General features: G+C 35.2%; 5 protein-coding genes and 2 non-coding genes across 7 annotated transcripts in view; 1 reads left to right on the top strand and 6 right to left on the bottom strand.

Annotated features, from left to right (window-relative positions):
* Window positions 1–2756, top strand: part of LOC107419422 (extra-large guanine nucleotide-binding protein 3) — a 7041-nt gene extending 4285 nt beyond the window's left edge. Inside the window, exons 6-8 of the mRNA XM_048473502.2 lie at window positions 587–819; window positions 1509–1678; window positions 1792–2756. Coding sequence (XP_048329459.1) covers window positions 587–819; window positions 1509–1678; window positions 1792–2374 — 986 coding nt within the window. The 3' untranslated portion in view covers window positions 2375–2756. The remainder of the gene's footprint in view (window positions 1–586; window positions 820–1508; window positions 1679–1791) is intronic.
* A 1053-nt stretch (window positions 2757–3809) lies between these two features.
* On the bottom strand, window positions 3810–3898 carry LOC112491852 (small nucleolar RNA snoR116). The gene has a single exon (XR_003056201.1). It is a non-coding gene; the product is annotated as a small nucleolar RNA snoR116 (small nucleolar RNA).
* Window positions 3899–3979: 81 nt separating this feature from the next.
* On the bottom strand, window positions 3980–4052 carry LOC112491853 (small nucleolar RNA snoR117). Its single transcript, XR_003056202.1, has one exon. It is a non-coding gene; the product is annotated as a small nucleolar RNA snoR117 (small nucleolar RNA).
* Window positions 4053–7385: 3333 nt separating this feature from the next.
* On the bottom strand, window positions 7386–9274 carry LOC107414064 (U-box domain-containing protein 21). Its single transcript, XM_016022161.4, has one exon. It carries the CDS (start codon window positions 9154–9156, stop codon window positions 7822–7824), a length of 1335 nt encoding a protein of 444 aa, XP_015877647.4. The 5' UTR covers window positions 9157–9274; the 3' UTR covers window positions 7386–7821.
* A 7388-nt stretch (window positions 9275–16662) lies between these two features.
* LOC107419440 (disease resistance protein RPV1) lies at window positions 16663–21221 on the bottom strand. The gene is made up of 5 exons (XM_048473637.2): window positions 20334–21221; window positions 18847–19939; window positions 18483–18758; window positions 17513–18370; window positions 16663–17413 (listed from the first exon to the last, which is right to left on the bottom strand). The coding sequence occupies exons 1-5, from the start codon at window positions 20852–20854 to the stop codon at window positions 16862–16864; spliced, it is 3300 nt and encodes a 1099-aa protein (XP_048329594.1). The 5' UTR covers window positions 20855–21221; the 3' UTR covers window positions 16663–16861.
* Window positions 21222–26839: 5618 nt separating this feature from the next.
* LOC132800782 (uncharacterized) lies at window positions 26840–33246 on the bottom strand. Its single transcript, XM_060815061.1, has 7 exons — window positions 33202–33246; window positions 33060–33118; window positions 32864–32967; window positions 32177–32239; window positions 31907–31993; window positions 27025–27079; window positions 26840–26918 (listed from the first exon to the last, which is right to left on the bottom strand). The coding sequence occupies exons 1-7, from the start codon at window positions 33244–33246 to the stop codon at window positions 26840–26842; spliced, it is 492 nt and encodes a 163-aa protein (XP_060671044.1).
* Window positions 33247–42583: 9337 nt separating this feature from the next.
* Window positions 42584–56766, bottom strand: LOC112491016 (disease resistance protein RUN1). Its single transcript, XM_060815060.1, has 9 exons — window positions 56540–56766; window positions 56066–56166; window positions 46240–46348; window positions 45256–45598; window positions 44506–45159; window positions 44140–44415; window positions 43172–44029; window positions 42947–43074; window positions 42584–42830 (listed from the first exon to the last, which is right to left on the bottom strand). The coding sequence occupies exons 1-9, from the start codon at window positions 56764–56766 to the stop codon at window positions 42584–42586; spliced, it is 2943 nt and encodes a 980-aa protein (XP_060671043.1).
* Window positions 56767–72089: the final 15323 nt, after the last annotated feature.

Here is a 72089-nt window from a genome sequence, read left to right as displayed (position 1 = left end):
GAGGCAAACTACTGAAAAATAAACAGCATAATCAATAGGCGTTGTCTGGTTTGTTGAATTCTTGTAAATTTTATAGTATTTTTCCTGTTTTACATGTTCGTCCCCTATATTTTAATTTATTTTTATGGTTTGTTAAACACAATGAAATAGCACTATGTAAGCTTACTCATATGTCAATCCATACTAGTGTTTGATTTAGTGTGGTATTGCTTCTGTTTCTTGTCCAAAAAAATTGCAAATCTGAGAGCTTGTTGTTAAAGGGTAAGAAAACTGCTTTTGGGTAGAACACAAATTTTTGTTCTTGAAAACACATTGTTATTTATTTAAAGAGCAGTTACTTGTTTTTAGAACTAGAAAACAATATTAAAGTGCATAAGCAAGTAAGTGCTACATAAATTTTTACTCTAGCATTCTACACAGGCATAATCCATTTATTAGATATGAAGAAACTTTCCTGCTTGAATAAAGGAATGAAAAAAAAAAATTTTCTGATTAAAGTGTTTTTGCTTATGAACTGGGTGTTCTGCTTGTAGGCATTATTGAACCTATAATCAGTTATTGACTGAAACATTGTTTGAAAGTGTAGTTGATGAAAGCCAGCAATGCATCTATTCAATCAACCAAAAATTCAAGCATTTTTCTGACTGGTTACTGGATATAATGGCTACGGGAGACTTGGATGCTTTCTTTCCTGCTGCCACACGTGAGTATGCACCTATGGTCGAGGAAATTTGGAAAGATTCAGCCATTCAGGAAACATACAAAAGAAGGGAGGAATTACCTTGTCTTCCTGATGTCGCAAAATATTTCTTAGATCAGGTATGCCTCAAGTATAATTTATGTTCGTTTCAGTTTCAACAATTTACTAATACCAGGTAGCTTCCTATTTATATCCTATCAGTTTCAGTTTTGTATGTAAACTTTTCTGATTGTCAAGTTTTACCAATTCTCATTGCAGCTTGTTTCAGGTTTAAAAGTTCCCTGAAATAAAATTAGTTGCATTTGTATATCTATATATGCTAGAATGTTCAAATCGTTATGATCTGGATACATTTCATTTAGAACCATAGTGTATATTTTATCTATTGGATTTATGTGAAGCTTTGCTTCCTGTACTTTTCATTCTTCTTATCTTCCATCCTAACAAACATTAAGGTAATAGGGCATTTAAAAGGAGGTATTAGTGAAGTAATGAAAGGAGAAAGGAAGGATTTAGGCATTGGGAGGATAGGATAGTTAAAAGGGATGTGGTATCTTTACAGATCCACACAAGGTGAGAATACTTGGCTGGATAACCTTCTCATATTTTGTTTGGATAAATTTAAGTTCACTAGATTAAAAGCATATTTCTCAATGTTTTCAGAGAGTGACTAATTCTATTATTATTTCCTTTTTAGAAGACACGAAGAAATGCAAGCAGTCTTGAATTTACATGATTTATATTTTAAATCTGTGTTTCTAATATTTGGTGATTGTTCTTATGCATGTTGATGTTAAATTTTTCACAGGCTATAGAAGTATCAAGCAACGAGTATGAACCTTCAGATAGGGACATTATATATGCAGAGGGAGTTTCTCAGAACAATGGTCTTGCCTTGATGGAATTTTCATTTGATGATAGAAGCGCCATGTCTGAGATATACAATGAAAACTTTGAATGCCCACCTTCCTTGACCAAGTAAAGTCCTTACTTTTAACCTTGAAGCAACATTTTATCCTTTTTATTTTTATAATTTTACTTTTCAACGCTGAATCCGCTGTATGTTTTCTGCTTGATTTTGTTTGTTTCAGATACCAACTAATTCGCATAAATTCCAAGGGACTGCATGATGGTTGCAAATGGCTGCAAATGTTTGAAGATGTCAGGGCGATAGTGTTTTGTGTCGCCTTGAGTGACTATGATCAAATGTGGGCGCAAGGAACTTCTCCTCTCTCTAACAAAATGCTGGCAAGCAGAGATTTGTTTGAGAGTATAGTGAACCACCCATGTTTTAGAGATACTCCTTTTGTTCTTCTGCTGAACAAATATGATGCCTTTGAAGAAAAAATAAGCCGGGTTCCTTTAACGGCCTGTGAGTGGTTCGAGGATTTCAGTCCTGTTAAACCCCACAACAACAATCAGAGTTTGGCTCAACAAGCATTTTATTATGTGGCAAAGAAATTCAAAAGTCTATATTCTTCCATAACTGGCCAAAAGTTGTATGTGTGGCCAACCCGAGCTCGAGAACGAAGCTCAATTGAGGAGGCATTCAGGTACACAAGGGAAGTCCTAAGGTGGGATGAAGAGAAGGACGAAAATTTCTTTGGAATCCCTGGGGACGATTCATTTTTCAGCACAGAAATGAGTACCTCTCCACATGTTAGGCAGGAATAGTTGATTGTTGTTATCCTGCTCCAGCAAGTCAACATCATAAGGTAATAGATTTATAACAAATTTGCTCATCACTGGTTAATGTATATATGCTCACTGGGGTTTGTGCTACCATAACAGAGCAAAGGAGGAAAAGTATGGTAAAGGCTAATGGTTTTTTTTTTTTTTTTTTTGAGAAATTCTAGTGGGGTTATTTTTTTATTACTATTTTTTTTTTATTCTAGCTTTGATACTAAATGATTAGGTTCAGAGTATTCACTTATTGATTTTTAATAAGCTTATTATGATTGGGAGAGTAAAATTTTTTTCCTTGTTACTTTTGGGTTGGTTTGCTGTTTGTAATCTGTATAGTATTTTTCATATTGAATAAAGGCAGTGTTTATTAGTTTTTTTTTTTTTTTTTTTTTTCCCTCCATTTTGGTAAATGAACAAATAAGTTAATTCAAATACCGGAACAAAATCAAAAGAAAAGTAGAGAGCAATCTGGGATAAGGCTATAAATTTGGGTGTTAGTAAACACTCGATTCAATTAAAGTACAATTTTGATATTCATCTAGATTGTGCTTAGGAACAAGCAATTGAAAATTACATTTTCATCAAAACAAAAGCAATTGAAAGTTACATGAGTAAGACCTTATCTAAAAATATGATTATTGATCCTCGCCTTCATTTAAAACATTGCAATTTCTTCATACTTATTAACAAAATTATATCTTTGTGAAGTATTAAACTTAACTCAGTGTAAACCCTGTTGCCAATTATGAAGATTTTGAAGCTTTAATCTCATATTAAAGTTATTAAATGTCACAATGTTCACATACTGTTCTGCATAAGTTTCTTAGTCGACAACTGTAAATAAAATTGCGTTTTAAACCCTTGAATTTATCAGACTCATTTAAATATTGATCCTAAACCTTTACCCACAGATGCTAGTTTCATCAATCGATGGGCTCAATGGGCCATTTAATTTTAATTTACTTCAATAAGTCCCACACGACAAATTAGTATTGCCCAACATCTCATGGTTAATTATACAAAAAAATATTTCTTAGTGGAGAAAAAAAATCCTAATTAACAACCTAGTCAATAAAATATTCATTTTTTTTATATGAAAAGAAAAAAGATTTTAAAAAATAAATTAGGTAAAACTAAAAGAGTTGTAGGATCATCTGAATGCATAAACCTCATGTAAAGAGAGGCAAATGCCAGAATCTCAGATCCAAAGTGATTTCGGCAACGTACAGCGCTGACAACGCTATTGAATAGAAAGCGCATCAGAGACTCTAATTTATTGCCTTAAAATTTTATTACCCATTTTTCAATTTCTTATAATAAAATTACCCATCTACAACTTACTTCAAAATCTTCGCAATAAAACCCTAAAGGTTCAATTTTTGACCAAATATATATATATATATATATATAAATATATAGAAGAGGGCTCAGCGAGTATAGTAATTGGTAGCATCAACAAGCTTCCAAAAAGCTTTCATAGTTTGATGGTATAAAATCTCAACATCACTGCCATTTCTAAACACACTTCCATAAAAAAATTAAAAAGAAAGAAGGAAAAAAAGAAAAAAGAAAAAAACAGAAATAGAGAAGAAGAGGCCTCAGAAGGTAAAGATTATGTATACATCAGGTATCAGATGGTACGGACAAGATCTAAGCATCACAGGCCATGAATGAAATTATCTCACACAAACAAACAAACAAATCAGATGGAAAAAAGATGATTATAAAGGAGAGGTTAGAGAAGAGGCAGGGTAGGGATTGACGAAGAGGTTGCCATGATTCTGATGGTGCAGGTGAGAGAGACCTCTGTGGGCTTATATAGCAGCTCTCAATGAAGGAGGCTTAAATCGAAACCCTAAAAATAACCCAACACCTCCATCTCATCGAATTTACTATTTTGTCCTCAATTTTCCATTAACTTATATATATATATATATATATGTTATTAGATGAAATTACAAAAAAACCCTTCCACCATGTTTTGTTAGATTTGCGAGAACATCTTTATATTTTCAAGATTTTAACAATTTTCTTTTCTATAGATTTTTTGGGGGTATATGGGATATAAATAAAAGTGCTCAAGTAATTTTGAAATTTAGCTTCTTTTTTTTGGGCGAAAATTTTGAAATATAGCTTCCCTTTTTTTTTGGGTGAAAATTTTGAAATTTAGCTTCCTCTAACTATAGGGGACTTTTATTTCACATACATTTTACAATAAAGTCACAACTATTTGTTATTTATACATATATATAATTACTTTTTTTTTTTCAACTTTGTTTATTTGATCATTTTGCTTTCTAATGGGTGATGTTAAGGCAAGGCTAGCTAGTTGGATAAATTTAAATGCATATTCTCTAATAGAAATATGAATAAGTATAAAACTTATATGGAGGAAAATCACCATGGTTGCAATCTTCTATTCACTTTGATATTGCTTCTATTTGAAATAATTTTTTTTTGGGGTAAATTATTTGAACTAACAATTGAATATTACTTTGAAAGAAAAAAGATTTGTTTATTTTATATTTTTGCTACTGTTTTTAAATAAAATGACACGTTATTAGTGAAAATGAATGGACTAATAAAATTTGGACAAAATATCGAGTTTTGAATCCCAAATCAAGCGTATGGAGAGTAATGGACTAAGCCATCAGCTGTTTTCCAACAAATCCTAGTTGTAAAAACTTTACAATTTCTCATTCTTTAGTTTTTTTTTTTTTTTCTATTATTATATTTCAATGTTTTATGGTATTAGATTACATAATACATACGTATATACACTCCAACGTTGACCTCATAGTCAGCTAACTTGAAAGCATAGGTATGAGAAGTGCAATTTTTCTTTGGTTGATTGGTTTTTATCTTCTTTAAGGAATTTATGACTTGTTCAATATTCACGACCTTTATGAGAAGACGGGAAAATTCCATAGTGAGCAAAAACTACGCCTACAATGAAACTCATACACCATTTCTACAAAATTAATTTTGCTTCAAGTTGACACATTCTAAAGTTTTATTACATATTGTATAATTTTGGGAGTTTCAATGAAAAGGAGCTTTAGGTTAGTAATGCCAAATGAGTCCTGAAACAAAAGCACTCTAAAATTTTGGTCCTCTAATCTCCATTTAGGGACACCTTTACTACATGATTCAATTGAATATACATATAATATATATATATATATATTTATATATTTAAAAAATATGTAGTTGGTCTAAAGGGTTTGTGTAGTTTCCTATTTACATCATTAATTTGCATCAAATTCAAAAATATGACATTAGGTTGGTTTTCTTGACCATTTGATGTGCCTACTTGATGTATCAAGAACGCAAATATCGTATTAAAGGATGAAATCATAATTAAGGTATATATAATTTCATCAAGGAGCATACAGAAAAAAAAAAAAAAATGTCTACCCTATGCAAAATCATATAGGAGACTAAAGAGTTTAATATATTACATAATTTACAAGATGGACCTTTTCGCTTTTCTTTTTTCTTTTTGACCATTTCAACTGTATAGTCGTTGTGTGCAATCTAGATTGGGTTTTAGGAAACAAAAGCAAATATATAACTGAATTCTTAAATATATATTAATGAGTTCAAAGTCTTTAGATTTTGCTTTTGACCAAGTCCAAGTCTCCAATCTAACTTTTTATGCGGGTCACGAATGTTGACATAGTTTTTATTTAACCTAAGTTTTTTTTTAATCATTTGCAACAATTTTTCTTCATCTTGATTCACATATAACCAATTTAATTAACTTTACTTGACAAATAAACTAAATTATTCATTACTAGCTTCTAAATTTTTTTTCTATGGGAACTATATGCATTAGCATCCAGCACCTTTTATTTTTATTTTTTTGAGGATCCTTTTCGCATCTAGTACGTCAAATTTAGTGATTAATCAACCATTTTTTTTTTTTTTTTTTTTGCAACAATACATTTGATAATGTCTTCATAGGGCAACATAATGGTAAAGCCACTATTATTATTTTTTTTTTTAAAGCAAAAATGCAAAGTTTGAATCCCTCAATATCAAAAGTGGCACTTGCTAATAACGTGTAGATCTATATATCAAGGGTTGATTTAAAATCAATTCATAGGTAAAACTTTGAATTTTAATTGATAGAGTGAAAAATTGTCAAAGAAATGAGTACAGTTAATTAGCAAGACTTTATGTGTGGAAACTAATATTACAAAATCCTTAAAAATTTTCAAGGTAGTGATGGCTTCTAGAGCCCAAAAGCTATCGAGTATGTGAAAGGAGTTGGTATTGTTTACTTCTCAATGGGAAAAGTTGCAAGTTAATAATTAACATGATTATAGCATTTCATAATTTCTTATATATTACGCATTGTGACCAAAACCAAAAATATTGGTTCCACATTGAGATGAATATCATATGACATTTTTCTAGAGCAGCAAAGAACGTGCTACACATTGAGAAAGTGTTAATACATTAATGGACAACTACTCAAATAAATATATACAATCAAACTTCTTTATGGTTTTGGTGGGAAAATAACATATTATATAAAAATGAAAATGGGGTTTGTTTCTATTTATTAAATTTTACTGAATTAGAACATGTGCAAAAGATTAATATCTCCAGTCACCACCAGAAAGTGAAGAAAATTGACAAGCTTTTTGTCCACTTCATTTTCGTGTTGCTTTTGTAAAAGAGAATACATTTGGTGTGTGACCACTATAGCTACTCTTTATGCCCTGTTTGGAACACCATCAATCGGTGCTTCATTATTTTGTATCAAAATAATCATGCGCATCTCTGATGCTGACATGCCCAATTTGGAACTCATTGGATTTTAGATGGTATTGGTAGGTTTCAATATTTATTTCTTTAAAAAAAAAAAAAGAAAAAAAATTTACTGCAAATTCATGAATGTTCTACAAATTGGCTCATTCACTCAAGATATTTGAGGAAAACATGAAATTTATCACAACCATGAAAATCTAGAGTCTTCAGTTTGACAATGAATTTTATAGTTCAAAATGGACAAGAAGTTAATTTTAGTGGAGAATTTACATTCATTTTTGAGAGGCAGGTGATCAAAGTTACATTCATTTTTGCCAGTATTGGATACCGATGCAGTCTAGTGGGAACAACCAATATTTTGGCCGGCGGCGCTTAAACGATCAACAATGACGAATATCGATACCGATTCTGCTATATTTTTGGAAAGATTTGAACACTTCTATTTCAATCCTCAGAATGATGCTTTTTCTCATCATTTTGTATCTAGGTGTTACAATATATGTATCAATGAAACTATGAATATATGAAATCACTAGCTCAAAGATTTCAACAATTAAAAAAATAAAAAAATCTATAAGACTAAACATATCTAAATTTCTTCACACCAGAAATAAAAAATTCAAAAAAAAGGGGGAAAAAAAAGAAAAAGAAAAATATCAAAAAGACCTTTTAAGATTCTTGAAATCCACAGTTTCAATGCATTCCAAGCCAGCCCTATAAGGATTCAACAGTTTGAGAAGCTCAGTTGCTTTCTCTTTCGTTTCATCTCCACAACCAACCTGCAAAATCAACAAAAGCTTCTGAAAACAACCAACTTGGAGAGCTTCAACCAGAGCTCTTTCTTCTTCTCTGCTTGCAAATTTGCAGAGCTTCCAAATTGCAGAAACTGAGAAACCAGTAGCTACTTCGGAAACCCTCAACAATTTCTTCACCAAAACTGGTATTGTGAGAGCATTTTCATAAGCTTTCCGTCTTCCTTTTTCACAACCGCAAAGCTCGTCCATAACTCCCAAAGCTTTCTCAGCCATACCCATTTCCGAATCAACAAGATTCTCCACAAGCAAAGAAACCAAACCCATTTCGACAAATTCAAATTTGATTTTCTCTGATAAAGAAGATGAAGATGATGAAGCCATGTAGAAGATTGACATAAGTGAAGCTTTTGTAATGGTGGGACTGACTTGTTTTCTAATGAATTCAACCAGAATTTCTTTAGCTCCATCAATCTTTGCCAGTTCTTCTGCATATTTATGATCACCAGAAGAAAGAACCTCCTCCATTGTTAAAATGGAGTTCTGCTTCGCTGAAAGATCTGTACTGTTTCTTAGAAACCAAACCATGCAATTCAAAGAAGTTTCAGATCCCAAATACCACTGCGTTTCTTTATCAAAAGGAAACATCCAATTCAATGCAGACAAAATTTCTTCACACAGGCTAGCATTTTTCTCGAACGATTCCTTTGCAAAGCGATCAAAAGCAGAGGCTAATACATTTGCTGTTCCATTCATCACGATGCATTTTCTATTCCTCTCACTCTCACCAGCCCATTTCTGGATTTTCTGCACGGATTCCAAACACCCCTTTGAATCCAAACGTCCTGTTGAAGCAGAGACGCTGAAGAGAATCTCAGAGACCTCCATTGCCATGACTGGGATTTTGGGTGTTGGGATTCTCTGAACACCGTGGGTTTGATTCTGACTGCACCATTCTTGAATCATCTTCCTGAGACTGTGATTGGGTATCTGATCAAAACTTCCAAGGACTTGATTGGTAACAGGGCAAGTGAAATTCCCAGCTTCAAGCCATTTCTCAATGCTTTCTCGATCATAGGTTATACCCGATGACAATGTGACCGGGTCTTTCATCAAATCCAGAGAGATGGGGCACAAGAAATGGTCAGGAATCGCAAACTCCATTTTTGCAAGCTCGCGGAGCTTCTTCTTCTTGTTTCCATGGGGGCTGGTTTTTCTTCTTCTCCAACCGAAAACCATTGTTATTACAGAGAATGAAACTTTTTCTTTTGTGATTTTTTTGCTTCTTGTTTTTCTCAAACTTTCTTTCTTGTTTTCTTTGATGGGTTTGTGAAGAATATTGGAGGGAGATAAGCATATGGGGTGTATATATATATATATATATATATGAATGTATGTATGTATGTGTGTTTTCAAGAATTCACACGAAACACGGTGTTCAAAGGCAGAGACCTGAAAATGTGAAATTTCAGGAACTTAGAAAGAAGAATTCAATGTAAATAGATGGATTTTGAATATTTGACCATTCAAGTTTTGAATCATTAAAATCTAACCGTCAAAGGGGCATAAGATGAAGAAGAAGCAGTAAAAGCTTTTCTTCTGTTTAGTTTTCAACTTACAAAGTAAACGCTCTTCTTCGCTTCTTTCTTATTATATAATTTTTTTGTCTTTTCTTTGACGCGTTTGATTAAACATATAAAATAAAAACATAAATAAATTTCATTAACACCGCTTTGTTTGTATCATAATTACATTTAAATTTCATGATTTAGAAATATTATTATTAATTCATTTTTACTTTTTTATATCTATAAAAACAGATTAATTTATCTTTTTTTTTTCCATTAATTTTTATAAACAAAAAATATTAAAAATTATCAATATTTTATAATTGGATAATAATGTAAAAATATAATTATGAACTCTGACTATTAAAATTAATTAATTAAAACTTGTATATGGAATCTAAATGATGATTTTTTTTTTTATATATAAAAAAATGGATCTATCCATAATTAAGGACAAAATTGAGAAGTTTTAAATAAAATTCTTCCTAAAAACAAATATTAATTCTTCTTCTTCTTCACTTTGCTATGAAATCAAAGTATAAGAAGACCGCCATCTCTTACTGAATCTTTTGTTTTTTTTCCCCAAAATTGTTTGGTTTTGTTATTTTCAGATGGAAGGGAAAGAAAATAAAGTTTGACTTAAATTGTTTAATTATGTTTTAAGTTCTTGGTTTTGTTAAAGTAAATTGTTTCACATTTGAAGTGAAAACGGTATATGGAATTTTTTTATTTTTTATTTTGGTAAATACATGGAATATTGAACTTGTTATAAGAGATGTCAAGGGTCAAAGTATGAAACACGTACAGCACATGTATCAATTTCTCTAACTTTGCTTAAATGTACCTCTTTCTTCGAATTACTTTTACTTTTTTTTTATTTTCAAGGATTAAACCACGCTCATATTTTCTCTATTTTACAATTTTTTTAAGATCTAACTTAAAAATTAGAATCCTCATCATTTTAGTCTTGGAAAAGTCATTGTTTTTTACGCATGATAATATTTTATTTCGTAATAATAATAATAATAATAATAATAATAATAATAATAATAATAATAATAATAATAATAATAATAATAATCCATAGATACTAGTGGAGTCAATATGCATGCAATACAACTTTGCCTGATATATATATATATAAATGTGAAACTCTGGATTCGATTTGAAGAAACTGATATTGGGAAATTCAGGATGACAAGAGGGGAAAAAAAGAAAATGAGGATAAAAACACATCAAAATCAATGCAAATATAATTGGACTTTGGAAGATCTTCACACATTGGATTCTTTCATCGAATTCAAAAACAATATTACATTAGGCTGATTTGTAAAATTGAAGAAAAAATTGATATAAAAATTAATTTTTTTTTATTAACTTTAAAAGTATATGCTTTTTATTTTATTTTTTTTTTAAAAAAATATTAAAATAACAAAACTAGAACTTGTTTTTGAATGTACAACCAAAAGATACCCAAACTAAATTTTACTTTGTGTTTAGCTTAGAGTTGAAGTTCCAAAAGCTAATTTACTTTGTGTTTAGCTTAGAGTTGAAGTTCGAAAGCTAATTACATGTTAAACCACAAATTGTCATCGTCTATAGCAATATATAAAATTCAGTCTTTTTATTTTTCGTCAATACAATATACATACTATATAGTTCAATTGTCCAAGAGTTTACGATTTCCCATTGGGAACTCCTAGGAATTTGTCTTATTTTCTATTTTGATACTCAACTTGTAATATTTTTTGATATTGAAAAATAGGAATTGAAACTCTAAAATTTGCAGGTCATTGTAGCTTTAATAAAAAATAAACAAATAAGAGTATCATTTGGTAACATGAGTTTGTTTTTAATTTTTAATATTTTTATTTTTTCATATCTAATGGTATATAATTTGTTTATATAAAATATTTATTAACCATTATTATAGTTTGTTAAACATTTAAGAAAAAAAAAAAAAAACAAAGAAAAAAAAACAACAACAAAAAAACCAAAATAAATTATTAGTAATAGATGGACTCTACCAGTCTACGAACTCAAGTCTAAACCACATAGGACTAATACAAAACCTTGTACAAGGAAGTACAATTCCGTAGGATCTTAATTACCAAAAAAAGCAAAATAAAATAAAATAAAAAATTCTGTAGGATGTTGGCCAACTCTAGATTATTGCATATTTGATGGTTTCATAGTCTTGCTTGGCAACTCCAACTAAGGTTTCATTACATGTTCATAAGAGTCGGCGCGAGTATCAAAATACCCAGGTCAAAGACACTCGTTAGAATCTTTGGTAGTTGGAGACAACATGGTTAACGACGTGTCGCAGTGTTTGGTAACAAGGAAGAAAGAAAGAGAAAATTAAAAGGGAAAAGAGGAAGGAAAGAGTATAATTCTATAATTGTCTTTATTGAGCCAAAAAAAAAAAAAAAAATGTGTAGTTTCTACAAAACTATAGAAGGTTATAAGTTTTTGAAAGAACAAAAGTGTCAATTTATCATTTTGTTTATGCAAACAGCAAAAGCTTTAGAAAATGAGGCTATTTAATTAATGTTATTATTTCCAAAAGCAAAATAACAGCTAAATGGCCAAATTTCTAAGCAGTCAACAAGTCATGCCATAGTTCACAAATATAATAATAAGATAATTCTCTGAAGCTTTAAAAGCTACTAAGAAAAACATGCCAAAAGCAGATTGGATACCAAAAAAGTCCATAACGTGCCAGTACCTCTACAAATAGTTTCAATTTCTTCTAACAAAGTTGAGTGATTTCATATGCGTATAAGAAAGCTACTGATCCTTGTACTTCTTCACCACTTGTTCCAAACTTTCGACCTCCTTGTGATATTTGCAGATACAGTACATAGACCTGCACCAACATTTAGAGATTGTCATGTTATGTCACAGATGGAATTTATAAAATCTAGTATGGTCTTTGTAAAACTGGTTTCCATGGTCCAGTAAAACTAGTTTCCATGGTAGCTAAGCTAGATAATTATACATAAGCTGAGCAACGTTACCCATAGTAGAAGGACGATCTGGGATTCCAATGCAGAACAAAAAGCCTTATCATATAAAAAAACCATTCCAAAAGAGAGTGCAGCGGCTAATTATTCTCTTTACATCTTTTTTGATTTTTTCCTATGACCTTATTCTGTTCTCCTCTATGCATGCAGCAAAGACCTTTCCTTTTCTCATAACCGGCTGAATACAGAGGAGGAGGAGGAGAACATGAGGGTTTGTTTTCATCTTCATCCCAACACATAGAGATAAATTTTCCATATTTCAAAAGACACGCAGGAAGCAAATGAAACGAACAAAGATACGGAAGGCACATGTGTCCTGGCTTTACTGAACGGATATGTCTGACAAGTAACCTCCTTGAACGTTGTTGAGTTCCAAAGGTTGTCAGTTCTTTGCATGAACAAGCATCATTCGTCTCAAAATGTACTGTAAGACTAACATGTTCGGAGCACAGTTTGAAAGCTGCACAGATAATCACTCCTACAATTCTCTTGAATCCTTTTTGAATCCAAAACCAAGTCAATAGAATCCCCTTCACATGTCTTGGTAAATCAGTGCAGAATATGACGTCTTGGACGTATAACTTGGATTTTGGAGTGCTTAAAAAATACATAGCAGTTAAATCAAATAGGGGAAAAAGAAAAAATCTTTATATATAGTGAAGCATGATATCAAATGAAAATAAAGAAAGAGAGAGAGAGAGGGGGGGGGGGGGGGGGGAGAGAGAGAGAGAGAGAGAGAGAGAGAGAGAGAGAGAGAGAGAGAGAGAAAGAGAGAGAGAGAAACCTGACTTATTCCGTATGATCTTGTCCATTAGATTGTCGTTAGTGTCAAGTAATGATTTGCAATCACTTGCATCAAGAAGCATTAGATTTCCTGGAAGCTCTGGAATTTTCCTAAGGGATTCACAGTTATCCGAAAGAAGTTTATGAAGTTGATAAAACCTCTCAAAAGATGGTAGGCTAACAAACTTATTGCCTTCTAGGATTAACCTTTCAAGATTGTCAAATCCATTTGGAACCAAGAGGAAATCTCTTCTAATAAATGGAATGGCAAGTTCAAACTGCTATCAGGATCAACCAGAAGCCACTCTTTCCTATTTGACAAGGGCATGTTCTTTGGAAACTTAAAAGAGTTTTAAGCAACCACGAATATCAAAATGCTCAAGTTGATGCAGATTATAAATGCTATACTCAAGTTTTTCACAAGAGGCCAAGTTCAGGAATTTAAGTCTAACTAGTTTATCAATTGAGGAAGGTAACTCTTTTATAGCAGTGCCAGTTAAACAGAGGTTATCTAAAAATTCAATCTCTTTATTAAAATTGAGAACCCTTTCAATACTAAATTTAGGTTGGAACTTCAACTGGGCCTGAGCATGTAGGCTTGGCCAGAGAATGGATCGGTTGCACTGTAATGCCCACTCTCTCTCTACTGATATTGTCCTCAACCCTCCCACACTTATCCGTGCAACCTCACACCGAATCATGCAGAACTTATTCACTGATCTTATCCCCTCTAACCTCGCATCTTTCAAACACCCCCTTAGGGCATACCATTTGTAATGCTCCACTTTTCTCCATTGATATTGTCCTCATTATCATCTTCAATTTATGCACCATATTCTTCAGATACAGATTTGGGCATACCATTTGTAATGTCCCAACTTTTCCATCAATATTGTCCCCAATTTATGTACCGTACTTCAAACACGATTAATCCCAAATTCTTTCGAATCCTGAAAGTTGTTAAGAGAGTGACACCACTATGGTCCCCAATTTACGCATGGTACTTCAAATAATATGTGTTTTTTGTTTAGACTTTCCAAGAAGTTACCCATCCTATGATTGCTTCTACTAGAGCATACTTAATCCTAAGTTCTTTTGAACTTTAAAAGTTGTTAAGAGAGTGATTACTTTATATTTGAACAATTAGCATTCTACATCCGAACGATGTGTGATTGGACATTAGTTAGTCTTACTAGTAAGGTAGCGTGTTAGTATCTTGCATTCGTTCACACTTATCTTAGTAGTGTCATATCGAATTGTTATTAGTCATCACAATCTACTCTAATATATCGTTCATTGATCTTACCCTTTCTTGCCTCACATCTTTTAAAACTTGCAGATCTTATATTCACTCTTTTACAAGTGGTATCAAAGCTAGAAAAAAAAATTGTTGGGTGGATGCAAATGTGGATTGATAAACTGAATAGTGATAAGCCCAGTGGTGGACTTAATAGTAATTTGTGTCGAGGTGGTGGAAGCTCCATGGAGACACGGTCTTATCCTCCTGCCAAAAGAGACCTCTCGAAAAGATGTGAACGAAAGGCATTATTAGGTTAAGGGGGTGCCAAATGGAAAAAGGTTCATGCACATGGTCGTTGGTTCGAGGGATGATTATTGGGAATTCAAACCAAAGTTTCACATCGAATAGGAAAAGCAAAGCGCATACACCATATAACCTAATTGGATTACTCTATCCATTACCACTTAATTTTAGGTTGAAACCTCATTTAGGCCTGGGTGTGTAGGCTTGGGTAAAGACTGGGCCAGTTGTACTCTCGTACGCAAAGGTTGTGAAAGCCATGGGAAACAATAATAAATGGGGAATAATATTCCATTTGTAAGAAGCTTGTATCAAAGCAATCTCAAAGCACTGAAGTGTGTGCATTAGCAGAATCTCACATAAGTGCCACATAATAAGATAACTCTGAAGCTTCAAGCTACAAAGTAAAACATCCCAAAACCAATTGGATACTAAAAATCCGTAACATGCCAGTATCTCTACAAGTAGTTTCAATCGTTCTGAGAGTGTTGAGTGACATCAACTTTGTTCTCTCCTTGTAAATCATACTACTGATCTCCACTTGTTTCAAACTTTTGATTTCCTTGTGATATTTAAAAATATGTGAATAGACCTGCATCAACATTTAGAAATTGTTATATTATGTCACATATAAAATTTAAATCTAGTATGCTCTTGTAAAACTGGTTTTCTATACAGGTGTAAAGGGGGTAACAAATAGTTTTCCAACATACCAATAGAGGAGACATTATGTAGCACATAGAATCACATTCCTTTGAGCTTTGTAGTTCTGTGGAACATTATATCCATGGTTAGAGGCATCAAGAATAATAGTACACACACACATACATAATATATGTGTATTTAAGTATTGGTGTATGTAGACAGTAGGTGAGAGAAGCACCAAGAAATTGTAGAATTACTAGAGCTCTTTTAAACGATTATTTGAGGGCTTAAAAACAGTTGGTAAATACCCAAAAAAAAAAAAAATGAAGAAAACATTAGACCTCAAGATTTACGAACAACACCCTTGAACAGTACCCATGAACGATAAGTTAACAACTAAGAAACCACAGAGAGAGAGAGAGAGAGAGAGAGAGAGAGAGAGAGAGAGAGAGAGAGAGAGGGAGAGAGAGAGAGAAGAAGGAGAAGACAGCATCCTTGAACAGTTCCCATGAACAATATGTTAATAACTAAGAAGAGAGAGATAGAAGAAGAGGAAGGGAAAAGAAACTTTAGAAACACATGCCTTGGGGGCTTCGAAGACCTAAACACTCAAGTTTAAAAACAACTCAACATGTCCAATACAATGGAGTAGTGTACTCTTGAAAACTAACTCGATTACTTTCTATTACAATCAAAACTCAAAACATGTCCAATACAATGGAGTAGTGTACTCTTGAAAAACAACTCAACTACTTTCTACTACATCCAACATTATGCATGAATGATAAATAAATATTGATAATGCAGAAATCATTTGTTGTGATACCCTAGGATAAAGAAACTATCCTTAGCAAACTCAGACACAATCCACTCATATAAGCCCACTTGTTTAATAGGTGTACCCTTATATGAAACAGGTCTATAACTCAGCAGCACTACGAGATATTACATGGATAATTAGACTAGCTAAGAATAGCAGTACCAGCTCCCCAACTAACATCTCCTTCTTCATTGAGAAAATATATTTTAACTTATTTTATTGAGCTCTTGATGATTTTAAATCTGAGTATAAAACGGTATTTCCTGAACTTTCAATAGGAGCTTTTATGAAATATAATTCTCATTGTACTAGATCAGGAAACTTGTACAAGTTGCATAATACAATCCTAAAAGTACTTCTTAGTAACCAAAAAAAAAAAAAAAAAAAAAAGAGGGAATGGGTGGACGCAATAGATAGTAGCCTTTCAAATGGATAGTAACATTGACTGATCTATCCATATTTTGAGTTTAACATCTAACATAAGTTCTTTCCCAAAGAGACTGGACCAGCTTTATTTTCTCAGTTTCTTGGCTTGGACCTTATTCTGTCCTTCCACAGCGTCTCAGAGGTTGCTGGAGCTGACTGATTTTGCTTGCTCTTTTTCTCTCTTGCCTAATGGACTGGCCGGATACAGAGAAGGAGGAGGAGGACAAGGGAGTTTTTTCTCATCTTCATGCCATACAATGTGGACTCCACACCTAGAGATAAACAAGTCTCTATTTGTGGACTGGGGTACAAAGCGTTTTGAAAATGAGACCCCAAAGTTGCTACTAACTGTCTCGAATGGAGCAAACGAGATATAAACATCACTAAAAGGGAGATAGTGAAGATACATGTGGCCAGGCTTTACTGAAAAGTTGTATATGAAAGGGGTTACACTAGAGCTTGTTCTAGTTCCAAAGTTTGTTAGTTGTAGCTGGAATGAACAAGCATCATTCGTGTCGCAATGTCTAGCATTTTTGCAGTCCAACTCAAAAACAGCACACATAATCACTCCTGCAATTTTCTTCAATTTTATTGAATCCACATCAAAGCCTATAGAATCCCCTTCACACGCTTTGGCAAACCAGTGTGGAATATGACGTCCTGGACATATAAATTCGAATTCGGAGACCTTCAAGAAAATCATAGCTATTAAATCAAATGGGATATCATTATATGTTGTTGATAATATCAAATGAAGATAGAAAGAGAGAGACAGAGAGAAACATACCTTATCCCGTAAGATCTTGTCCAAGAAATTACAATGACTCTCGAGCAAGGATTTGCAATTACTTGCAAAAAGAAACCACAATTTTGGCGGAAGCTTTGGAATTTTCCTAAGGAATTCACAGTTGTTCAAACAAATGCACATAATATTGGAAAACCGCTTAAGAGATGGAAGGCTAACAATTTTGTTGCCATTTAAAAACAAAAATTGAAGATTGTCAAATCCGTTAGAAGGCATGAGGAAATCTGCTTCTGATAGATTGCAGTCTTCAAGATCAAGGGTTTTTAATTTCTGGAAGGGCAAGTTCAAATTGCTGCTATCAGGAAGCAACTCCAAACTTGGGAACATTTCATTCTTATTTGACAATGAGATGTACTTCGGAAACTTAGAGAGTTGTGAGCAACCATGAAGATCAAAATAATCAAGTTGATGCAGATTATAAATGCTATTTGGAATATGCTGAAGTTTTCCACAACAGGCCAAGTTCAAGGATCTAAGCCTAACTAGTTTATCAATTGAGGAAGGTAACTCTATTATAGCAGTGCCAGATAAACAGAGTTTATCTAAAAGCTTCATTTCTATGTTGATATTGGGAAACCTTTCAATACTAAAGCAGCTTGTGAGATTTAATGTTTCTAGATACTCAGAGTGAAGACTGCTTGGAAGAATCCTGAGTTTATCACAAAACTGAAGGTCCAATATACGCAGCCGATTCAGAGATCCAACCGAATCATGAATCTGAACTAAATTAGTACAATCCCCAAGGGACAAACTCTCAAGCTTTGTTGCTGTTGAAAGGTCAGGAATTTCAGTTAAGAATTTGGAGGAACTTAAGTTCACAACTTTCAAGTTTTCAAAATTCTGCATACAAAAAGAAAATATAGAAGAAAAGAATAAAAACCTATGCAAATCAGCTTCCAAGAACATAACAATATGATTATATAAGAAACAATGAGAAACATAGTAATCGTACCTTGAATCCTTCACCAAGTTGTTGAATATGACTATTGGGCATATTAAGTATGACAAGTTGTTTGGGACCGGGATTGAGAGGTAAAGTGGGAAACTGATATCTAGGCCAATCAATGAATCTCAATTCAGTAGGAAGATATTCAATGGTTGTTGAAAGAATTACATTATGAAAGATAAGCAATCGTAGCCTTTTCATTTTCTTGAATGCTTTGGAACTCAGGTACAGAGTCTTCTGTTCAGGCAAGACCAACTTAATGCCTTCAATTGCATTCGTTCCCTAAATAGTTCAAAGCAAAGTGAATGATGCATCAGGAGGTAAACAACAAAAAAGTAAAATGAAAAAGAGTCTAACATACAACCCTTACCATGTTCTCCAAGAATACATGAAAAACATCCTCAGTTAACCATAATCTACTGCGTTTGCCAACTTCAGGAGATTCTTGGCGGACAATTTCCCAACCCACTTCTTGTATTAAATTATGCATTTTCACTCTTCCCTCCTCTATAGTAATGAGAGACATATCAACAAGAACTTCAATTCCGATGGTCGGACAGAGATTAAAGCACTCAAGTACTTTGATGACATAATCTCTGTGCTCACCAACAAAGAAACATGCAATATCAAGAAAGATAGTCTTTACATTATCCTGTAAAGCATCGAAACTTATCTTAAGTATTTCATAAACCTGCTTATGGGGTTTCCTTTCTATTTCCTCGATGGCACTCATCCATGCATGTTTGCTCCTACTGCATAGAAAGGAACCTAACACCACTAGCGCCAAAGGAATCCCATTAGCATATTTTATAACTTGCTGTGAGAGTTCATGGTAACCTTTTGCTGGCTTGTTCCCTTTAAAAGCATTCCAGCTAAGAAGTTCAAGAGCTTTATAGTAATTAAGTCCCTTAACCTCATATGTTGCATCAACTCCGTAAGTGGTTAAGAAGTGCTTATTTCTAGTTGTTATGATAACTCTACTTCCTGGGCCAAACCAAGCATGCTCTCCAGCCAATGCCTCCAACTGGTCTAATTGATCCACATCATCAAGAACCAGAAGCACTCTTTTGTGACAAAGTCTATCCCTTATGATGTTGATACCTCTATGTGTATTCCCAACCTTTAAGTTTTGATCCCCCAACATGTCAAACAAAAGTGTTTCCTGTAGCTGAACCAAACCACAATATTGCTGTGATGTTTCCCTAACATTTGCAAGGAAGCTAGAACCTTCAAAATCATCAGCAAATTTGTTGAAAACAGCTTTAGCAACAGTTGTCTTGCCTATACCACCAGTTCCATGAATCCCTATCACCCTAACATCATTTGCTCCTACATTTGCTAATGAACCCAAATACTGTACACGGGCATCTATTCCAACTGGATATTTGGCAACATATAGAGGTGTGCGATTCAGTTTGCTCGATGTTGCTTCCACAATTCTCTGGATTAACTCAGATTCATCTCTGCCAATATAGAAGACAATTTTAAGAATTTATAGTATACAGTATGAACTATTGATTTGGTAATTGTCACAAATAGGTAAGTCCCATTATGTATAAAGGAAAAAAATGGGCTTAACTATGCATCGGGATTTTTATATTGTATGGTAGCTAAGATTAAGATCAAGTTTTATTTTTCATATATTTCTGACATAAATCAGTAGTTTCTGGATTTTAAGTCTTAAAATTTTGGCTTATCAATTGGTCAATGACCTAGTTAATATAAAACACAAAATCTAATTAATTAGTGGGGGCAGTAGGGAGATAAGGTCCACTATCCTCCTCCAAATAAACTATTCCTATCATGCAATTGAAGCAGTGGAATTTTGAATTAACATTGATAAATAAGAACACATACCCTTCGTTTAAATGCCATCCGGATAGATTTCCGGCTTTCCTCAAAGCTATCTTCCATTTGGGCAGCCTTTCCTTATACTTACTACTAGTATTGGAATCATGAAGAGCTTCATATAAAAGTAAAGCATCTCCGAAAGGACCTGTCTGATTTCTTACATGGGAAGGCTCTACATTGAGAAAGACTGGCCAAACCAACTGTCCAAGTGATTCTCGACAATCCAAGATCATGACAAGCTCATCCAAACACCATGCAGAGGATGCATAGTTTTTGGAGAAGATAACAATGGATATTTTGGATTCTCGAATAGCTGTGATGAGTGAGGGTGATATTTCTTCTCCCCTTATAAGCTGGTTGTCTTTGAAAGTTTGGATTCCTCTCTGACTTAAAGCGTAATTAAGATGGGAAGTGAAATTGTTGCGAGTATCCTCACCTCTAAAACTCAAGAAAACATCATATTTCAGGCGTCGAGGGGTGGAAGAAGGAGAAGAAGAAGGATAGGAGGTCAATGTCGTTTGGGCCATAGAAAATGTGTTGCAATTGGCTTTCAGGGGTACTGCTCACTGCCCCTGCAGCTTTTTAATCACAGGGACAATGAGAGGATGGTAACTCATATAGAGTATTTTTATATTACCTTGAAAAGAATCAACCAACGAATTAGATTTAATCTTCTCCAGAGGACCGACTTTTGAAAATGGTACGCGTAGGCAGGTTCACCGCAATTCACGTAAATAATCTAATTAGTCTTTCGTCGAAACTGAATGGCCTTATTTTATTCATCTTTATAGTCCCAATTAGCAAGAACATTTCCTGATGTCGGCCTTCAAAAAAAGTCAAAAAACCACAACACACAAAACAATGGAGAAAATTGTCCTGTTATTCATAAGTATAATATATATATATATATATATATATATATATATTGCCTGATAAGCTTTTATAAAGAAGGGGTCACTTGCTATTTCTTGGTACTTTCCATTTAGACTATGTAGTTAAAACAAGCTTGACACACAAAACATACAAACATAATCTTGTTGCACGTTGACTTGACTCTACAGAGCAAATTTATTATTATTATTATTATTCTCTGAAGGATTAGTGTTTAGAAAAATGTATCATGTAAAATTTCTTTTAATTTAGTCTATAATTTTTCCTTTTCATGCCCTCAACTATCACTGAATGACGTTATTCCCGTTCACAAGCTAGTCAAGGCCAAGTGAAATGAATAACAAATAGGGATCGATCATCCATTTACAGCAAGCTTATGATCAGGGTTCACAGTAAACTAATTACTCAATGTTTTAAGCGGCGAATACCTAAGGCTAGCAGTTGGTATAAATCTCAAGGCACTGAGGTCTTTACCTTCCAAGCATAAATTTAAATTATTATATTATCTATATGAATATAAAATATACGTAAAATTATTAAAAATAATTATGAAACTAATAAATAAACAAGAGAACCCTGCAGAATCTCACATAACTCATGCAATAGTTGAAATAACATAATAAGATAATTCTGAAGCTTTAAGCTACTGAGAAAAACATCCCAAAATCAGATTGGATACCAAAAATCCAAAACATGCCAAATATTTCTACGAGTACTTTCAATTCTTCAAACAAAGTTGAGTGGTATCAACTTTGTCCTCTCCATCTAATTCATGTACGCATGGGAAAGCTACTGATCCTTGAACCTCTTCTCCACTTGTTCCAAACGTTCAATTTCCTTGTGATATTTACAAACACGGTAAATAGACCTACAACAACATTTAGAGACAGTTATGTAACGTTACAGGTAGAATTTAAATATAGTATGGTTTTGTAAAACTGGTTTCCATGATAGAAGTAGTGAATAATTTTCCAACATACCAATAAAGTAGACATGCTGTAGCACATACAATTACATTCCTTTGAGCTGTGTAGATGTGCACAACATAATATCCATGGTTTCGGGGCATCAAGAATAATAGTGAGCAAAAGAAAGACACACACACACACACACACACACACACACACAAATTCACACACATATATGTATAAACTATATGTATGATTAAGTGTCGATGTGTGCAGACAGCAGATGAGAGAAGCACCAAGAAATTATTGGATTACTGGAGCTCTTTTAAGGGCTATTTGAGGGCTTAAAGTTGTGAAATATAATTGGCAATTTGAGGCGTCAGATGACAAAAGGGGCTTGAGGTTAGGGCTGAAGGATACGGAAAACAAATGAAGAAAGACAATGGACCTCAAGATTTATGAACAGCATCCTTGAGCAGTACCCATGATATGAACAATAAGTTAATAACTACAAAAATAAAAAGAGAGAGAGAGAGAGAGAGAGAGAGGAAAGAAACTTTTCAAAAACATGCCTTAGAAACCAAAATACTCAAGTTTATTAGGCAACCTCAAAATGTCCTATGCAGTAGAAGAGTGTAACCTCAAAATGTCAAAAAAAAAAACTGATCACTTTCTACAACAATAAGCATTTTGCATGAATGATAAATAAATACCGATAATCAAGGAATCATTTGCTGTGATACCCCAGGATAAAGACATAATCCTTTAGAAAGTCAGACATGATCCACAGTCACATAAGTGTTTATTCACTTGTTTAAGAGGTGTACCCTTATAAGAAACAGGTCTACTGCTCAGCTGCATTAAGAGATATTACATGGATAATTAGACTGCCAAACAATAACAGTTCCCGAATAAGAGGATTTAACCCGCTCCACAACTAACCTTTCCTTCATCGAGAAAAGAAATTTTAACTTATCTTGAGCTCTTAACTAAATTTCATACTAGTTTTGCACATACATATCTCAGATATAAGAATAATTAATGATTTCGACAAGAATTATAAGTACCATGTTCCCAAACATAACATCTTTGATTAAAAAGCTGTGCAAGAGATAAGTTAATTGGGTAAATTTAAATCTAAAGATAAAACCATATTTCCTGAAATTTCAACAGGAGCTTTTATGAAATATAACTCTTATTGTGCTAGATCCCGAAACTTGTACAAGCTACCTAAGTACATTCCTAAAAGTGCTCTTAATAACAAAAAATATAACATGAGGGAATGAGGGGGCGCAATGAATAGTAGGATTTGAAATGGGGCAGGCTCGGTATTAATACTTTTTCCATGTTGTTCGATTGGTACCCATAAAATTGTTCTTGCCCTTGAAAAAAAAAAAAAAAATTGGAAAGCCAAGCAGTTATGATTGTCCTTTAACATAGATAGCAGCTCCACATGAGAAAATTTTGACTCATATAAGACTAGTTGTTGAAAAGGAACTAACCATTGGTAATTGACTAGGGTATCTATAATGATGATGATGCTACAAAATAGATTCAAATTCCCTAACTACGAGATGAATAAAAAAGTAAATGTTCCATAAAAAAAAAACTCACACATTTCTCATAGCGATATCTCTCAGCTGCAGTACAGATCTCAGACGTGCGCATCAAATGATGCTCGTTCTTCCAATAGATATCTAAATCCAAACAAAGAATAAATTTTCCAAATTATTTTACCCCAATTATTCTCCTATTTTTCCGAGAAAGCACAAGGAAAAAATGAAAACCTAGATCCCAAAAATCCCCAATTTTTTTTTCCCCACAAATTAAACAGAGAAGGAAATTGAAAAAAGAATCGAAAAAGGGAAGGAGAAGAACCTAGAAGCTGAAACCCAGCAAAGGGCACGATGAAAAGCGCAGGTTGGAGGATGAGAGTGACCAGAGGATGTCAGGGGTTGCTGGAGCTGACTGTTTTCGCTGCATTTTTTTTTTTTTTAAATATTAAATCTGACGTAGGAAGTCTTAAACAAAAGATTGCCGAATCACTAAAATTAAGCAAGAAGTAAAACAACCCAACCTTAATCAGTTCAATTCCATTAACATATCACAAGGAGCTCTCAGAGCTTACAAAAAGCAACAATGGAGGAGAAAGATGATCAATCTTTTACACAATCAAAAGACACTAAGAACGACGCCGTTGTAGACAACCCTCGGCAACACATGGCATCTCGTGCTATCTCACACCAATCAGATGCGGTAAGTAAATGACCCTGGCATAGACACGCATTCGTCCATAACTTGAAGTACAAGCAAAGCCAAAACGACACCGTTAAAACTAAAAGAATGGGGTTTTAAAAAGACGATTACAGATATGGACACGCGGACAAATCAAATTTTAAAAAAACTCAACAAACGGTCATCAAAAACCACCCTTATTCCCAGATTGCTCGACTTGAGCTCGAAATTGCCAAAGTAAACGAGATCTCCTGGAGGCCAATGATTCATCAACACCTTTGGATTCTAAAACATATGTAGAACGCTTTAGTTTCCCACAGATACCAAATGAACTCCTCATGGTCATGGTTCTTGTAGTAATCACTCCCAACTTCTCTTCCTTAATGGTCTGTCAAAATACGAAGGAAGTGAAGGAGGAGGAGGACATGGGATTTTGTTGTCATCTTCATCCCATACAATGTGGACTCCACACATAGAAATAAAGTTTCTTTCCATATCTGAATGGGTTTCCGTAACTATCTAAAAATGAGGCCCATACCTGTTACCAGTCCAGGATTGGGAAACAAGACGAATGGGGAGATAGTGAAGGCATGTTTTACGGTAAGGATATGCTCAAGATGATGCAGGTTATAAATGCTATTTGGAATCTGCTCAAGTTTTTCACAACAGACCAAGTCTAGAAATTTAAGCCTGACAATGTTATCTGTCGAGCAAGGCAACTCTGCAGTACCAGATAAACAGAGTTTATCTAAAAATTTTATTTCTACAGTTATAATGGGCAGCCTTTCAATACTAAAGCAGCTTGTGAGATTTAATGTTCCAAGATACTTAGAGTGAAGACTGTTTGGAAGAATCTTGAGGTTACTACAAAACTTAAGGTCCAATGTGCGCAGCCTTTTGAGAGATCCAGCAGAATCATGAATCTCAACTAAATTAGTACACTTCCCAAGTCCTAAACTCTTTAAGTTTTGGAGCCGTTGAAAGGCCAGGAATTTGGGTTAAGAATTTGGAGGAACTTAAGTTCACAGCTTTCAAATTTTTGAAATTCTGTATACAAAAACAAAAGACAAAAGGAAAATTAGAAGCCAATGCAAGTCAGCCTTCCATGAACTAAACAATATAACTATGTAGGAAACAATGAAACACATAATACTCGTACCTTGAATCCTTCCCCAACTTGTTGAATATGGCTATTAGGTATATTAAGTCTGACAAGCTGTTTGGGGCCAGGATTGAGAGGTAAAGTAGGAAACTGATATCCAGGCCAATCAATGGATCTCAATTCAGTAGGAAGATATTTTATGGGTGTTGAAAGAACTACATTACGAAAAATAAGCAATCGTAGCCTTTTCATTTTTTTGAATGCTTTGGAACTCAGGTACAGAATCTTTTGTTTTGGGAAAACCAACTTAATGCCTTCAATTGCATTTGTTCCCTATAACAGTTCAAAGCAAAGTGAATGAGGGATGAGAACATAAACAAGAAAAAATAATAACAAAAACTAGTTTTCTTTTTTCTAATGAAAAGTATCTAATAGACAGCCCTTACCGTGTCTTCCAAGAATACATGAAAAACATATTCAGTTAACCATAATCTACTGCATTTGCCAACTTCAGGATATTCTTGGCGGACAATTTGCCCACCCACTTCTTGTATTAAACTGTGCATTCTCACTTTGTTGTCCCACTCTACAGTAATGAGAGACATATCAATAAGAACTTCAATTCCGATGGTTGGAGAGAGACCAAAACGCTCAAGTCCTTTGATGACATAATCTCTGTCCTCTCCAACAACGAAACATGCAATATCAAGAAAAATTTTCTTTTCATTATCCTGTAAAGCATCGAAACTTATTTTAAGTATTCCATAAACCTGCTTGTGGGGTTTCCGTTCTATATCCTTGATGGCACTCTTCCATTCAAGTTTTCTCCTACCACACAGAAAGGAACCCATTACCACTCGCACAAAAGGATTCCCATCAGCATATTCTACAACGTTGATGATACTCCGAATCAATATTTTATGATTGAATAATTATATAAAAATATAATTATGAATTTTGACTAGTAAAATTAATTAATTAAAACTGGTATATGGGATCTAAATGATGATTTAAATATATATATATGTAGAGGATTTATCACAAATTTAGGACAAAATTGAGAAATTTTAAATAAAATTCTTCCTAAAAACAAATATTAATTCTTCTTCTTCTTCACTTTGCTATGAAATCAAACTACAAGGAGACCGCCATCTCTTACTCAATCTTTTTTTTTTTTTTTTTTTTTTTTGGGTCCAAAATTGTTTGGTTTTGTTATTTTCAGATGGAAGGGAAATAAAATAACTTGAGAAAGTTTGACTTAAATTGTTTAATTATGTTATAATTTCTTGGTTTTGTTAAAGTAAATTGTTTCACATTTGAAGTGAAAACGGTATTTGGAATTTTTTTTTTTCGGGGTAAATAAATATGAATTAAAGTTACTGATCCTTGTACCTCTTCTCCACTTGTTCCAAACTTTTGATCTCCTTGTAATATTTACAAATACGCTGAATAGACCTGAAACAACATTTAGAGACCATTACATTATGTTACAGGTAGAATTTAAATCTAGTTGTAAAACTGGTTTCCATGACAGGAGTAGTGAAAAGTTTTCCCAACATACCAATAAAGTAGACTTGCTTTAGCACATAGAATTACATTCCTTTGGCTTTGTAGATCTGCACAACATAATATCCGTGGTTAGGGGCATCAAGAATAATAGCGAGTAACACACACACACACACACATGCACATACATATATGTATAAAATATATGTATATTCAAGTATCGATGTGTGCAGACAGTAGGTGAGAGAAGCACCAAGAAATTGTTGGATTACTAGAGGTCTTTTAAAGGGCTATTTGAGGTGCCAGTTAGGTGAAAAAAAGGGGTTGAGGTTAGGGTTGAAGGATACAGAAAAGAAATGAAGAAAGACATTGGACCTCAAGATTTATGGACAGCATCCTTGAGCAGTACCCATGATATGAACAATAAGTTAACAACTAATACTAAGACAATAGAGAGAGAGAGAGAGAGAGAGAGAGAGAGAGAGGAAGAAGAAGAAACGTTTGAAACACATGCCTTAGAAACCAAAATACTCAAGTTTATTAGGCAACCTCAAAATGTTCTATGCAAATAGAAGAGTGTACTCTTGAAAAACAACTCGATCACTTTCTACGACAGTAAACATTTTGCATGAATAATAAATAAATACCAATAATCAAGAAATCATTTGCTGTGATACCCAGGATAAGGACATTATCCTTTAGAAAGTCAGACATGATCCATGTTAGGACTTGTCCAAAATTCCTTAACGGAATCCTAAACAAGTCTTGATCCTAGGGAAACACCACCAAATCTTCTAATGAAAAATTTGACAGCATCCACCTTAAGGGTAGGACTTACTACAAAATTTCCTGCATAGAAAACATATCCATATATGCACCACCTTACTATAATTTATTTCCACAAGTTGCAGCACTTCAATAAATAATAGGCAATCAGTGCATAATTGAATAAATAAATGTCTAAAATAGTATACAGAGTTTTATAAAGATACAACTAAGTATGAGATTTAATACAACAAAAGATAAAAGAAATAATACATAAGAGAGAGGAAAAGAAAGGAAAAGAAGGGAAAGCTTCTTGGACTTCCACCAATGAACAAAGACATCAAACTTGCCCCGGACGATCAACATCTACTAACCTGGGTCTAGAGGAACAAATTTAAAAACAAAAAATGAGATGCTAATCATCTCAGTGAGTGATCCTATCTACCACAATAATAATAGTCGTATAATAATGTAACAAAACTGGCTAATTACTAATATTAGGAAATAACATTTTCCCTCCAAACCCTCATAGTTCTCTCAGTTGGAAATGTTTTCCTTTCTAAAAAGCCTTTCACAAAACCCAATATTTTATATAACCCAAAAACTGATAAAGTAATTAACCAATAAAACAAATAGAATACAAATAATTTTAGAATCTAAAATTAACACTTTGAGATAAATATAATAACAAATAATTGAATTTATAATGATTATCATAAGATAAAATAAAATCAAAAACAAACAAATAAATAAATAAATTAACCAAGCCAACATTTATTCAATACATAATCATGACATTTATTTATCAACCAAAGGGAATAATCAAGGAATATTAATAAATAATATACAAATAATATGCAACAAGTCAATTTAGTAATAAAGGGATTTAACGTAAAACAAAATTGATTTCAATAAATAATTTATAAAAATTATGCTTAATAATTTAATAAAATAATGAGAGACACCGTAGAAAATATTTTGATAAATCTTATAAGCTTTGAAAACATGGTAAAATATATTTTTGGATACAATTTAAATAAATAGTAAAATTATAATTAAATACTTTTAATTTCAAATATAATTTTGAAAACATTTAATTTTTGAAAATCAGATTGAGAAAATAAAGAGAGAAACCTGCATCCAGGCCGCCTTGAAATCCCCGTAGCGCCAATGCTATAAATCTTAGTCCTGGCCATGGAATGGGATGACTATAGCTAATATCAAACTTGTCTACTCTCGGTCCGATGATAACCACAGGAGAGTATAAACATGCGTGCTCATCACACTCCACCCGCGTGCTAATCAAATCCACAATTATAGAACACCGGTACTGCGTAGTACATCTTAAAATCCAAATAAATATATGTATACCATTTTCAAATACCAAAATCTTATCATTACCACTGGATTTAATATCTCATTCCACATCCATAAATTCACGTTAAAATCCATTATAATTTCATTGATGCAAATAATACCAAAATCCCAGTGGGATAAAATCAATACATAATCTTAAATCCAATGGTGTGTGTATATATATATATATATCCAAAATTTTCCAATACCATAAAATAATTTTCCCACTGTTGTTTCAATGCGTAATAAATTTAAATAAATATTTTCTTCAAATCCTCCAAATTTAGTACAATTGAAATCACATAAAATTTCACATATGCATAAATTCATATAAATACACTTTTATCAAACACAATTATCCAAAATTAATTTCAACAAATATTTTAAATATAATTTTTGATGCATAAGTCCACATAAGTCATCATCAAAATTTAATTCATAATTTCCTTAAATACTAAACACAAATAACACATTTTTTAGGAATCAATTAACACCATATGTATATATTTTCATAACCCCAAAATATAATTTGGTAGCATATCATATATTAATATTATCACAAATGGGCAATATAATTTATATAACCATTTTTGTTTTTAATCAAACATAAATATTCAACACATACAACATATTTTTAAATCAATCAATCAATACAAAATATACAAAATTTAATGCTTGAAAATAAATTTGAAGGTAAGTCACTCACCTCGAGCATACAATTCAATCAAGATCCTCCATAGGATCGACTCCATAATTTGCATGTGCTCCTAAAATATTAACAATACGAAAAACTGATTAAATTAATATTTTCATCGAGTAAATTATACATGGCTACCCAAAGGATTTAACACAAATGTTAACCAAAATTTGCAAATGATATACTGAATCGAAGCTTACAATGCGAGTATCAAGAATCGAGTCTCTCCTTTCGAAGATCGGACCCGTGGTGGCTGGAATCTCGTTGGAAAGGTTTCAGTATTAGTATCCTCGAATCTCATAAACCGTTAAAAATTAGGAGAAAAAGACCTCGGATTTGGATTCAGAGAGGTCAAATAAGTGGGAAAGAGTAGGAGGTGTCATTGGAAACTCGCCAAAGATGAGTTTCCCGGCCACCACCGATGGAGCGTCCGATGGCCAATGGCCATGAAAATTTGTGGAGAGGTAGTGATGGGTAAGCCAATGAACCGGTGGTGAGGCAAACAGAGGTCTAGATTGAAAGATATCGGCCAGAGAAGGAAATCATCCACTTGACGGAAAAACGGTTGATCTGGGCGCGTCGCCAGCAAGTTTGCCATGAAACTTGGGTGGCAGGCCGAAAATGGGGTGGGCTTCATGCTGGGGTAGTGTGTGAGGCTTAACGGTGGCTGGAGGGTGGCCAATCGGTGGTGGGCAGTTCTTCCCCTTTTTCTCTCTTTCTCTCTCCTCCCCCTTTCTCAACTAGTGAAAACAGCCCCCATAGGTGCCACTGTGCACTCACGGGTTGGCTAGCCACTGACACGTGGCACACACGGTTCAACCATTTAAATATAATATTAAAATAATACAGTATTCAAAAAATTTTGCAAGTCCATAACTTTTCAATGAAATGTCTAAATTAGGTATGCTGCTAGTTTATGAACTCCTATCAATGAGTACTTCAATATCATGCATGAGTCAAAGCTCAATTGTACACGAATAAAAAGTCAACTCGAGCACCCTTGGACAATTCGGATCTCAATTTATTTTGCTTATAACTTTTAAACCGTAGCTCCATTTTTTATGTGCTACTAATCTACAGACTCAGATCTATGCGTACTTCGCAACGGTGCCTCCATTAACCTAGAATTCTTGCCAAGTCAAAAATTCAAAGTTTGACCCTTCTTAGTCAATGACGATCAAACCCAGTCAACTTCAATCAACGTGAGAAAATTCTAGCATACTACGGGAGGGGTGTTACAATCCACAGTCATATGAGTGTTTATTCACTTGTTTAAGAGGTTTACCCTTATAAGAAACAGGTCTACTGCTCAGCAGCATTAAGAGATATTACATGGATAATTAGACTACCAAACAATAACAGTACCAAAATGCAAAAGAGGATTTAACCCACTCCACAACTAACCTTTCCTTTATTGAGAAAAGAATCTAAACTTGAACTGTCAACTAAATTTCACACTAGTTTTGCACATACATATTTCAAAGATAAAAACAAGTAATGATTTCAACAAGAATTATAAGTACCAGGTTCCAAACATAGCATCTCTGATTAAAAAGCTATGCAATAGATAATTTTAGTAAATTTAAATCCGAGGATAAATCCATATTTCTTGAAATTTCAACAGGAGCTTTTATGAAATATAACTCTTATTGTACTAAATTTGGAAACTTGTATAAGCTACCTAAGTACATACCTAAAAGTACTCTTAATAACCCAAAAAAAAAAAAATGAGAGGGAATGAGAGGGCACAATGAATAGTAGGCTTTGAAATGGGGCAGGCTAGGGATTAATACTTTTACAAGTTGTTTAATTGGTACCCATAAAATTGTTCTTACCCTTGAAGGGTAATTTGGAAAGCCAAGCTATTATGATTGTCCTTTTCAATAGATAGTAGCTCCACATGAGAAAATTTTGACTCTGCTAAGATTAGTTGTGGAGAAGGAACTAACCATTGCTAATTGACTAAGGTATCTATAATGATGATGATGATGCTACAAAAGGGACTTGAAAAGCAAGTAACAATGAATTTTTCCAATCATAAAATGTCCTAAATCGCCATTGTTAGATTCAAATTCCCTAACTACGAAATGAATAAAAAAGTAAAGTTCCATGAGAAAACTCACAGATTTCTCATAGCGATCTCTCTCAGCTGCAGTACAGATCTCAGATGTGCACATCAAATGATGCTCGTTCTTCCAATAGATATCTGAATCCAAACAAAGAATAAATTTTCCAAATTAATTTACCCCAATTATTCTCTTACATTTCCAAGAAAACACAAGAAAAAAAAATGAAAACCCAAATCCCAATAATCCCCAATATTTTTTCCCCTACAAATTAAATAGAGGAGGTGAATGAAAAAAGAATTGAAAAAGGGAAGGAGAAGTACCTAGAAGTTGAAACCTAGCAAAGGGTATAATGAAAAGCGCAACACCAGCGAAACAAAGCGGTTCTTGTGTTGTCCACAATATCAGGGATTGCTAAAGCTGATTGTTTTTGCTGCTTCTTTTTTTTTATTATTATTAAATCTGACGTAGGAAGTCCTAAACAAAAGGTTGCGAAATCACTAAAATTAAGCAAAAAATAAAGAACCCAAGCTCAATTAGTCCAATTCCATTAGCGATTCATGAGGAGATCTCAGAGCTTACAAAGAGTCAACAATGGAGGAGAAAGAGGATCAAATCTTTTATACAATCAAAATAGACACTAAGAACGACGTTGTTGTGTGTACAACCATCGGTAACACATGGCATTTGGTGGTATCTTCTCACACCGATCAGATGCGGTATGTAGATGACCTAAATTCATCAATAACTTGAAGTACAAACAAAGTAAAAACGATACCGTTAAAAATATAACAAAGGGTTTAAAAAAACAAGATTATAGATATGGGCATGCTGACAAATCAAATTTATAAAAACTCAACAATAGTCATCAAAAACCATCCTTTTTCTAAAATATGAGTACACAAGTCGCCACTTTTGCCAAATGACAATGTCATAGTCACTGGCCAAATGACACCGCCATAGTCATTTTTAGTCACTTTTGTAAAATATGAATACACAAGTCACCACACTTTTGCCAACTGTCATAGTCATACACAAAGGAGGAGGAGCATGACATGGGGTTTTGTTGTCAACTTCATCCCATACAATGTAGACTCCACACATAGAAATAATTCTATAGCCATTAAAAAATGAGACGCTATAAGTTGTTACCAATCTAGGAGTCATAAATAAAATGAACAGGGAGATAGTGAAGGCACATGTGACCTTGTTTTGCTAAAAGGATATATCTGAGAACGAGGAGCCTTAACATTGTAGCAGTTCACCTGGAGAAACATCATTCGTGTCACAATGTAGTGCAAAATCCAATTTTTTCCTGGACCGATTTGAAAACTACTCAGATAATCACTCCTGCATTTTTCTTCAATTCTGCAGATTCCAAAATGAAGTCCATAGATTTTCCTTCACATTTATTGGTAAACCAGTATGGAATTTGAAGTCCTGGACATATAACTTGGATTTCAGTGTCCTTCAAGAATATGTTAGGAGTTAAATGGAATTAAAAAAAAAAATCAATATATATAATATAGCACTATATCAAATGAAAATAGACATTGCCCACATTAATCATCAAGAACCATCAGATTTCCTGAAAGCTCTAGAATTTTACCGAGGTATTCACCGTTGAACAAATCAGGTTATTGAAGTTCAAAAAACCCGCTTAAAGATGGAAAGCTAACAAATTTGTTGCCACATAGGCGCAAATTTTAAGATTGTCAAATCCATTAGGAGGCATTAGGAAATCAACTTTTGATAGATTGCAGTTTTCAAGATCAAGCCATTTTAATTTCTGAAGGGCAACTTCAAACTGCTGCTATTCGAATCAATGGGCTGAAGCAACTCCTTCGTTGGAAACTGAGACAGTTTTGAGTGACCAGAAAGAAAAAAAATGCTCAAGATGATGCAAGTTACAATTGCTATTCGGAATATGCTCAAGTTTTTTACAACAGGACAACTTTAGGAATTTAAGCGTGACTATGTTATCAATTGAGCAAGGCAAATCTTTTATAGCAGTACCAGATAAATAGAATGTATGTAAAAATTTAATTTCTACATTAAAGTTGGGAAGATTTTCAAGACTAAAAGCAGCTTGTGAGATTTAGTGTTCAAAGATACTCAGAGCGAAGACTGCTTCGAAGAATCTTGAGGTTACTACAAAACTTAGGGTCCAATATGCTCAGCTCTTTTAGAGATCCAGCAGAATCATGAATCTCAACTAAATTAGTACACTACCTAAGGTATAAACTCTAGAGTTTTGGAGCTGTTGAAAGGATAGGAACTTCGGTAAAGTATTTGGAGGAACTTATATTCATAGCTTTCAATTTTTTGAAATTTTGTATGCCAAAACAAAGGAAAAAAGGAAAATTAAAAACCTATGCAAGTCAGCGTTCCAAGAACAAAGCAATATAATATATAACAAATAATAAAACACATAATACTCGTACCTTGAATCCTTTCTCAAGCTGTCGAATACTGTAACAAGGCATATTAAGTCTGACAAGCTATTTTGGTCCAGGATCGAGAGGTAAGGGGGGAAACTGATATCTAGGCCAACCAATGAATCTCAATTCCCTAAGAAGATATTTTATGGGTGTTGAAAGAATTAGATTGCGAAAAATAAGCAATCATAGCCTTTTCATTTTTTTGAATGCTTTGGAACTCAGGTACAAAATCATTCGTTTAAGCAAGTCCAACTTAATGCCTTCAATTGCATTTGTTCCCTAAACAGTTCAAAGAAAAGTGAATGATGCATGAGGACATAAACATGATGCATGATTCCTTGGTTTTTGGGGCATAAAAGATTGGGTTTTGCGAAAATGTTTTAAGAGGGGAACCTTTCTAACAAAGTGAATTGTGAGAGTTTTGAGAGAAAATATTATTTCAAATATTTATTATAATTATTTATCTAATTGTTTGGTATTGATTAATTAAGTTTCTTTTATTGTTAATATTATAATTGTACAGTAGATAGAGTCACTCACTGAGATGATTAGCATATCATATTTTTAAATTCCATTCCCCTAGGTACAAGGATTGGGAGACGTTGATCGTCCGGGACGAGCCCGATGTCTCAGTTCATTCCGATAGTCCAAGAAGCATTTCCTCCCTTTTTCCTCTTCATCTTGTATTGCTTCCTTATCTGACATTGAATAAATTCCATACTTATTTGTATAATGCTCTGTATACGGTATTGGATACATTTTATTAAATAATGCATTAATTCCTGGTTATTATTTTGGAATGCTGTAAATTTATGGAAACAAATTGTAGTAAGATGGGAGGAATAAGGTGGTGTTTATAGAAGTGTGTTTTCAGTGCAGGAAATTTGTGGTAAGTCCAACCCTTAAGGGAGGTTCTGCTGGATTTTCCATTGGAAGGTCCAGTAGGATTTCCCTGGGATCAGGGCTTGTCTAGGGTTCTGGTGAGAAATTTTGGACGGGTCCTGACAGTCGTTAGTTGGAGGCATGCATTATATGGTGACATTCATTGATGATTTTTCAAGGTACATCTGGGTTTTCTTTATGAAAGGAAAATCTGAGACCTTTTCAAAATTTAAGTAATTCAAAGAAAAGGTAGAAAAAGAAGTAGGCAAGAGAATACAATGCCTATGCACAAATAATGGGGGAGAATATACATCAAGAGAGTTTATACAATATTTAAGAGAATATAAAATAGGACATCAATTGATATGTCTGAATACTTCGCAACAAAATGGTATTGCGGAAAGGAAAAACCGACATCTTGCAGAAACATGTCAGGGCATGCTACATGCAAAAAATGTTCTGGGAAGATTTTGGGTTGAGTGCATGAAGACAGCAGCCCATGTAATTAATAGGCTCGTTCAAGTAAAGTTAGGATTCCTCTTGTCCTTTGAAAAACTGTGGAACATAAATCCCATAGTAAGTCACTTTCGAATCTTTGGTTGTGTTTGCTATGTGTTCGTGCCTTATCACTTATGCACAAAGTTTGAGAGGAAGGCAATTAGATGCATTTTTGTCGGATATGACAGCCAAAGAAAAGGGTGGAGATGTTATGATCCAAATACTAGACAATTTTATACTTCACGAAATGTGTGTGTTCGAAGAAGCATCTTCCTGGTGGACACCTCAGAATATAGAGTTGCCAAATTCAAATGAGACTGAGGTCACACTATAAGAAAAGATAGGGGAGCAAGAATATGAAGCGTGCTAGGAGCCACAAATAATTAAAGAGGTACAGAAGCCAACAAAGGAAGGAGAAGACTAGTCGACTGTAGCAAACGAGCCTACGATAGCATCTCAAAGTCCTTGGCAATCTGGTGTACATCAAGGAACACCAGAGAACATGAGGTTGAGTTTTCAACAAGATGATAAAGCGATAACTTCATAACCAAGAAGATCAAGCAGACGACGAAGACCAAATCCGAGGTACGGTAATGTAGTAATAACGGAAATGGAGGATATAAAAGAACCTACATCATATGAAGAAGCATTTAAATGGCATGAATGGAGAAAGGCAATGGAAGAAGAAATTTCTACACTAAATCAAAATCAAACTTGGGATTTGGTGCCTAAGCCTAAAAACTTAAAACCTATATCCTGTAAATGGGTTTACAAGATAAAAACTCATCATGATGGATCAGTTGAAAGATACAAAGCTCATTTAGTTGCACAGGGATTCTCACAAAAATATGGACAAGACTACGATGAGATGTTTAGTCCAGCCGTAAAGATTACTACCATATGCGTTTTACTAGCACTTGCAGTAAGTAAGGGTTGGAAGCTATGGCAAATGGACATGAAAAATGCCTTCTTGGATGGAGAGCTAGACAGAGAAATTTATATGATACATCCAAAAGGTTTTGAAAGAAAAACTAATCCAGAGTACATGTGCAAGCTAAGGAAGGCATTTTATAGTCTAAAAAAAGCTCTGCGGGCATGGTACAGTAAGATTGTAGAGTTCCTTCTTCAAAGTAGATATATACTATCTTCTGCAGATTTTAGTTTATTTATGAAGACTGAAGGAACAAAACTAGCAATAGTGCTAGTATATGTGTATGATTTAATTATCACAGGAGATCATGAAGTCAAAATCTCTCAAACAAAGAGAAATTTATCAGTTTGCTTCCAAATGAAGAAACTTAGGGAGCTAAAGCACTTCTTGGACTTGAAGGTGACCGAATAGAGAAAGGTTTATTTCTTGGTCAACAAAAGATTGCAATGAATCTATTACAAAAAATTGGAATGTTGGACTTAAAGCCAATATCAACTCCAATGGAGGTGAATTCTAAGCTATCTACATATGAAGGAAAAGACTTGGAGGATGCTACTATGTACCAGCAATTGGTAGGAAGTCTTATCTATTTAACATTGACAAGGCCGGATATTTCATTTGTAATTGGAGTTGTAAGTCGGTATATGCAAAGTCCAAAGAAACCTCACTTGGATGTAGTATGACGAATATTAAGATACGTTAAAGGCACTATAAACTTGGGGCTTCTGTATAAAAGAGGAGAAGAATGCAAGTTGGTTGGTTACTGTGATGCCAACTATGTTGGAGATCATGATACACGGCGATCAACTACTGGATACATATTCAACCTTGGTTGAGGAGCAGTTTCCTAATGCAGTAAAAGACAACCAAATGTGTCTTTGTCAACTACAGAAGCAAAATATAGAGCAGCTGCTATGGCAGCCCAAGAAAGTACGTGATTAGGACAACTACTTGAATATTTACATCAACAAGTTGACTATACAGTACCCCTCCATTGTGATAACTAATCAGCAATACAATTGGTGGAGAATCCAGTATTTCATGCAAGGACAAAACATGTGAAGATAAATTATCATTTTATTAGAGAAAAGGTACTGCTAGAGGAAATTAAAATGCAGAATGTTAAAACGGAGGATCAAGCAGCAGACTTATTTACTAAAGGATTCAATATTACCAAGCTTACAAAATTAAGAGAAATGATCAACATGGTGTATAGAGAATCAATCAAAAAAGTCAACATCGAGGGGGAGTATAGATAAATATCAATGCCGACTCATATACTTTAGAAGGGTGTCTAAAATTATCTTGATTTTTCTCAAGAGTGGTATTGGGCAGCAGGTGTCTGGGAGTAAATGAAGAAAAAAAAATCTAATATTAAAATATTAGTATGTTAAGTCTCGAATAATCCATAACCGACTTTCATTTCAATAAATAGGTGGTGATGTATGAGTCTAAATGCCTTGTCCAATAATAATAGAAAAAGAGTAAGTGACTTGTGAGTGTATGAGAAGAGTGTGAAATGGTGTTTTGTATCCTAGTGTGGGCCATCAAAATTAAGTGAGTGTGTGTAAGTGTGTGTTGCTCATTTGTGTGAGTGAGTGAGTTGCTCTCTTTATATGTGTGAGAGTGTACCAAATTTCTATTAATTAATAAAAATCAATCTTTTGGTTTACTCTTAAGTCCTCTGTCTTCAACAGTTAAGATGAAAAGTGAAATTGTTTTGAGTATCCTCACCTACCAAAAGGAAAAAGAAAAAGTTTTTGTTGCATGCATGTAAAGGGACCAAAAAGATTAAGGATAGGTTTTTGTTGCATGGATATAGAAGGACAGAATAAGGTCCAAGCGAAAAAATTTAGAGAATAAGGTAGTGTGCAGTCTCTTTCGGAATGAATTTTTATGTACAGTTTTGTTCTGCTATTGATGTGTAATCCTTAGCATTGGTCACATGAGTAGCCTACCTGCTTTATCACTAAATGTGGAGGAAAAATCTATATATAGACTTCATGTTTTGTTTCCCCAAAAGAATTGAAGAAAATTTCAGGAGTGATTATATATGTAGTTTTCAAATTGGATCGTAGCTTTGCACCCAGATTTGGACGTGAAGGATGCTTATACATGAAGACTTGAAATAAAAACCAAATGGAAGCAAAGAAAATTCAAGGATGTACCTTATCAGAAATATCATTTCAGTAAAGTCAGGTCAGATGCGCCTTCCCTCTCCCTGTTCGTTTCATGTGGTGCATTGGTGCTCTATGCAGGTGTAGTAACAATTTTACGTATATTTTACATTACATATAATATAATAATCTAATTTTGTATTTGGAAGGCAAAGACTTTGAGATTTATATCAACGGCTAGCCTTAGGTATTTGCTGTTCAAAACATTGAGTAACTTGTTTACTGTGAATTCTGATCATAAGTTTGTCATAAATGGACGAATCCCCATTTGTTATTCTTTTCACTTGGCCTTGACAAAGTTAAGCAACAAGAATGATATCGGATGGACGAGATGAAAATGAATTTTTACATAATTCAGTGATAGTTGAGGGATGTATTTGCATGAATAATAATAATAATAATAATAATAATAATAATAGTAATAATAAATTATAGACTAAATAAGGACCGATACGAAAGTTGAAAGAAAGTCTACATTATACATTTTTCTTCACACCAATCCTTTGGATAGCACCCAAAAAAAAAAAAACCTTTAGACAGAGAGTGCTACAGGATATATAAAAAATCGGGTTCATAACTCATTGGACTGAGGATATGCATTTATGTTGAATAATTTTTATTATTAATGATAGTTAAAAACAAAGGGTAAAAAATTATATTCAACTGTTAAATAAAAGAATATAATGTCATTCGTAGAAAAATACTTGACAATTGCTTTGTGTAGTCAACATGCTTTACTTCATATACCACAAGATTATGTTTATATGTTATTTTGCCCTAGTGATATGATACGCTGGTTGTCTTGTAGGTTTAGCTTGTTTTAACTTTGCTATTATCGATAACATAGCAATATTCTCCATTGTTTTGCTGTGTTGTGGTTTTGTTTGCTCTTTTTTTTTTTTTTTTGGGTTTTGTTTTAAGGCCTACTCAGGAACTGTACTTGCTAATTGGGACTATCCATAAAACAGATGGATAAAACAAGGCCATTTCATTTCGATGAAAGACTAATTAGATTCTTTATGTGAATTACATTGAACCTCTAAAGTGGTCTCGCCACTACGTTGCTTGATTCTTTTTAGGTTGTCTAAAAACACTATACGTTTATATGACTTATCATCCTCTCCTTGTCCTTGTGGTTACATGGGATGCATAGAAATTTTCTTTTGTCAAGAATCAAGATTACAATAAATTTGATGGGAAGGAGAAGGAGTCGTGAATCCATGGATGTGAAAGATATAACAATGGCTCAACCTTTGTTTAATTGAGTCTGAAATACACAGGGTTGTATGTATGTGATTTTAATATTCTCTCTAGTCTCTGCACTTGCAATAAAAAAAATTTACAGGCAGTGAGCTCTAACTTTGAAAGCCATTTGTAAAACATTTTCTATGGCCCAGACGACCTTTACCACCCATTTTCTTATTTTTACCCCATTAAACTGCTAGTATCATATACACGGAAGCCTGATCGAGATTAAATAAAGTGTGCAATAAATTATGTCATTATTCATAAGTTTACTAACCTTTAGCGTAGAACCTTCCAAACTATTCTCTAAGCGATAGATCTGCGTGTGGGCGCACCTGATCACAAAAGAAACAAGAAGATTAATCTGAAAAAACCTCTGAAACTCACAGTTTCTGTTTTTTTCTCTCAAGGTGTTTTATTTTCTACTGAGATTCTAAATCTCTAGAAAATAATACGTTAAACTTATTAACTGGAGGCTAGTAAACAGTATATTTATAGACTACTAACCCTAATCCTCCTAGGGTTTAATAACACCTTGGGCCCAATTAATGGGCTCCTTCTTGTATCTTAATAATCAATTAAATGGGCTCTGTCAATTAATGAGCTAGTTTGGGGATCCTACGGCTCATTATTAATCAAGGCTCCTAATCATGGATTAGCTTGCTCCAAGAGCATTAATCCAACATAAACGTCTGAAATATGATGTTTTCTTGAGTTTCAGAGGTAGAATCCTTTGCTTTTATTAATACTGGTTCCTGTGTTTTCCACGAGGGCCTCAAGGATTGCAGGACCTAACTGTTTGAATAGCTGCTTTCTTCCATTAAATCTTTTGATCATCAAGTTATGATTAGTCTTCATCGAACGCCAATTGGAAAACTCAAGGTCCTCATAGGGGTAATGGCTCCAATTTTACTTACTTATTGGACCAACTGAATATAGAAGAGGAGGTCAAAGGAGTTTGTTATCATCTTCATCCCTTACAAGGTGTACTCCACACCTAGAGATTATCTGGTTCCGAATAGAGCACGCATGTGGCAAATGAAAAGAACAGGGAGATAACGAAGGCACATATGACCTGGCTTTAGTGAAAGAATATGTCAGATAAGGGATGTCCTTGAATCTTGTTCAGTTCCAAAGGATGTTAATTGTAGTTTGCATGAACAATCATCATTCTTGTTGAAATGTAGTGTAAAACTGACAGTTTGGCAGACCAATTCAAAAGCTGCACAGACAATCACTCCTGCAATAGCACACACACACGCACATATATACATATATGTGTGCGTATTTAAGTATTGGTGTGTGTGGACATTAGGTGAGAGAATCACCAAGAAATTGTAGGATTTCTAGAGCTCTTTTAAGTGATTATTTGAGGGCTTAAAATTAGTGGAAAATAATTGGTTATACAAAAAAGAAATGGAAAAAACATTGGACCTCAAGATTTATCAACAGCACCCTTGAACAGTACCCATGAAAAATAAGTTAATAACTAAGAAACGAGAGAGAGAGAGAGAGAGAGAGAGAGAGAGAGAGAGAGAGAGAGAGAGAGAGAGAGAGAAGACGAAGAAGAAGACAGCATCCTTGAACAGTTCCCATGAACATTGTGTTAATAACTAAGAAGAGAGATATAGAAGAAGAGGAAGGGGAAAGAAACTCTAGAAACACATGCCTTCAAGGGTTCGAAGACCAAAACACTAGTTTATTAGGCAAACACAACATGTCCAATATAATGGAATAGTGTACTCTTGAAAAAGAACTCGATTACTTTCTACTATAATCAAAACTCAAAACATGTCCAATACAATGGAGTAGTGTACTCTTGAAAAAGAAACTATCCTTAAGAAAGTCAGACACAATCCGAAGTCATATAAGTGTTTACCCACTTGTTTAATAGGTGTAGCCTTATAAGAAACAGGTCTAAAGCACAGCAGCACTAAGAGATATTATATGGATACTTAGAATGCAAAAAAATAGCAGTACCAGAACGCAAAAGAGGATTTAAACCGCTCAACAACTAACCTTTCCATCTCTATTGAGAAAAGAGATTTTAACTTATTTTATTGAACTCTCCATAATTTTAAATCTGAGAACAAAACCATATTTCCGAAACTTCCAACAGGAGGTTTTATGAAATATAACTCTCATTGTACTAGATCGCGAAACTTATGCAAGTTACCTAAATACAATCCTAAAAGGACGTCTTAGTAACCAAAAAAAAAAAAAAAAAAAAAGAGAGAGGGAATGAGTGGATGCAATGGATAGTAGCCTTTCAAATAGATAGTAACTTTGACTAATCTATCCATATTTTGAGTCTAACATCTAACATAAATTCTTTCCCAAAGAGACTGGACAACTTTATTTTCTCAGCTTTTTGGCTTGGCTCTTATTCTGTCCTTCCACATGCATGCAGCAAAAACCTTTTCTTTTTTCTTTTGGTAAATACAATTCTTTCCTTTCGTCAATAGCGGTGTTTGTGTTTTCCACGAGGGTCTCAGAGGTTACTGGAGCTGACGGGTTTTGCTGCTCTTTTTCATTAAATCTTTCGATTCTCAAATGTCAAGGATTAGTGTCCAGTGGATCGAAAATGGCCTTATTGGGGTAATCACTCCAACTTCTCTTGCTTAATGGACTGGCAGGATACAGAGGAGGAGAAGGAGGACATGGGATTTTTTTCTCATCTCCATGCCATACAATGTGGAGTCCACACCTCGAGATAAACAAGTCTCTATTTGTGGACTGGGTTACACAGAATTTTGACAATGAGACCATATAGTTGTCACCAACCGTCCCGAATCGAGCAAACCTGTCATAAATATCACAAAAAGGGAAATACTTAAGGTACATCTGACCTGGCTTTACTTTAAAGATATATCTGAAAGGGGATACATATGAGCCTGATTTAGTTCCAAAGTTTGCTACTTGTAGCTGTAATAAACAAGCATCATTCGTGTCGAACCCACAGCAAAGCGTATAGAATCCCCTTCACACGCTTTGGCGAACCAGTGTGGAATATGACGTCCTGGACATTCAAATTGGAATTCAGAGTCCTTCAAGAAAACCATAGCAGTTAAATCAAATGGGATATCATTATATGTTGTTGATAAGATCAAATGAAGATAGAAAGAGAGGCAGAGAGAAACATACCTTACTCCGCATGATCTTGTCCAGGAAATTACCATAAGTCTCGAGCAAGGATTTGCAATTTCTTGCAGAAAAAAAGTCTAAATTTGGCGGAAGCTTTGGAATTTTCCTAAGGAATTCACAGTTGTCCAAATGAATGTACACAATATTTGAAAACCTCTTAAGAGATGGAAGGCTAACAATTTTGTTGCCACTTAGAAGCAAAAATTGAAGATTTTCAAATCCATTAGAAGGCATAAGGAAATCTGCTTCTGATAGATTGCAGGTATGAAGATCAACGGATTCTAATTTCTGGAAGGGCACGTTCAAACTGCTGCTATGAGGAAGCAACTCCAAACTTGGGAACATTTCATTCTTATTTGACAAGGAGATGTACCTCGGAAACTTAGAGAGTTGTGAGCAACCATGAAGATCAAAATTCTCAAGTTGATGCAGATTATAAATACTATGTGGAATATGCTCAAGTTTTTCACAAGAGGCCAAGTTCAAGAGTCTAAGCCTAACTAGTTTATCAATTGAGGAAGATAACTCTTTTATAGCAGTGCCAGATAAACAAAGTCTATCTAGAAGTTTCATTTCTACGTTAATATTGGGAAACCTCTCAATACTAAAGCAGTCTGTGAGATTTAGTGTTCCAAGATTCTCAGAGTGAAGACTGCTTGGAAGAATCCTGAGTTTATCACAAAACTGAAGGTCCAATATTCCCAGCCAATTGAGAGATCCAACAGAATCATGAATCTGAACTAAATTAGTACACTCCCCAGGGTACAAACTCTCGAGCTTTGGTGTTGTTGAAAGGTCAGGAATTTCGGTTAAGAACTTAGAGGAACTCAAGTTCACAACTTTCAAGTTTTCAAAATTCTGCATACAAAAAGAAAATACAGAAAAAAAGAAAAAACCTGTGCAAGTCAGCTTCCAAGAACATAACAATATAACTGTATAAGAAACAATGAGAAACATAGTAATTGTACCTTGAATCCTTCACCAAGTTTTTGAATATGGCTTTTAGGCATATTAAGTATGACAAGATGTTTGGGACCAGGATTGAGAGGTAAAGTGGGAAACTGATATCCAGGCCAATCAATGAATCTCAATCCAGTGGGAAGATATTCAATGGTTGTTGAAAGAATTACATTATGAAAAATAAGCAATCGTAGCCTTTTCATTTTCTTGAATGCTTTGGAACTCAGGTACAGAGTCTTTTGTTCAGTCAAGACCAACTTAATGCCTTCAATTGCATTCGTTCCCTAAATGGTTCAAAGCAAAGTGAATGATGCATCAAGAGATAAACAATAAAAAAGTGAAAATGAAAAAAAAGTCCAACTGACAACCCTTACCATGTTCTCCAAGAATACATGAAAAACATCCTCTGTTAACCATAATCTACTGCGTTTGCCAACTTCAGGAGATTCTTGGCGGACAATTTCCCAACCCACTTCTTGTATTAAATTATGCATTTTCACTTTTCGCTCCTCTACAGTAATGAGAGACATATCAATAAGAACTTCAATTCCGATGGTCGGACAGAGATTAAAGCACTCAAGTACTTTAATGACATAATCTCTGTCCTCACCAACAAAGAAACATGCAATATCAAGAAAGATAGTCTTTTCATTGTCCTGTAAAGCATCGAAACTTATCTTAAGTATTCCATAAACCTGCTTGTGGGGTTTCTTTTCTATATCCTTGATGGCACTCGTCCATTCCTGTTTGCTCCTACCGCATAGAAAGGAACCTAACACCACTAGCGCCAAAGGATTCCCATCAGCGTATTCTACAACACGCTGCGAGAGTTCTTGGTGACCTTCTGCTGGCTTGTTTCCTTTAAAAGCATTCCAGCTAAGAAGTTCAAGAGCTTTATCGTAATTAAATCCCTCAACCTCATATGTTGCATCAACTCTGTAAGTGGTTAATAAGTGCTTATTTCTAGTTGTTATGATAACTTTACTTGCTGGGCCAAACCAAGCATGCTCTCCAGCCAACGCCTCCAACTGGTCTAATCAATCCACATCATCAAGAATCAGAAGCACTTGTTTGTCACAAAGTCTATCCCTTATGATGTTGATGCCTCTATGTGTATTCCCAACCTTTAAGATTTGATCCCCCAACATGTCAAACAAAAGTGTTTCCTGTAACTGGACCAAACCACAATATTGCTGTGATGTTTCCCTAACATTTGCAAGGAAGCTAGAAACTTCAAAATCATCAGCAAATTTGTTGAAAACAACTTTGGCAATAGTTGTCTTGCCTATACCACCAGTTCCATGAATCCCTATCACTCGGACATCTTTCGCTCCAACATCTGCTAATGAACCCAAATGCTGTACACGTTCATCTATTCCAACTGGATATTTGGCAACATAAAGAGGTGTGCGGTTCACTTTGCTCAATGTTGCTTCCACAATTCTCTGGATTAACTCAGATTCATCTCTGCCAATGTACAAGACAATTTTAAGAGTTTATAATACACCAAACAAATTATTGATAAGCTAATTGTGACAAAGAGGTAAGCGGTCTATGTATTAAGAAAAAAAAGGCTTGTTGAAAATAGGTTTTAAATTGAAAATAAACACTGTCACTAAGTAGAAAATAAAATTTCAAAGTTATATTAAATTTTAGAATAAAATAAAAAAAAATCGAAAACTAGAAAATTAGAGAAGAAGAAAAATGATAGAAATTATATTATTAAAATAATAGTCTGAATTCCGAACGAAACATTAAATAGGTTTAGAATCTTATATCTAGAAATAAAGTTCTAATTTAACTATTAATAAAAAACTAAGTAAATATTGAAAAAAACTAAACAAATACAAAAACAGGAAACTGAGCAAATAATCATAATAAAATTTTAAAAATAAATTCAAAAAAGCAAGAAAAATCCCATGGCTACCACAGAGCTTAAATATGTATGGCGAATTTGATTTGGTCAGATAGCTAAGGTTAAAATTATGTTTTATTTTCCATATATTCCTAAAATAAATCAGTATTTTTGGGATTCTGTGGTACATTTGTCTTGCCTCTACCACCAGTTCCGTGAATCCCTATCACTCTCACCTCATTTGCTGTAATACCTGCTAATGATCCCAGATACTGTACATGGGGCATCTATTCCAACTGGATATTTGGCAAAATCAAGAGTTATATGCGTTTCACGCTGCTCAATGTTGCTTCCACAATTCTCTGGATTAATTCAGATTCATCTCTACCAATATAGAAGATACTTTAAGAATTTATAACATACAATATGAATTATTAATATGGTAATTGTGACAAAGAGGTAAGTGGTCTTATGTATAAAGCCCCCCCTCCACCCCCCCCCCCCAAAAAAAAGAGAGAGAGAGAGAGAGAAAGAAGGGGTCAGGTAGCTAAGATTAAGATTAAGTGTTATTTTTCATATATTCCTGAAATAAGTCAGTATCTTCTGGATTCTGAAGTCTTAAAATTTTGGCTTATCATTTTATTAATGATCTAAAGAGAATATAAAACACAAAATCTAATTAAGTGGGGGTAATAGGGAGATAAGGTCCACTATCTTCCCCCCAAATACCCATCATGTATTTGAAGAAAGGAATTGAGAATTAACTTTGGCTAGATAAGAAAAATACTTTTCACTTAGATGATGCCATCCAGACAGATTGCCAGCTTTCGTCAAAGCAATCTTCCACTTGGGTAGCCTTTCCTTGTACTTACTACTGGTAATGGAATCATGAGGAGTGTCATATGAAAGCATGGCATCTCCAAAACTGCCAGTCTGATTTCTTATATGGGAAGACTCTACATAGAGAAAGATTGGCCAAACCAACTGTCCAAGTGATTCTCGACAATCCAAGATCTTGACAAGCTCATCCAAACACCATGCAGAGGATGCATAGTTTTTGGAGAAGATAACAATGGATATTTTGGATTCTTGAATTGCATCGATGAGTGAGATGTTGAATTAAATTAATATTTGTGGACTTGGCATAATCAATTACTCATTTACAGGGCCTATTTATGCCATTAATGGGACTGACTTATTTTATTATTTTGTAGTAGGGCCCCTGGTCACACACTCTCTATAACACTCCAGTTGGCCCATTGGACTGGAGGACCAACTCTCTTTATAAGCCCATTGACTTATCCATATTTTTCTTAGTATAATTATATTATCAAATTATTATTATTTTATGTGTGTCAAAATTAATGGATAAGTCTGACTTGCAGAGACTATTTAAAGGGTCTAGGGAAAGTAAACATGGGAGATACCATACAGTAAATTTTGAGATTAGGGTTTTCAAAAAGCTGAGAGTGGTTTGAGAGTAGTGTGTCCATAGGCACTACTTTACGTTGTTTCTATTTTGCAGGATTAAAGATCTAATTTATCAATGGCTGCGTTTGGAGGTTAGTAATTTATGATCTATGAAATTTATTATGTATATTTAGATCCATAAAATCTAACAATTGGTATCAGAGCACATGGTTAATATGCATAGTAAATTTCTTTGTAGTTTATCACAGTTAGCATGTGAATATTGATCTATGTTTTGGCCATTATTATCAGTGTTCTAGATATATATATATATATATATATATACGTTGCTTTACATTAATTCTTCTTTTCTTTTTTCTTTTTTTTTTTTGAATTGTGTACATATGTAAATTTTGAGATTCAAGATTATGTATTCTATTAAACATATTTACGTATATATATATATATACTCATGGTCGTTTTTTGTTTGTTCTAAAAAAATAAAATAAAAAAAATAAAAAAAACTGGGTTTTCGGCGATTGAATTTCACATGCTCGGGTGTTATAATTTTCTGGGTTTTGGACCAAATTGATTTGGGGAAAAAGTTTCCCAAGAATACACGAAACAAACGGCACCAATTTTGCCTAAAATTTGCTTGAATTTCTTGTGTTTCCATGGGTGTTTGTTTATGTTTTGGCCGAATATAAACCTTGCTTGGATGTTTATTTTGGGTTGATTTTGAATCAAATTTATTTGTGGGAAACATTGCCCAAGGGAAGACGAAACTAACGCCGTCGGTATCGTCGGAAAAGGTGGCCAGAACGGTGAGATATGGCCGGGTAAGAATAGCGGGTCGCGTGACCCGTTTGGACTGGAACCGGGTCACCCGTGACCCCGTTGGCTGAAGAAGAAGAGAGAAACGACATGTCGTTTTGGGTGACTGCTGACGTCATCTGCTGACGTCAGTACGACACGTCGTTTGCTGATTTCAGCAGGCCAAAAAAAAAAAAAACCTTTTTTTTTAATCGATTTATTTGTTGTTTATTTATTAATTAATTTAGTGATTCAATTGTTCAATTTATTTATTTATTGTTTGTTTATTTGTTTAATTATCACATTCCAATTTTATTAAATTAAATTAAATATTTGTGATTAGAAAATTGGATTGTGTGAGCTTACCCAAAGAGGCTTTGTGCCTAGTTGGTATAGTAGTGTGGAATTTTAGGTACTCACCTGTCGTGAGACTTATTTTATCTGCATTATGTGTACCAATGTAATGTATATTGGCATAGTGGATGGGATATTTTATATTTGCCTATTTCATGAAATTGCCAATATGTTATTTTTCTCCCACTTATTAACCAGGGTCTATACGGGTAATTAAGCTACCCTGTCGGTAGTTCTAGTTGCTTTGTATGACGCCTGGAATGGCAGTGGAAGTTAATTAAATGCCATGTATTGCAGGTTCTGAGTTGCCCTGTCGGTGATTCAGTTCAATGCATTTGATTGTGGTTACTTGGTTGACTGTCCCTGGCCCGCGTAAGGGTATCTTTAGTGTTACAAAGACCCTAAGCGATATTTATGTTTGTGTTTTTGTGTTGAGGGGCTGGAAAATAGTAATTGAATTGTCTTAAATTTTTGAATGTCTTGTTGTTTACTATTTTTACAGCTAGTAGCACCCCAAACCTTCTGCCCATGACTGTCATGATGAAATTGGATGGGACAAATTATCAGAAATGGAAGAAAACCTTAGTTATGAATTTGACTTCATGAAATTGGATTTAGCTTTGGAGATAGATCCACCAGAGATACCGACTGATGAGAGTACTGCAGTAGCTAAGAAACTTTATGAAGATTGGAAACACTCTAATAAGTGCTGTATGATGATGATGGAGAATTACATGGATGAGGCCATATATGCTAGTATTCCTAAAGTGGATACTGCAAAGGGACTTCTTGAGGAGATAGGAAAGAAGTTTATCAAGTTTGATATGAATGAGAAGCATCATTATTTGGACCTATTGAACAATACCAAGTATGATGGTATTAAAGGAGTAAGGGACCATATTATGCTACTTTCCTCCTATTATAATAAGCTGAAGGACCTTAAGATGGACATTGGAGAGGAGTTTTTGACCTATTCTATAATGAGGAGTCTTCCATCACAGTTTGATAATATAATGTCGAGTTTGAATACTAAGAAAGAAGGTTGTAGTACTAAGAAAGAAGGTTGTAGTTTGGAGGAATTGACTACTATCCTTGTTAAGGAAGAGGATGATATTAAATTAAGTAAGTCTAGGTCTGTTGCTATGGTTTCACATCAGGTAGATGAGTCCAAGAAGTTTTTCCAAAAGAAGAGACAAGGATTCAAGCCAGGACAAGGTTTCAAGCCTGTGCAGGGTTTTAACCCCAATAGGAAGAAGTTTTCTGGTATAAAGCCTAAAGGGTCGAAGGATGGTGGTTTTCAGATTAGAGAAAGGAAAGAGTACTTCAATGGAAGGTGTGGATACTGCAATAAAGTTGGGTACAAGAAGATAGACTGTTGGACCTTAAAGGGAAAGCAAGAGAAGAAATGTAATATTTTAATGATTGAGACCAATATTATTGATGTGCCTATGAATTCTTGGTGGTTAGATACTGGAGCAACAATTCATGTTACTAATTCATTGCAGGGGATGATAAGCCGAAGGGGCCCAACCAATCTTGAGCAGCATGTTTATATGGGAGATAGCTCAAGAGTGAAGGTGGACATTGTGGGAACAATCAAGTTGAAGCTTGCCACTGGATACGCTTTGGAGTTGCAAGAAGTTTCTTATGTACCTTCAATAAGAAGAAAGTTATCTATTTCTGTTTTGGATAGTCAAGGTTATAGTTTTTTGTTTGGAAATAACAAAGGTAAATTATTTAAGGATGGTAAAGTTATTGGTTTTGGAACTTTATGTGGCAATTTATATAAGCTTGATTTATTTAATAATGGTCTCAATTTCTCTGTTAATTCTATTGTTGCTTCCAAACGCCCAAGAGTTAATGACAATTCCTCAATGTTATGGCATAAACGTTTGGGACATATTTCTAGGCACAGAATGGAAAGGTTAGTGAAGGATGGAATACTTCCTAATCTTGATTTCTCTGATCTGTTGACTTGTGTTGAATGTGTGAAAGGGAAGTTAACTGCCAAGGTAAGAAAGGATAAGTTAGCTAGGTGTGGAGATGTTTTGGAGTTAATCCACACTGACATATATGGACCTTTTACACTAACTGCTTTGGGTGGTTATAGATATTTTATTACCTTCATTGACGATTACTCTCGTTATGGACATGTTGAGCTTATTCGTGAAAAGTCAGATTCTTTAGTTTCCTTTAAAGAGTTTAAGGTAACGATGGAGCTTTAAAAGAATAAGAAAATAAAAGGTGTAAGGTTTGATAGAGGTGGTGAGTTTTATGGTAGATATGATGAAACTGAAAGGAACCCAGGGCCTTTTGCTATTTATTTGCGTGAGTGTGGCATTGATGTGCAATATACGATGCTTGGTACACCTCAGCAAAATGGCATAGCTGAGAGAAGGAATAGAACTTTGTTGGATATGGTGCGGTCTATGTTGGCAAATTCTAGGTTGCCAGATTATTTGTGGGGAGAGGCTTTAAGGACGGCGACTTATATTTTGAATCAAGTTCCAAGTAAGTCTGTTCCTAAGACACCTTTTGAGTTGTGGTCAGGAAGAAAGCCTAATTTGCACCATTTTCGAATATGGGGTTGCAAAGCTAAAGTAAGGATTTATAATCCCCAAATTAAGAAGTTGGATCCTAAAACCATTAGTGGATATTTTGTTGGCTATTAGGATCTAGGGGTTCAAGATTCTTTTGTCCTTCTCACACCACCAGGATCGTGGAATCAGACATGGCCATTTATTTTGAAGATGATTTTGAGTTTGGTGATAGTAATGGTCCAAGGGAATCTCAATTTAGAGAAGAAAGTGTTTTCATTCCCAGTATAGTTGTTCCTGATAGAGATATTGTTGATCCAGTAGTTGATGAACCAGTAGTTGGTCAGAATGAACTCATTGTTGAAGAGCAGGATATTCCAGCTATTGCAGATGCTGATGTACCTTTGAGGAGGTCACAAAGGACTAGGAGATCAGCTATTCCTGATGACTATGAGGTTTACTTGCAGGAGCATGAGTTTGACATAAGTGATGATTCAGATCCAGTCACTTATGAGGAAGCCATAAGCAGTTCAAACTCAAATTTTTGGTTGGATGCAATGGAAGATGAAATGAAATCCATGGCATCAAATGGAGTATGGGATTTGGTTGAGTTACCAGAGGGTAGCAAGCCTATTGGGTGCAAATGGATCTTTAAGACTAAAAAGGACTCCAATGGTCAAGTGGAGAGGTATAAGGCTAGACTTGTAGCTAAAGGGTTTAGCCAGAAGGAAGGAATTGATTATACAGAGACTTTGTCTCCTGTATCCACAAAGGATTCTTTTAGAATTATTATGGCGATTGTGGCGCATTATGACCTGGAGTTGCATCAGATGGATGTCAGAACTGCTTTTCTGAATGGTGATTTATATGAGGATGTATATATGGTTCAACCAGTTGGTTTCCAACAAACGGGGAATGGTAATTTGGTTTGTAAGCTTAAGAAATCTATTTATGGTTTTAAGCAAGCTTCAAGACAATGGTATCTTAAGTTTGATGAGGTTGTCACCTAAAATGGCTTTAAGGAGAATGTTGTTGATAGATGCATATATATGAAGGTTAGTGGGAGCAGTTTTATATTTCTGGTGTTGTATGTTGATGACATACTTTTGGCTACTAATGACACTGACCTATTAGCTGAGACAAAGCAGATGTTGTGCAACCATTTTGATATGAAAGATCTTGGTGAGGCTTCTTTTGTTTTGGGCATCAAGATTGTTCGAGATAGGACTAATTATGTAGTGCAATTGTCTTAGAGAGCTTATATTGATAGAATTCTTAAGAGATTTGATATGCATAATTGTTCTCCTGGAAGTGTACCGGTTACGAAAGGTGAAAAGTTTTCTAAAGATCAGTGTCCTAAGAATGATAGAGAAAGGATGGCAATGAAGAATGTTCGCTATTCTTCAGCAGTAGGTAGTTTGATGTATGCTCAAGTATGTACACGGCCTGATATAGCTTTTGCTGTGGGTGTGCTTGGTAGATTTATGAGCAATCCTGGTCCTATTCATTACCAAGCAGTTAAGAAGGCCTTTAGGTATCTTCAGGGTACTAAAGATCATATGTTGACATATCGTCGCACCAACTCTCTTGAAGTAGTGGGTTATAGTGATGCATACTATAAAGGTTGTGTGGATGATAAGAAATCTACCACTGGTTATATATTTATCATGGCAGGAGGTGTTGTGTCTTGGCGGAGTGCCAAGCAGTCAGTGACAGCATCCTCGACTATGGAGGCAGAATATGTGGCGTGTTATGAGGCTACCCGTCATGCAGTTTGGCTATGGAATTTTATCTGTGATTTAGGAGTAGTTGACTCCATTGAGAGGCCTATTATGATGTATTGTGATAATACTGCAGCGGTGTCTTTCTCCAATAATTTAAAAGGTACTCCTGGTGCGAAGTATATTGATGTGAAATATTTTATGGTAAAGGAGAAAGTTGAAAAGGGTCTCATTACTGTTGTTCACACGCCGACTTATAGCATGGTGGCAGATCCACTGACCAAGGCTTTACCGGTAGGCATATTTGAGGAGCATGTGTCCCGTATGGGATTGTTAGGCAGTTGAGACTGCTGTGGGTCAGTGGGAGTTTGTTATGTTTTCTGTAGTAATATCCATGTTGAGTATTATTTATTTCTTTGAATATTTTAATACATTGATGTATGTGGATCATTATTTATTTATGAGATGATTTATTACACATATTATTGCTCCTTATATTTACAGGCCTGTTGAGACTATTAGTCTATGTATATGTGTATGTTGATCCACAAGTGCCATGGTGAATCCCTACTACCTAGTTTGGGTATATTATTGTATCCTGTCGATACACAATGTGCTTGAATGAAATGGTTTTTGTGTGTTGGGGGATTGCACATGGTTAGGTAAATCTCTACTACCTAGACTGAGTTTATGGCATGCAAAGTGCTCAGTTGAAATGTTATCATGTTTTAGGAGATTTACTGAGAGAATCTCTACTGCCTAGTCTAGTATATTGTTGTGCCCTGTTGGTATATTATATATTTGGATGAAATGGCATTATGGTTCGGGAGATTCTATAGTAAGTGAGTTTGGATTTTATATGATGATGATTATGCAGTCCAAATGAGAGAATGTTGAATTAAATTAATATTTGTGGACTTGGTATAATTAATTACTCACTTACAGGGCCTATTTATGCCATTAATGGGACTAGCTTATTTTATTATTTTGTAGTAGGGCCCTTGATCACATACTATCTATAAGACGCCAGTTGGCCCATTGGACTGGAGGACTAACTCTCTTTATAAGCCCATTGACTTATCCATATTTTTCTTAGTATAATTATATTATCAAATTATTATTATTTTATGTGTGTCAAAATTAATGGATAAGTCTGACTTGCAAAGACTATTTAAAGGGTCTAGGGCAAGCAAACATGGGAGATACCATACAGTAAATTTTGAGATTAGGGCTTTCAAAAAGTTGAGAGTGGTTTGAGAGTAGTGTGTCCATAGGCACTACTTTATGTTGTTTCTATTTTGCAGGATTAAAGATCTAATTTATCAATGGCTGCGTTTGGAGATTAGTAATTTATGATCTATGAAATTTATTATGTATATTTAGATCCATAAAATCTAACATGAGAGTGATATTTCTTCTCTCCTTATAAGCTGTTTGTCTATGAAGGTTCCGATTCCTCTCTCATGCAAAGCTCGGTTAAGATGGCAAGTGAAATTGTTTTGAGTATCCTCACCTCTGAAACTCAAGAAAACATCATATTTCAGACGTTTAGGGGCTGAAGAAGAAGAAGCATAGGAGGTCAAGGTCGTCAGGGCCATAGAAAATGTGTTACAAATGGTTTTCAGGGGTACTGCTCACTGCCTCTGCAGCTTCCTTTTTTTTTTTTTTTTTGGTTCTTCGTTTTTTGCAAGTGCGGAGAGAATATCAAAATCACATACATACAACTCTGTGTATTTCACAGTTAATTAAATAAAGGTTGATCCAGTGATATATCCATCACATCCACCGATTCGCCACGCCCCCTCCAGAAAAGTTATTGTAATCCTTCTTGACAAAAGAAAAAATCTTGTGTATCTCATGTAACCACAAGGGCAAGGAGATGATTGTAATTCATATAAATATAAAGTGTTTTTAGACTAGCTCAAAAGAATCAACCGTGTTAGTGGTGACACCACTTTCTATTAATTAATCTTCTGCACATGACCGACTTTTTAAAATGGGATGGGTAGGTTCATTGTAATTGACGTAAAGAATCTGATTAGTCTTTCGTTCAAATTGAATAGCCCTTATTTTATTCATCTATTTTCTTTGTAATCCCTACTAATGATAAGCTTTTACAAAGAAGGGGATCCTTTGTCATTTCTTGGTAGTTTCCATGTAGGCTAAATATATATTTATATATATATATATGTGTGTGTAAATATATGGAAATCATGTATAGTCTTTCGTTGAAATTGAATAGCCTTTATTCTATTCATCTATTTTCTTTATTGTCCCAATTAGTGATAAGCTTTTATGAAGAAGGGGATCCCTTGCCATTTCTTGGTTTGTTAGTTTTCATGTAGGCTATATATATATATACATATATTGAAATCATGTATTCTCAATGGTTTTACTGATAGATCTGAATACAACTTTATTTAATTAATCTTTCGTTGAAATTAAATAGCCCTTATTTTATTCATCTATTTTCTTTAAGGTCCTAATTAGTGATAAGCTTTTATAAAGAAGGGGATCCCTTGCCATTTCTTAGTTGTTTACATGTTGGCTACATATATATATGTATATATATTTGAAAATCATGTATTCTCAATGGTTTTACCGTTAGATCTCCATACAACTTTATCAAAATATATATATATATATACATATATATATATGTATATAAATGAATACAGTTAAAACAAGCCTTACCTACAAGACAACCGTTGTATCACATCACTTGGGCAAATAACATAGAATCATAATCTTGTGGTATATTAAATTTAAAGTAAAACATGTTGACTCTACAAAGTAATTGTTAAGTAGTTTGTAGTTTTATTATGAATGACATTATGTTCTTCAAATAACGGTAGAATATAAATTCCGATCCAATGTCATTCTTGTTTGTGAACTTTGCCATGGCCAAGTGAAAGAATAATCATCCATTTACCAAAAGCTTATGATCAAAATTCACAGTAAACTAGTTACTCAAATGTCTTAAAAAGCGAGTACCTAAGGCTAGCCGTTGGCATAAATCACAAGGAAATGAGGTCTTTGCCTTCCAAATATAAAATTAAAATATTATATAATATTAGTATACGTTAAATTATTAAAAATAAGTATAAAAGTAAAAAATAAACAAGAGAACTCGCAGAATCTCACTTAAGTCATGCCATAGTTGAAACATATAATAAGATAATTCTGAAGATCATCCCTATCACTCGGACATTATTTTCTCCAATATTTTGCTAATGAATTGCACGGGCGTCTATTCCAACTGGATATTTGGCAACATAAAGAGTTGTGCGGTTCACTCTGCTCAATGTTGCTTCCACAATTCTCTGGATTAGCTCAGATTCGTCTCTGCCAATATGCAACAGAATTTTAAGAGTTGAAAATATGTAGAACAAATTATTTGTAAGGTAATTGCGACAAAACGGTAAGTGGTCCATGTATAAAGAAAAAAAAGGCTCACTGTGCAAGGCAAATTTGATCTGGTCAGGTCGCTAAGGTTAAGTTTTATTTTGCATATACTCCTGAAATAAATCATTATCTTCCGGATTTCGCGGCCTGAAGTTTTGGGTGGATGATCTATAGAGAATATAAAACATAAAATCTAATTAAATGGGGGGAGTAGAGAGATAAGATCAACTATCCGTCCCCAATTCAACTATACCTATCATGTACTTGAACCCAAGTGAATTGTGAATAACTTTGGATAAATAAGAACACATACCCTTCATTGAAATACCATACAGATAGATTGCCAGCTTTCCTCAAAGCAATCTTCCATTTGAACAGCTTTTCCTTGTACTTGCTATTATTAGTGGAATCATGAGGAGCTTCATATAAAAGCAAGGCATCTCCAAAACGGCCTGTCTCATTTCTTACGTGGGAAGGCTCTACATTGAGAAAGATTGGCCAAACCAACTGTCCAAGTGATTCTTGACGGTCCAAGATCATGACAAGCTCATCCAAACACCATGCAGGAGATGTATAGTTTTTGGAGAAGATAACAATGGATATTTTAGATTCTTGAATTGCATTAATGAGTGAGGGCGATATTTCTTCTCCCCTTGTGAGCTGGTTGTCTATGAAAGTTTAGATTCCTCTCTGATGCAAAGCTTGGTTAAGATGGGAAGTGAAACTGTTGCAAGTATCCTCACCTTTGAAAGTCAAGAAAATATCATATTTCAGAATTTGAGGGGTGGAAGAAGAAGAAGAATAGGAGGTCAAGGTCGTCTTGGCCCTAGAAAATTTATTACAATTGGCTTGCAAGGGTACTGCTCATTTGCAAGTGCAGAGAGAATATGATTATTATAATATTTATCTACTTTCTTTTGTTTTAACTAAATAGATTTGAACTGTCATTTCTTTTATTTTACGTACAATTCTTGTATTAATTTTTTTCTTTTTTTGTTTTTTTTTTTATTTCCTAATTTGTAATTTTTTTTCCAAGGAGTATGATTTATGTTTAAGTTTTTTTTTTTTTTTCTTTTACACACACACACACACATATATATATATATATATAAATTTGTAATCAGTCTACTACGATTACCGAAATTTAACTAAATCATTGAAAGCATATTTTTCCTTCAAAAAGATTTGAGGAATTTTTTTTTAAAAAAAGAAGAAGATGTTTTTAATCTTTTTTAATTTAAAGAATATCCTTATTACTTTAATTTTATACAATGAACATTGTTCTAAAAAGTTTTTTTTTTTTAAGTCAGCCATTGGTATATGTACGCACACACACACACACACATATATATATACATGAAAATGTTTATATGTATATATATCTGGTGGTCTACTTAAGTAAAACACGTTGACCTGACTCCACAGAGTAATTGTTTTTTAATTTTTAGTTATTTATTTATTTATCGATTTTTTGTCAGAACGATCGGCGTTTAGAATAATGTATTATATTAAATTTCTTTCAACTTTCCCATCGGCCCCTAATTTATTTTTTCGTGCAACTACATCCCTCAACTATCAGTGAATAGTGCAAAAAGACATTTTCATCTCATCAATCTGATATCACTCTTGTTGGTGAACTTTGTCAAGGCCAAGTGAAAAGAATAATAAATAGGAATCGATCATCCACTTGCAACAACATTATGATCAGGATTCACAGTAAACTAGTTGCTCGATGTTTTAAAGGGCAAATAAGGCCAGCTGTTGGTATAAAATCTCAAGGCACTGAGGTCTTTGCCTTCCAAGTATAAAATTAAATTATTATATTATAGAAAATATAAACTATACGTAAAATTATTTAAAATAAGTATGAAACTAATAATTAAACAAGAAGAACTCTGCAGAATCTCACAACAAGTCATGCCATAGTTGAAAAACATAATAAGATAATTCTTGTGAAGTCCAGCCGCAGCACCACTGCACTGACAGTGTGAAGACTGCACAGCCACCATCTTTGACAATGGCCATTGCTGCATTTAACACCGAAAATGGATTGTTCAACAATTGTGGGCTACTGTCAGAATATGTTTAAGATTGTGGCCATGCAACCGACTTTGTAAGCCTATAAATAGGCTCCATCCCGTTGCATGCAAGGAAGCCAAGAGAGCAAGCTCAATATCATTCCAAGTGAGGAGTATTGAGAGTAAACTCCGAGAGAGAGAGTGTTTAAGTTCCAGAGAGAGCTTGAGAGAAGAGTGAGCAATTCCAGAGAGAATTTGACAGTGTAGAGAGAGGTTCCACGTGAGAATCTCCACGAGAGAAGTTTTTATTTTTGTATTCTATTTCCAAGAGAGTAATAGAATTCTTTTTATTTTTCTTCTCATATTTCTTCTCTAAAGTGGTCAGAGAACCACAACAAGTGGTATCAGAGCTCTAGGTCGAGAGGTTGGGTTCAAAATTTGAAGAAATAGAGCCTCTGTTCTTCAAGTTGGTATTTCAAAAAGTTGCTCAAATAATTACTTTGACAATACCAGGTGACAGTACCCGACGAGACGAGAACAACGAAGTTCGCCGGAGAGAAACGCAGAGGCTCACGCCCCCGCACGCGCCGTCTGAAATTTTCTGCAGCAGTTCACGCGCCTCACGCGCCGTCTGGAGGTTGAAGACGACTATGTCAACAGACACGTCAGCGCACTAAGCCACATCATCTGCCACGCCATCCGACACGTCGTCAGCATCGCCAGCCGACACGTCATCTGCCACGTGTTGACACGTCAACATAATCTGCCACGTCATCAAAATGTTTTGAAATTACAGAACAGCCCCTGAATTGTTGGAAATTACATATTGACCCCTGTAGTTTCTGTATTGACAGATTGACCCAAAAGTTTTGTGAAATTACATTTTTACCCTAAAATTTCTGGTAATTATATTTTGACCCCGGAAGAGTCAAGTCCACCATTTTCGGCCGTTCCAGATGCAACGGTTAACTCCGTTTTGCCAAATTCGGCTCCATTTTTGGTCAAGCCATAATGTCAATGGAAGAATCATCTTCGAGAGCTATGGTTAAGCTCACTGCCACAAATTATACACTTTGGAGACCTCGGATGGAAGATCTCCTCAATTGTAAGGATCTGTTTGATCCTAGAGAAGTTAAAGGAGAAAACCCCGATCCCAGTAAAGAAGCAGAATGGAAGAAATTAAACAAGAAAATGATCGGTCAGATCAGGCAATGGATCGACCACAGTGTCTTCCATCATGTAGCGAAGGAAACGGATGCATATGCCCTCTGGACAAAATTGGAGGACATGTACCAGGCCAAGACTGCTCGGAACAAAGCCCTGTTGCTTAAGCGATTGGTAAATCTAAAATTACAGAGTGGAACTTCTGTAGCCGAGCATACCAGTGAGTTCCAGAGCTTGGTAAATCAACTATCTGCTGTGGATTACCAACTAGGGGATGAGGATCAAGCCCTCCTACTTCTAAGCTCTCTTCCAGACAGTTGGGAGACATTGGTAGTCTCTCTCAGCAATTCGGCCCCGAATGACAAACTTACTATGTCTATGGTTAAGGATGCCCAATTTAATGAAGAGGCCAGGAGAAAGGACATTGGCATGGATTAGTCACATGCCCTCGTCACAGAAAGAGGAAGACAGCAAAGAGGTGGTCGAGATAGGGGGAGAGGCAGAAGCAAGAGCAGAGGCAGATCTACAGACGGCAGAAAATCATCATATAAGTGCTATCATTGTGGCCTGGAGGGTCACATGAAGAAGAACTGCAGAAAGCTGTTGAGAGAGCAGAGACTCCAAGGTAATCAGCCGAAGAAGGATAGAGAGACACTAGTCATTATTACAGGAGAAGTGGCGCTCTGCTCCACCGAAGAAGAGACATGCCTTCATATATCAACCCAAAATGTTGAGTGGGTAGTCAATACTGCAGCATCCTACCATGTCACTCCACATAGAGATTTCTTCAAAACGTACAAAGCAGGAGACTTTGGTACGGTAAAGATGGGAAATTCCAGTTTTGCAAAGATTATAGGAACTGGTGATATTCAGGTAAAAACGAATGTTGGTTGTACAATCACTTTGAAGGATGTCCGTCATGTTCCAGATCTTCGGCTTAATCTACTTTCGGGAGCAGCCTTAGACAAGCAAGGCTATGACAACTACTTCAGTAAAGGCACATGGAAAATGACGAAAGGTGCCATAGTTGTCGCCCGAGGACATATTTGTGGAATGCTGTACAAGACTCATGTGAAGATATGTGCAGATAGCCTCAATATTGCAGAAGGAGAGGCGTCTCAAAATCTGTGGCACCAGAGACTCGGTCACATAAGTGAAAAAGGATTGTCCACTTTGACAAGGAAGAAGTTTATCACTGTTTGCAAGGATGCTGCGCTAGATCCTTGTAATCACTGCTTGTTTGGTAAGCAACATAGAGCCTCCTTCAGTTCCTCTGCATTGAGAATATCAGAGTTGCTTAGTTTGGTGCACTCTAATGTTTGTGGTTCCATGGAGGTGGAATCATTAGGTGGCAACAAGTATTTCCTGACCTTCACTGATGATGCTTCTCGGAAGGTGTGGGTATATTTCTTGAAGACAAAGGACCAGGTATTGGATTACTTCAAACTGTTTCATACCATGGTAGAGCGTGAAATAGGAAAGAAGCTGAAATGTCTCCGCTCAGATAATGGAGGCGAGTATACTTCCAAGGAGTTCAATGCCTACTGCAGAAGACACGGCATTCGACATGAGAAGACGGTCCCTCGTACCCCACAACATAATGGAATAGCCGAAAGAATGAACCGAACCATTATGGAAAAGGTCAGAAGTATGATCAGTATGGCTAAGTTGCCAAAGCCATTCTGGGGAGAAGCTGTTCGTGCTGCCTGCTATTTAATCAACAGATCACCGTCAGTACCGTTGAATTTTGAAATTCCGGAGAAAGTGTGGTCGGGTAAGATTCCCTCCTACTCTCATTTAAGAGTGTTTGGTTGTTTAGCTTATGTACATGTATCCAAGGAGTTCAGACAGAAGCTCGACGCAAGATCTACTCCATGCATCTTTATAGGATATGGAGATGAAGAATTCGGATACAGGTTATAAGACCCGAAAACAAAGAAAGTTATTAGAAGCAGAGATGTAGTATTCCATGAAAACCAGACAATGGAAGACATTGAAAAGCCCAGAATGTCTCCTAATTGTAGTTCTAGTGCCGAGAATTTTTGTCCTAATCCAGCACCAGCACAAATAGCCACGGAGGATAACGAGGTGCATGAAGATATACCAGAAGCAGATCAGGAGGAAGAAGGGGATATTGAGCAGGGGGAGACTCAATCCTCTTAAGTAGCTGCAGGGCCATCACAGCGGTCAGATGATGGTACATCTCCTGAAACCAGTGGTTTACAAGTTCGGAGATCTGAGCGAGGCCGAATTCCATCAAAGAGATTTCCGGAATCTGAGTATATTCTGCTTACTGAAGAGGGGGAGCCAGAGAGTTTCCAGGAAGCTGTTTCTCATCAATAGAAGGAAAAGTGGCTGCAAGCAATGTAAGATGAGATGGAATCCTTGCAGAAAAATCATACTTATGAGTTGGTCGAGCTTCCAACAGGAAAGAAGGCACTAAAGAATAAATGGGTGTTCAAGCTCAAGAAAGATGGCAGCAGAAAGGTGGTGAAACACAAAGCCCGATTGGTGGTCAAAGGATTTCTTCAGAAGAAAGGAATTGACTTTGATGAGATTTTTTCACCAGTGGTAAAAATGACTTCAATTCGAGTCATTTTTGGTTTAGTAGCAAGTCTAAACCTAGAGCTTGAACAGATGGATGTGAAGACAGCATTTCTTCACAGTGATTTACATGAAAAAATCTACATGGAGCAGCCAGAAGGATTTGAGGTTTCAGAGAAAGAAAACCTCGTATGCAAGCTGAAGAAGAGCTTGTATGGCCTCAAGCAAGCACCAAGACAATGGTACAAGAAGTTTGACTCGTTTATGGTGAGCCAAGGCTATAAAAGGACTGCAGCAGACCAGTGTGTTTATATTCAAAAATTTTCAGGTGGAAACTTCATTGCACTTTTGCTATATGTGGACGACATGCTGATCGTTGGACAAGATGCAATGAAGATTAGTCAGCTGAAGAAAGAATTCTCTAAGTCCTTTGATATGAAAGACTTAGGACCAGCTCAACAAATTTTGGGAATGCAAATAATCCGAGACAGAAAGAATAGAAGGTTATGGCTATCTCAAGAGAAGTATGTTGAACGGGTGATAAAGAGATTCAACATGGATAAAGCCAAACCGGTCAGCATTCCACTTGCAAATCATTTCAAGTTGAGTAAGAGATTGTGCCCCTCATCCAAAGAAGAGATAGAGGAGATGGCTTCAGTACCATATTCTTCAGCGGTAGGAAGTCTGATGTATGCAATGGTGTGTACCAGACCAGACATTGCTCACACAGTAGGTGTTGTGAGCAGATTTCTTTCAAATCCTGGAAAGAAACACTGGGAAGCAGTCAAATGGATTCTCAGGTATCTTAAAGGTACATCGAAGCTGTGCTTATGCTACGGGGGAGGTGATCCAATCTTAGAAGGCTATACAGATGCAGATATGGGCGGAGACCCTGATAATAGAAAGTCTACATCAGGTTATCTCTACACTTTTGCAGGGGGAGCTGTGTCATGGCAGTCAAGATTGCAGAAGTGTGTTGCTTTATCCACTACTGAAGCAGTGTACATTGCCGCAGCAGAAGCAGGTAAGGAAATGTTGTGGTTAAAGCATTTTCTCACAGAATTGGGCATCAAGCAAGAAGACTACAAGATACATTGTGATAACCAAAGTGCCATGGATTTGAGCAAAAACTCATTGTATCATTCCCGTACAAAGCACATTGACATCCGCTATCATTGGATATGCGAAGTAATAGATCAACAGTTGCTGAAACTGATGAAGATCCACACAAAAGAGAATCCAGCAGATATGCTAACAAAAGTTGTTGCTCAAGAGAAGCTGAAGCTATGTAGAGACATAGCCGGAATGGATGGCAGATGACCATCAGTTTAAATGCGGCTGGAGGGGGAGAATTGTGAAGTCCAGCCGCACCACCACTGCACTGACAGTGTGAAAACTGCACAGCCACCATCTTTAACAATGGCCATTGCTGCATTTAACATCGAAAATGGATTGCTCAACAATTGTGGGCTACTGTCAGAATATGTTGAAGATTGTGGCCATGCAACCGACTTTGTAAGCCTATAAATAGGCTCCATCCCGTTGCATGCAAGGAAGCCAAGAGAGCAAGCTCAATATCATCTCAAGTGAGGAGTATTGAGAGTAAACTCCGAGAGAGAGAGTGTTTAAGTTCCAGAGAGAGCTTAAGAGAAGAGTGAGCAATTCCAGAGAGAATTTGACAGTGTAGAGAGAGGTTCCACGTGAGAATCTCCACGAGAGAAGTTTTTATTTTTGTATTCTATTTCCAAGAGAGTAATAGAATTCTTTTTATTTTTCTTCTCATATTTCTTCTCTAAAGTGGTCAGAGAACCACAACAATTCTGAAGCTTTAAGCTACTGAAAAGAAATCCCAAAATCAGATTGGATACTAAAAATCCATAACATGCCAAATATTTCTAAAAGTAGTTTCAATTCTTCAAACAAAGTTGTCAACTTTGTCCTCTCCATCTAATTCATATATGCATGAGAAAGCTACTCATCCTTGAACCTCTTCTCCACTTATTCCAAACGTTCAATCTTCTTGTGATATTTACAAACACGGTAAATAGACCTGTAACAACATTTAGAGACTGTTACATAATGTTACAGGTAGAATTTAAATCTAATATGATTTTGTAAAACTGGTTTCCATGATAGGAGTAGTGAATAGTTTTCCAACATACCAATAAAGTAGACATGCTGTAGCACATAGAATTACATTCTTTTGAACTTTGTAGATCTGCACAACATAATATCCATGGTTAGGGGCATCAAGAATAATAGTGAGCAAAACACACACACACACACACACACACACACATATGTATAAAATATATGTATATTTAAGTGTCAATGTGTGCAGACAGTAGGTGAGAGAAGCACCAAGAAATTGTTGGATTACTGGAGCTCTTTTAAAGGGCTATTTGAGGGCTCAAAGTTGTGAAAAATAATTGGCAATTTGAGGTGTCAGTAAGGTGAAAAAAGGGGCTTGAGGTTAGGGTTGAAGGATACAGAAAAGAAATGAAGAAAGACACTGGACCTCAAGATTTATGAACAGCATCTTGAGCATTACCCATGATATGAACAATAGGTTAATAACTAAGAAAACAGAGAGAGAGAGAGAGAGAGAGAGAGAGAGAGAGAGAGAGAGAGAGAGAGAGAGGAAGAAGAAGAAGAAGAAGAAGAACATTACCCATGATATGAACAATAGGTTAATTAATAACTAAGAAAACAGAGAGAGAGAGAGAGAGAGAGAGAGAAGAGAGAAACTTTTGAAACACATTCCTTAGAAACCAAAATGCTCAAGTTTATTAGGCAACCTCAAAATGTCCTATGCAATAGAATAGTGTACTCTTGAAAAATAACTCGATCACTTTCTACTACAATAAACATTTTGCATGAATGATAAATGTACTCTTGAAAAATAACTCGCTCACTTTCTACTACAATAAACATTTTGCATGAATGATAAATAAATACTGATAATCAAGAAAACATTTGCTGTGATACCCCAGGATACCCCAGGATAAAGACATTATCCTTTAGAAAGTCAGACATGATCCATAGTCATATCAAGTGTTTATTCACTTGTTTAAGAGGTGTGCCCTTATAAGAAACTGGTCTACTGCTCAGCAGCATTAAGAGATATTACATGGAGAATTAGACTGCCAAACAATAACAGTACCAAAATGCAAAAGAGGATTTAACCCGCTCCACAATTAACCTTTCCTTCATTGAGAAAAGAATTTTAACTTATCTTGAGCTGTCAACTAAATTTCATACAAGTTTTGCACATACATATCTCGGAGATAAGAATAATTAATGATTTCAACAAGAATTATGAGTACCATGTTCCCAAACATAACATCTTTGATTAAAAAGCTATGCAAGAGATAAGTTGGTAAATTTAAATCTGAAGATAAAACCATATTTCCTGAAATTTCAACAGGAGCTTTTATGAAATATAACTCTTATTGTCCTAGATCCGGAAACTTGTCAAAGCTAGCTAAGTACATTCCTAAAAGTGCTCTTAATAACAATAAAATAAAATAAAATAAAATGAGAGGGAATGAGAGGGTGCAATGAATAGTAGGCTTCCAAATGGGGCAAGCTCGGTATTAATACTTTTACAGGTTGTTTGATTGGTACCCATAAAATTGTTCTTTCCCTTGAAAGGAAATTTGGAAGTTATGATGGCCCTTTTCCACAGATAGCAGCTCCACGCGAGAAAATTTGACTCTTCCTAGATTAGTTGTGGAAAAGGAACTAACCATTGCTAATTGACTAGGGTACCTATAATGATGATGATGCTACTGTTGGTTATGTGATTCAAATAAGTCAAAGCTTGAGTTATTTTTTCTGCATAGTTGCTGTCAGCAAAACTATGTCGTTTCAACCTTATATCATGAAACAAAACTGTGAGTTTTGGCTTGGTGGTCTAAAGAGAAGCTGGCAGTCACGTAAAGGCTTTCCAAGAGTCCTAACAGCAATAGAGATATGCAGCAATAGTTCTACAGCAGCAACAGTTATGCAGCAGCAACAATTCTGCAGCAATTGTTTTCTTTGGTGTTAATATAATTTAAGTTCTCTTTCTCTTTCCCTTTAAGGTTTTCTCTTTTAGTATTCTCTTGGGTGAGAGTTGTGAGGTGAGAAAGGTTGTAAAAAGGGATTTTGGATCTGGTATATGGGTTTTAGGTGGAGCTTCTAAAACAAAGAAAGAGAACTAGATAAGCTGTAAAACACATTCAGTTATAATGCATTTGAACTCCTTGTGGAGCTCCGAGGATGTAGATTCAATCTTGAATCGAGCCTCATAAATTCTGTGGTGTTTTGATCTAGTTTATTATTTAATTTCTTGAATGTTTGTGTTGCTGAAATTGTAACAGCTACAAAATAGACTTGAAAAGCAAGTAACAATGAATTTTTCCAATCAAATAAGGTCCTAAATTGCCATTATTTGATTCAAATTCCCTAACTACGAAATGAATAAAGAAGTAAAAGTTCCATAAAAAAACTCACAGATCTCTCAGAGCGATCTCTCTCACCTGCAGTACAGATCTCAGACGTGCACATCAAACCATGCTTGTTCTTCCAATAGATATCTAAATTTGAACAAGAATAAATTTTCCAAATTATTTTACTTCAATTGTTCTCCTATTTTTCCAAGAAAACACAAGAAAAAAAATGAAAACCCAGATCCCAAAAATCCCCAATTTTTTTTCCCACAAATTAAACAGAGAACGAAAATGAAAAAAACAATCAAAAACGGGAAGGAGAAGAACCTAGAAGCTGAATCCCAGCGAAGAGTATGATGAAAAGCACAGGTTGGAGGATGAGAGAGACCAGAGAAATGAAGCGGTTCTTGTGTTGTCCACGAGGGTCCCAGGGGTTGCTGGAGCTGACTGTTTTAGCTGCCTTTATTATTATTATTATTATTAAACCTAACGTAGGAAGTCTTAAACAAAAGGTTGCAGAATCACTAAAATTAAGCAAAAAGTAAAGAACCCAAGCTTAATTAGTCCAATTCCATTAACAAAGAACAAGCAGCTCTCAGAGCTAACAAAAAGTTTGAGGAGAAAGACGATCAATCTTCTATACAATCAAAAGACACTAAGAACAACGTTGTTGTGGACAATCCTCGGTAACACATGGCATCTCATGGTATCTCATGCCAATCAGATGCAGTATATAAATGACCCTGGCAGAGACACGCATTCATCCATAACTTGAGGTACAAGCAAAGCGAAAACGACACCGTTAAAACAAAAACAAAGGGGTTTAAAAAGACAATAACTAGTATCGACACGCAGACAAATCAAATTCAAAAAAATCAACGGTCATCAAAAACCACTCTTATTCCTAGATTAGAGCTCTGATACCAACTGTCAGGACCCATTCAAGATTCCTCACCGAAACCCTAGACAAGCCCTGATCCCAGGGAAACCCTACCGAATCCTCCAATGGAAAATCCAGCAGAACCTCCCCTAAGGGTTGGACTTACCACAAATTTCCTGCACTGAAAACACACTTCTATATTCCTCCCTTTATTCCTCCCACAATACTACAATTTGATTCCACAAATTTTCAGCACTTCAAATAAATAACAGGGAATTAATGCAGTATTTAATAAAATGCATCCAATACAGTATACAAAGCGTTATACAAATAAATGTGGAATTAATACAATAAGAGGTAAGGAAGCAATACAAGATGAAGAGGAAAAAGGGAAGAAAATACTTCTTGGACTTTCGGCAATGAACTGAGATGTCAAGTTCGCCCCGGACGATCAACGTCTCCCAACCTGGACCTAGGGGAACGAAATTTAAAAATATGAGATGCTAATCATCTCAGTGAGTGATCCTAACTACTGAACATTTTTAATATTAATAATAATTATAGTACACTTGATTAATTAAGAATAAATAAATAATAATTAATTGAAGATAATATTTCTCTCAAAACTCTCTCCATTCACTCTGTTGGAAATGTTCCCCTTTTAAAATATTTTTGCAAAACCCGATTGTTCGTATTTCTCGAAAACCAAGGGATCAATTAATTTAATAAACAATAGATAAATACCCCAAATATAAATAAAATGTAATAAAATATAATAAATAATTTTTGAACACTTTGGGGTTTGAAATTTCTATCCGAAAATTTATACTTGACGCACCACATCATATACCAGTGATGCCCTCCGATATCCAGCGTCCCGAGCACCGACTGGTGGGGAGGTTAAAGGGAGAAACTTGCATACGACACTTCGACGTCCCGACAGCACCGCTGAAACCGTCATCCCGGCCACGGAGGGGGGCGGCTATGTGCACTATATAAAACTTGCCTGCCCTCAGTCCAATGGCAACTCACGGGAGACATAATAACTTGCGCGCTAACCACATATACAGCTAGAACACCAATACTGTATGAGTGCGTCTAAAATAATTATTAAATTTCTTATTACCGTACCGATTTTCCAAAAAATCACCGTAGGAAATATACCAGTTTTCAAATTCACCATCCCACGTTTTCCTTTAACATTTCCGGTACGAAACCATCGATAGCAATATACCAATAATTTTCTCGAAACACAAAATGTCAGGACCCGTCCAGAATTCCTTCCCCGGAACCCTAGACAAGCCCTGATCCCAGGAAAACCCTACCGGACCCTCCAAGGAAAATCCGGCAGAGCCTCCCCTAAGGGATTTACTTACCACAAACTACCTGCACTGAAAACACACTTCTATACTCATCCCCTCATTCCTCCCGCAAACTAAAATTTGATTCCACAAATTGCAGCACTTCAAAAGAAAACAACAGCAGCAACCTAGTGCATAAATAACAACTACACGTCCAATACAGTATACAGAGCATTATACAGATAAATGTGGAATTTATAAAATGACAGATAAAGAAACAATACAAGTTTAAGAGGAAAAAGGGAAGAAAAACTTCTTGAACCTTCGGCAACGAACTGAGACGTTGGGCTCGCCCCGGACAATCAACGTTTCCAACCTGGACCTAGGGGAACGGAATTTAAGAGTGTGAGATGCTAATCATCTCAGTGAGTGACCCTATCTACTATACAATATAATACCACAGTAATAAGTGTATAAATAATAATTAATTGGAAAATAATAATTTCTCTCAAAACCCTTACAATTCTCTCAGTTGGAAAAGTTCCCCTTTTAAAACATTTTCATAAAACCCTTGTACGTACTTCCCAAAAACCAAGGAACCAAACAAATTAATAAACAACAAATAAACAAATAAATACCCCAAATATAAATAAACTGCAATAAATTATAATAAATAATTTCAGAACACCTTTGGAGTTTAAAACATTATTTGCAATTTACACCGACGCACCACACCATATACCGGTGATGCCCTCCGATACCCAGCGTCCTGAGCACCGACTGGCGGGGGGTTAAAGAGAGAAACCTGCAACGGTCACTTCGGCGTCCCCACAGTACCGCTGCTAAAACCATCAACCCGGCCAAGGAGGGGGGCGGCTGTGCACAACAATAACCTTGCTTGCCCACGGTCCAATGGCAACTCACGGGTGAAGTAATAACCGCACGCTAAACCACATAATAACCGCATGCTACCACCTGTCCATACACCATACACCAGAACACCAATACTGTATGAGTGCGTCTAAAAATAAACAATAATAACCAACCGTACCGTTTCCAAAATTACCGTGGGAAATATACCAAATTTTCACAAAACACCATCCCACATATTTTTATTCAATAACCCGGTACGAAACATTGATAACCAACAAACCACAATTTCCTCGAAGTACGAGATGCAACCATAAAAATACCGCGGGCATAATTTATAAAATTTAAACAAATATTTTCGTAAAATATTTAACCCAATTATGCCCGAAAATTTTATACTGAAACCACGTACAATTAATACCGAAACATACTTTGCTCATGCATAATAAATAAATTAAACCACAATAAAACCACAATTAAATCACACCACATGAGCATAATTTAAATACCAATTTAAATACCAATTAAACATAATTAATTGCCCAAAAATGATATAAAATAATATTTTTCCCGATTATATTTAAAATACACCACATGAGCACAAATTACAGATACCAAACTAATACCACATAAATACAATTAATTACCCCAAAAATATTTTTAAAGGTGGGTCACTCACCTGGAGCACGCAATTAAACCATGATCCACTACGGGATCAATTCCACGACTCACCGGTGCTCCTAGAACAAAATTCACAGACAGTCAAATAAATTAATATTTTAATCGGGTAAATAATACCCGGTACCCGGGGGTCAAACACAAACGTTAACCAAAATAGGCGAATGATATACCGAATCGAAGCTTGAGCGACGAGGATTACCAATCCGGTCTCCATCGACCCCAATTCCGCCGGAGGTGGCCGGAATTTGGTCGGAAAGTTTCGGCCGGTGTTAAACTTGAGAGATCTTTCAAACGGTGGGTATTTTGGGCAAACTAACCCCGGAAATGGACTCAGAGGGGTCGAAAATAGTGGGATAGGGGTACGGGACTGGTTGGGTTGGTCGGAAAAGGCGAGAATCACCGGAAACATTTCACCTCGCCGCCGCGACTTCGCCGGCCCGATCTGGGCGCGTCCGGCGGCGGCTAGCCAGGAAATTTGGTGGCCGAGGTCGCGAGGGGGTGGGCTTGGACGGTGACCGCGCGTGTACTGTATGGGTGGCCGGAAAGAGTGCAGCAAGGAGAGAGAGAGGGACGGCCGGTGGGAGAAAAAACTGTGTTTGTTTGTGTTTTGGTTGAGCTCGGGGAAGAAGAAGGAAAAAAGGAAAAAAGAAAAGAAAAAGAAAAAAAGAAAGAAATGGTGTTTTCCCACGTGGGGAAAAGAAAAGAAAAAGAAAAAGAAAAAGAAAAAGAAAAGGGAAAATAAAACAAATAAATTCAAATTAATTAAATAAAAATATTATTATTTAAAATAATAATAAAAATAATTTGATTTTTAAACATGGTTGACATGTGGCATTTCACCATGGTGACACATGGTCACCTTCAGTAAGTCACACGTGGCACATTGTTACGCGTTTTAAAAATAATATTAAAATAATACAGTATTTGAAAAACTCTACAGGTCCATAACTTTCAAACCACATGTCCAAATCGGACGTGCCGCTAGTCTACGGACTCGTATCGACGAGCACTTCACAACCATGCATGAGTCAAAGCTCAACCTTGCATGAATAAAAAGTCAACTCCAGCACCCCTTGGACAGTTTGGACCTCAACTTGTTTTGCTCAAAACTTTCAAACCGTAGCTCCGTTTTCAACGTGCTACCAGTCTACGAACTCGTGCCAACGTGTACTTCGTAACGATACCTCAGTCAACCTAGAATTCCAACCGGGTCAAAAAGTCAACTTTTGACCCCTTTGGTCAACGGTCAACAGTTAACCTCGATCAACGTGCAAAAATTCCGACATGGTTCGGGACGGGGTGTTACACAAAATCCATCAAATAATATTCCGCGGTCATAATTATCAAATTTGAAGTCACAAATTTAAACAAATATTTTCCTTAAAATATTTAAACCAATTATGCCCAAAAAATAATATAAAAATCCAAACACAATTAATTAATGAAAATACTTTGCTCATGTGTAATAAATACAATTAAATCACAATAATAATAATCGGAAATTTCTTAATAACCCAAAATTCCGTTGAGCATCAATGGGTACATATATATATATATATAAAATAATATTTTTTCTACAATTATATTTAAATTCCACCACATGAGCATAATTTCAGATACCAAATTAGCACCAAATAAATATAATTAATCACCCCAGAATAGAGCACGCAATTAACCTAAGATCCTCCATGGGATCAATTCCACGACGCACACGTGCTCCTAGAACAACAATTCACACACAGTCAAATAAATTAATATTTTATTCGGATAAATAATACCCGGTACCCAGGGGGTCTAACACAAACGTTAACCAAAATTGACAAATTATATGTCTATGGAAAGCTTGTGAGATGAGGATCACATTACCGACCTCCATTGAGCTCAATTCAACCGGCGGTGGCCGAAATTTGGCCGGAAAGCTTCGGCCGAGTTTAAACTTATGGGATCTCTCAAACGGTGGGGATTTTGGGCA

The sequence above is a fragment of the Ziziphus jujuba genome, chromosome 2, assembly GCF_031755915.1.
Source record: "Ziziphus jujuba cultivar Dongzao chromosome 2, ASM3175591v1".
NCBI classification, from domain to species: domain Eukaryota; kingdom Viridiplantae; phylum Streptophyta; class Magnoliopsida; order Rosales; family Rhamnaceae; genus Ziziphus; species Ziziphus jujuba.
This window is presented reverse-complemented; position numbering and strand designations above follow the sequence as displayed.

Coding starts and splice junctions, on each gene's coding strand:
- LOC132800782 (XM_060815061.1), bottom strand. CDS start 33,246: ATGGACTTCATTTTGGAATCTGCAGAATTGAAGAAAAATGCAGGA. Junction 33,119..33,201: donor AATTGAAGAAAAATGCAGGA/GTGATTATCTGA, acceptor ATGTTTCTCCAG/GTGAACTGCTACAATGTTAA. Junction 32,968..33,059: donor TATCCTTTTAGCAAAACAAG/GTCACATGTGCC, acceptor TAATGGCTATAG/AATTATTTCTATGTGTGGAG.
- LOC107414064 (XM_016022161.4), bottom strand. CDS start 9,156: ATGGTTTTCGGTTGGAGAAGAAGAAAAACCAGCCCCCATGGAAACAAG.
- LOC107419440 (XM_048473637.2), bottom strand. CDS start 20,854: ATGGCCCAAACGACATTGACCTCCTATCCTTCTTCTTCTCCTTCTTCC. Junction 18,371..18,482: donor AACTTGGTGAAGGATTCAAG/GTACGATTACTA, acceptor TTTTGTATGCAG/AATTTTGAAAACTTGAAAGT. Junction 17,414..17,512: donor ACAAGATCTTACGGGATAAG/GTATGTTTCTCT, acceptor ATTTTCTTGAAG/GTCTCCGAATTCGAATTTAT.
- LOC112491016 (XM_060815060.1), bottom strand. CDS start 56,766: ATGATCTTGGACCGTCAAGAATCACTTGGACAGTTGGTTTGGCCAATC. Junction 46,349..56,065: donor TCCAGTTGGAATAGACGCCC/GTGCAATTCATT, acceptor GAATTAATCCAG/AGAATTGTGGAAGCAACATT. Junction 42,831..42,946: donor CTTGTTTATTACAGCTACAA/GTAGCAAACTTT, acceptor TATTTATGACAG/GTTTGCTCGATTCGGGACGG.